This window comes from Sus scrofa, chromosome 1 (genome assembly GCF_000003025.6).
Source record: "Sus scrofa isolate TJ Tabasco breed Duroc chromosome 1, Sscrofa11.1, whole genome shotgun sequence".
In the NCBI taxonomy this organism is placed as follows: Eukaryota; Metazoa; Chordata; class Mammalia; order Artiodactyla; family Suidae; genus Sus; species Sus scrofa.
The window spans coordinates 171,164,848-171,236,936 of record NC_010443.5 but is presented as its reverse complement, the minus strand read 5'-3'; the positions used below and the strand labels follow the sequence as shown (position 1 = coordinate 171,236,936).

Here is a 72,089-nt window from a genome sequence, read left to right as displayed (position 1 = left end):
TTCCACTGTGCAGCATGGTGACCCAGTTACACATACATGTATACATTCTTTTTTCTCCATCATAAGTGACCAGACATAGTTCCCAGGGCTACACAGCAGGATCTCATTGCTAATCCATTCAAAATGCAATACTTTGCATCTATTAACCCCAACCTCCCAATGCATCCCACTCCCTACCCTTCCCCCTTGGCAACCACAAGTCTATTCTCCAAGTCCATGATTTTCTTTTCTGTGGTTCATTTGTGCCATATATTAGATTCCAGATATAGTGATATCATATGGTATTTTGGATGACATATATTTTATAATATTGAGGAGAATCTCAAGCTAATATAAAGGGCAACAACTCCTCTTATGTGTTTTACTGAAATATTTCCATATGTGACCTGCACTAATATTTTCCCTGATAACAAAGACAGAGTAGACCTGTAAAGAAGACCACCAGAAGATTGGAAAATTGACATAAACATCAAATAAGCCTTCTAAAATAGAAGCCCTCTAAAATATGAACCTTAAAGAAACTATTACTTAATTTCAAAAATTTGAAAGAAACCTTCTCAGCAAAGGATATCAAGGAAAACTGGCTAAAAGCTTGCCTCGTTGATCTCAGAAAGCGTAGGGAGCAAAATTTCCCACCCTAAAATGTATCTCTTTGGCCTGTGGGTTATTTCTAGCTGGAAATAATCAAGGGCAAGAACACTCAGAAGAAACTTTGACCTTCTCCCTAACTGCCTAAACATATGTTTTAGATAGAGGACCTGTTACAGGTCCAGTGACCATAGATAACTATATGGTTCCACTCACCGCAGATAACTATAGTATGAACTAGTTTGTAGACAGAGAGAAACCCAGCAAAATCTGTTTGTGAAAATTAATCTCTGTGTCCCATTGTTTCTGCATGGCCCAGCAAATATTTATTTATCAAAAATTTTCTTTTCCATCTCCATGTGAATTGTCTTCCTCTCCTATGAAATCCCAGATCACTACCCTCAAACATTCTCTTTTGTCTTTAGCTGAAGATGATATTTAAGGTGAGGATTTTGACTGAGTTTCTCAGTTTTCCGGAGTCTCTACCATGTATACATATTATTAAACATTTTTTGGATTTTTTTCCTGTTCATCTGTCTCATGTCAATTTAGTTCTTAGGTCAGCCAGATGATCCTAGAAGGGTGGAGGAATATTGCCTCCTTTCTGACATAGGTTTTCATGGGAAAAACCCTTGGGTTGGTGGCAATGATGTCAGGTTTTGAAGGCCCCCAAATTGGGGCTTATAACAACTCTCATACTCCTCAAAAACATTACCTAAACTTCAGCATAAGTATGGCCTTTTATGGTTACAAGCATTGCTTTTGCAGGAATATAGTAATGAACAGTTCATAGCATGCAGAGTCAGTTACCTAGGGGGTGTGTTCAAATACATTATCCCAAGGATCTGGATGGCAGATATCAAGAATTTAAGATAGAGTCCAGCAGTAAAAATATTCAATATGATGTGAGGAGTTTTCAAAAATTCATTAGACAGTTGACGCTTGAACACTACAGTTTGAAATGCACGGGTCCACTTACACGCAGATTTTTTTCACTAAGTACTTACTATGTGATCTGTGGTTGGTTGAATTTTTGGGTGTAGAATGATAGGTATGGAGGGCCTGATGTAAAGTTATATGCAGTTTTGACTGCATAAAGGGTCAGTGCTCCAGACCCTCATACTGTTCAAAGGTCAACTATACTTTTTTGTACCCAGTTAACATTGTAAACTGAAAATACATTTTTCTTCATCAAGGATTTTAGGAGTTGAGTTTCATTATCTAACAAGAGGGGAATGGAAAATATTTGTCTTCTTATTTTACAAAATCTTATGTATGGCTCAGATAATTCAATGCTATTAGGGAATTATTTTACTGCTTTATGATAACAGCTATACCTTTAGAGGTACGTGTAATGTGTAAAACCATTTTTGTCATTTTTAGCTAACATTAACTGAGTTCTTACCACGTATCATTTTCTAGCTAGTTGCACTACATTTATTACTTTACTTTATTGAATACTCATTAGAATATTCTCATTCTCATTTTATAGATTAGACACCTGAAACAGAGAAATGTAAAAAAATTTAAAAATTGTTATTACACTGCTGATGTGTGGCGGATGTGAGCCACTGATTCCAAAACATATGCATACTAATAAGTGTATATACAGTTGTCATGCTAAATGGACTCTGTTGTCTTTATAAGGTAGTTTAAACTATTTTTATAGTATTCTATTTTGTAACCTATTATTCAGCAGATGAATACATATATACACACACATGTGTGTGTATTTATACACACATATCAGCAGTCACAACATATGCATGATAAAAAGGATGTGTGTCTCTTTGGATATATAAATGTTTGTGTGCATGTGTGTATAAGTTTGTGAATATACATATATATATGCATTTTCCCTTGCAGTATAATAGGTTAGAAAAAAAATTTTAATATTAAAATAGATAAGATTGGAGTTCCAGTTGTGACACAGCAGTAACCAACCTGACAGGTATCCATGAGGACATGGTTTTGATCCCTGGCCTCACTCAGTGCATTAAGGATCCGCCATTGCCAGTGAGCTGCAGTGTAGGTTGCAGACGTGACTTGGATCTGATGTTGCTGGGGTTGTGGCATAGGCCAGTAGCTGCAGCTCCAATTCAACCCCTAGCTTGGGAACTTCCATATGCAGTTGCAGCCCTAAAAAGACCAGAAAAAAAAAAAAAAGGATGAAATTACTTTTTAAAGGACAACAAAGTCCACTTACTGTGAGAATTTTATCCATAGTATGTGCTTTTATATATACACTAGTTAGTAGGTTTACTAACACACACACATACATATGCACAGTTATATATAAATCCATTCATTCTCTTTAGTGTTGGAATGCTAAATAACAAAGCTTGTTGATGAGACTCTTGGACTAAGAAGATTTTATTTTTGAGCTCTAAAATATATAATTTGAGTTTCAAGTATGTATTTGAACAAGAAGAACAAAAAGCCATTAACAACTCTTTTCCCTTATACTTTCACAACTGTTCTCCAGAGTGTTTAGGTTTTACAAACATATCCTATGAATAGGTATAATGGTGTTAATGAAATTCATGGATTATCTTCAAAAATATATTTTAGAAACATCCTGTCATAATACAAGGAGAAATTTTTTGGAAAGGATGATCACCCTTAATAGTTCAACCTCAAGATATTATATGCATTAGATCATAGTAGAATGAATGGGATATCAAATATTTTCATATTAATCATTTCTTTTTAAAAAAATTTTTATTGGAGTACAGTTTACTTAATGTTGTATTAGTTTCAAGTGTAGTCATTTCTTAAACATACGTACTAGTCACTTCTTAAGTCTATTATTTTTTTTTACTATGATGAAGTTTTCCTGTGTACACTTTAAAATTTTATATAGATAAGGGAATAAATATGAAAAACATTTTATAGATAGATTGGCATTGCTGAAAGAGCATATCCTACCTTATAAAAATTTCTTTAAAGAGACAATATTTCACTTTCTCACCTAGTTAAAAGGGCATTCATCACTACTTGACACACAGATGCTGTGAAATAAATGTACTGCCAAAGAACTCGATACCTAGTTCAATTTCCTCCTGACAGTAGCTTTCAAATTATTTTCCAGTTAACTTTTGTGGGTCGACAGATAACACTGTCGAAGTGCTAATTGACAGACATATTCCCCAAGTGACAGATGGTAACACAGACCCAATTGTCAGAGTGCAATAATGTTAACTGTCAAAAATGAGAAACAAACACATGAGAGATCCTTGTTTTACAAGCACACCGCACTAAACTATAGATAAGAAGTTCATGTGATAGAAGCAAACATTACCCTCAAGACTTAAAGCTAAAGGACACTGGATCAAAATTCTATCCTAGAGACTTCCCTAAAAAAGATGATAACTTCTCATAATAGTACACAAGGTGACTTTAGGTAGAAGAAATGGTTTTGACAGCAATTTCACAAAACTTAGGAACACTGTTAATATATGTTTAACTTTCCTTAACCATGATTCACTAAAGGTTTCCTAAGATAGAAAACAAAAACTTCTGTGCACCATATCAGAAATAAATACTTTGTGCCTGATTTCCAACTGTATTTGAAGGGGAGAGAATAAGTGAGTATGAAAACCAAAGGATTAAGGTTTTATATATAATCGGGTTATATTTTAAACTTAAATGTATTCTCAGAGGTGGAGCAAGATGGCAGAGGAGTAAGAGGTCGAGCTCACCTTCTTCCACAAACACATCAAAAGAAACACACCTACATGTAAAACAACTCACAGGTAACATCTATTGAATTCTGGCCGAAGAACTCAGACCTCCAAAAAGGGCAAGAAATTCTTGACATAACTGGGTAGAACAAAAGGAAAAAAGAGTGAGGGAGAGAGAAAAGGAATCAGGATGGGAATAGCATTCCTGAGAGAAAGCTGTGAAGGAGAAAAGGAACCCACACCCTGGGAAGCCACCTGACCTACCAGGAAATCAGCCAAGACAAAGGGACCTCAGGGTCACCAAGAAAAGTGCAGCAGCTGGACTGGGGAAGGCAAAGTAGAGTGAGAGCCACACAGATCATCTGCATCACCGGCCAGGACACCACAGTATGAGATGCTTGGGTGGGGGCTGGGCACTGAGACTTAGGCTACTGAGGTCAGTCCTGGGGAGAGGAATAGGGTTGGCTGTGTGGGGACAGCCTAAGCGGCTAAGGAGTGGTATGCCACGGGCAGGGGAGCAGCATGCTACAGGCTAGGGAGTAGAACGCCACAGAATAGGGAAACTGGGAGAAGGTCTGGGCCTACAGAAGCAAGGCACCACTGTCGGGGAGGGGAGGAAGAGGAGGGGTGGACTGCCACAGGAAAATCCCTGAACAAGTGCAGGCAGGTTCTCAGATGGTGGAGAACCTCTGATGCAGGCTACAGATGAGGAGAAGCCACTTGCTCGAGCTACGAGAGACTGGGTGCTTCTTGTGCAGGCTATGGATGGCCGGGCACCTCTTGGGTCTCTGAAGTGAGACAAAGTGTCTCTTGTGTAATCTACAGGTGGCAGGGAGGGACCGCAAAGGTTTCTTGAAGGCCAAAGGGAGGCGTGGCCTGCCACCACTGAGGGTATGTGAGTGGGCTCCACCTTTGGGCCCAGTCACCTTAGGGGTCGAGAAAAAAAAAAAGAGGGCACTGCAACCAAGCCTGACATGTTACTGCTCTCACGCCGCTGGGAACAAACATGTCCTGCAGCTGCCACTGCCAAACGCTCTGGGTAGCGCCCAGACACTTGATCACAGTTTCTTCCCAAGAACCTACAACTAGAAGCAGCTGGTGAAGCACTTCCTGTGTGGGCTAAACAGGACGGTGTGGTTCTTGCGTGGTCTGCAGGTGGCAGGGGCAAACCACTGCAGTTATCACTGACTCCAGAAGTGAGCATGGACTGCTACAACTAGGGGACCCTGAACAGGCACCACTTCTGGCTCCAATCACCTCAGAGGAGGGCACTGCAATTGAACACTAACTGTTGTTGCTCTCACTCCCCTGGGAACTCACACACCATGCTGCTGCCACTGCCAAATGCTCTGGGCACCTTGTCAATCTGCCCAGGCTTATTACCTCTTCCCAGGGACCTGCAACTAGGAGTAGCCTGGCCACCTTTCTGCAGGTCCTTGCTGCTGTTAAGAGCCCAGCAACCAGGCACTGACTATTAGCTCTACCACTGCCTCCATCTCCCAGGAAAAAACACTTGGCACCCTGAGGATAACAGCCTGCTCACACCAAAGAGAAAGACAGCAAATATCCAAACTCCCATGCCAAAAATAAATAGTAACCCCCCACAAAATACAAAGGGGTGCTCTTGCATAAAAGCAGCCCTCCAATACTACAGTTTGGCTTCCCTAAACTCGCAGAAAAACAAAACCGCAGACAATATGAAGAAGCTCAGAAACCATTCCTAGTTAAAGGAACAGAATTCACATGAAGCAGCAAACAATGAAAGAGACCTCTGCAGCCTGACAGACATGGAGTTCAAAGAGGAAACAGTGAAAATACTGAAGGAACTAAGGCTGAATATCAAGGAATTAAGAGTAGATATGAACAGTAATGCAGAAAGGAACTAGAAAATATATGAAGGAACATAAAAAAATTATAAAATTCACTTGCACAAACACAAACTGAACTAAAGGCACTAAAGAGCAGAATGAATAACACAGAGGAGCGAATTAGTGACTTGGAAGATAGAATAATGGAAATCACACAATCAGGACATCAGACAAAAAAACAAAATGAAAAAACATGAAAGCAACATAAGAGATCTATGGAATATTATAAAGTGGGTCAATCTGTGCATAATAGGAATTCCAGAAAGAGAAGAAAAAGAAAAGAGGATTGAAAATATATTTGAAAAATTACGTCTGAAAACTTCCCAAATCTAAAGGAAACTGATATCAAGATACAGGAAGTTGAACCCAAATAGGACCACAACAAGACATTTGTAATAAAAATGGCAAAAGTTAAAGAGAGGATTCTCAAGGCAGCAAGAGAAAAGCAAAGCTTTAATTAAAAGGGGATCCCCATAAGGCAGGCTATCAGCTGATTTCTCTACAGAAGCACTACAGGCCAAAAGAGAGTGGCAAGATACATTTAAAGTTCTAAAAGGAAGAAATTTGTAGCCTAGAATATTATTCTATCCAGCAAATCATAAAGATCAGAGAGGAAATCAGTAAAATAGAGATTCAAAAAACAATAGAAAAAATTAATAAAAACAAGAACTGGTTCTTTGAAAAGGTAAACAAAATTGACAGACCTCTGACTAGACTCACCAAGTAGAGGGGAGAAAAAACTCAAATAAACAAAATAAGAAATGAAAAGGCGAAATCACAATGGATACTGCAGAAATTTTTTTAAAAAATAAGAGAATACAATGAATAATTGTATATCAAAAACTTTGACAATCTAGAAGAAATGGACAACTTTCTAGAGACTTATAGCCTACCAAAACTGAATCAAGAAGAAACAGAGCAACTGAACTGACTGATAACTAGAAATGAAATTGAATATGTCATCAAAACCCTCCCTACAAATAAAAGCCTAGGACCAGATGGCTTCACAGGGAATTCTACCAAACATACAAAGAGGAGTTTATACCCATCCTCTTTAAATTTTGCCAGAATGTTGAAGAAGAAGGAATGCTCTCAAAGACACTCCATGATTCCACCATCATCCTGATATCAATACCATACAAAGATACCACAGAAAAAGAAAACTATAAGCCAATACCTTTGATGAATATAGACACAAAAATTCTCAACAAAATTTTATCCAACCAAATCCAACAACATGTAAAAAAAGATCATACACCATGACCAAGTGGGATTCATCCCAGTTTCACAAGGATGGTTCAGTATATGCAAATCAATCAACCTCATGCACCACACTGACAAAGGAAAAATCAAATTCCACATGATCATCTCAATAGATGCAGAAAAAGCATTTGACAAAGTCCAATGTCCATTCATGATCAAAACTCTTACCAAAGTGGGCATAGAGGGAACATACCTTAACATAATAAAAACCATTTATGACAAACCCACAGCGAGTATGATACTCAATGAGAAAAGCTGAAAGCCTTCCCACCAAAATCTGTACTAAGACAAGGATGCCTACTCTCGCCACTGTTATTCAACATAGCACTGGAAATCCTAGCCTATAGTAATTAGATAACCAAGAGAAATAACAGGTATCCAGGAGTTCCCTAGGTAGTTCAGCGTTAACGAAATTGACTAGGATCCATGAGGTTGAGAGTTTGATCCCTGGCCTCGCTCAATATAAGGATCTGGCATAGCTGTGAGCTGTGGTGTAGGTCACAGACATGGCTCTGATCCTGCGTTGCTGTGGCTGTGGTGTAGGCTGGCAGCTACATCTCTGATTTGACCCCTAGCCTGGACACCATATGTTGCAGGTGTGGTTCTAAAAAACGCCAAGAAAAAAGTATCCAAATTGGAAGAGAAGAGGTAAAATTGTTAACTGTATGCATATGACATGATATTATATATAGAAAACCTTAAGGTCTCAACCCAAAATCTACTAAAAATGATCAACAAATTTAGCAAAGTAGCAGGATATAAGATTAACATTCAGAAATCAGTTGCATTTCTGTATACTAACAATGAAATATTCAAAAAGGAATACAAAAATACAATACCTTTAACAATTGCACCCCATAAAATCAAATACCTGGGAATACACCTGACTAAGAGGTGAAAGACTTATATGCCAAGAAGTATAAAACATTAATCAAGGAAATTAAAGAGGATTCAAAGAAATGGAAAGATACTCCATGCTCCTGGGTCAGAAAACTTAATATTGTAAAAATGGCCATATTACCCAAAGCAATCTACAGATTCAATGCAATCCCTATCAAATTACCCATGACATTTTTCACAGAACTAGAACAAACAAACAATACAAAAATGTGTATGGAACCACAAAAGACCCAGAATTGCCAAAGCAATCCTGAGAAACAAAAACCAAGCAGGAGGCATTACTCTCCTAGACTTCAGGCAATATCACAAGGCCATGGTCATCAAGACAGTGTGGTACTGGTACCAAAACAGACATATAGAGCAATGGAACAGAACAGAGAACCTAGAAATAAACTCAGACACCTATGGTCAATTAATCTTTGACAAAGGAGGCAAGAACACAAAATGGGAAAAGACAGTCCTTTCAGTAAGTGATGCTGGGAAAACTGGACAGCTGCATGTAAATTGATGGAAGTGGAACACACCCTCACAACATGCACAAAAACAAACTCCAGTTGGCTTAAAGACTTAAACATAAGACAAGACACCATCAAACTCCTGGAAGAAAACATAGCAAAAACATTCTCTGACATCAACTTTATAAATGTTTTCTCAGGTCAGTCTCCCAAAGCAACAGAAATAAAAGCAAAAATAAACCAATGGGACCTAATCAAACTGACAGTCCTTTGCATAGCAAAGGAAACCACAAAAAAAAAAAAAAAAAGAAAACTTACAGAATGGGAGAACATAGTTTCAAATGATACAACTGACAAGGGCTTAATCTCTAAAATATACAAGCAACAACTCATACAACTCAACAGCAAAAAAGCCAACAACCCAACTGAAAAATGGGCAAAAGACCTGAAGAGACATTTCTTCAAAGATATACTGATGGCCAATAAGCACATGAAAAAAATCCTTAACATCACTGATTATTAGAGAAATGTAAATCAAAACTAATATTAGGTACCACCTCACACCAGTCAGAAAGGTTATTATTAAAAAGTCCACAAATAACACATGCTGGAGAGAGAGTGGAGAAAAGGGTACCCTCCTGCATGGTTTATGGGAATGTAAATTGGTACAACCGCTATGGAAAACAGTATAGCGATACCTCAGAAAACTATACATAGAAGTATCCTATGACCCAGCAATCCTACTCTTGGGCATATATCCAGACAAAACTTTCCTTGAAAAAGATACATGCACTCATTACGTTCACTGAAGCACTATTCACAGTAGCCAAAACATGGAAACAACCTAAATGTGCATCAGCAGATGACTGGATTAAGAAGTATATATATAATGGAATACTACTCAGCCATAAAAATGAAAAAAATAATGTCATTTGCAGCAATATGGATGGAACTAGAAACTCACATATTAAGTGACGTAAGTCAAGAAGAGAAAGACAAAGACAACATGATATCACTTATATCTGGAATCTAATGTATTGCACAAATGATCCATTCCACAGAAAAGAAATTCATGGACATGGAGAACAGGTTTGTGGTTGCCAAGGGGTAGGGGGAGGGAGTGGCATCAATTGGGAATTTGGGGTTAATAGATGCAAACTATTGCCTTGGGAATGGATAAGCAATGAGATCCTGCTCTACAGCACCAGGAACTATATATAGTCCCTTATGATGGAGCATGATAATGTGAGAAAAAAGAATGTATACATTGTATGTGTGACTGCATCACCTGGCTGTACAGTAGAAAATTGACAGAACACTGTAAACCAGCTATAATGGAAAAAATAGAAATCATTATAAAATAAAAAAATGTATTTTCAGAATTCTGAGAAATCTCAACTGGTATGTTGTACACTGTGCTATTTTTAAGAATTTATTTTAAAATGTAAATGCTTTAATAAGTCAGCAAAAATTTGAGACTTGTGAAGGAGACAAGAGTTATATAAAGAACCATCAAAAGACACAGGAAAAGTAATCTTTATGATCTCTCGCTTTCATATCTTGGTCCCAAAGAAACTTCAGTCTTTCTCCTATATTCCATTTTATGAGTAGGATTATTGATTAAAATTGGAATGAATTTTAGATAATGAACCTGAAGATAATTTCCTTATTAAGACTAAACTCATAGAGCACTCCGTTAAAAATGTTGACCAGAACAATGAATTAACAATACCTACTGAGGAATTTTATATTTCTGTCTTTTCTATTTTAAGAGACTATGGCTTTAAGTACAGTAGTAAATAGGAAAAGTAGGTCTCAGATTCCCTTTCAAAAAATTCACACCCATAGCTCATAAAATGCATATCTGTTTGACTTGGAGGCATTATAATCCCACTGATGATATTGGTTTAAAAGCAATTTTGGGGTAATTAATGTATTGCTAAGCATAGTTAAATCAAGAGGATTCAGTTTCTCTTTTGGTAACTAAGAAAAAATATTGGAATTTGCATTGAAGACACTTGCTTTTGATTAAGATAGTGGACAGAACAAAAGAAGTTCATTTTCTTTAAGCCACAATAAATTGATGGATTATTTTTAAGGCATAAATACATAAGTACAAAAAGAACAGGAAATATAATAAGAGCCACAAATACAGGAAACTGTAAACTAAAAGGTAGGTGACAGCTGCTTGAACAATCCAAGGAGGTTCTATGTTAAACATGATTGCAATATTCAGCAAAGCAAACAGAGGATGCCCAGTGAAATTTGAATCTCAGAAAAACAGCAAACATTTATCATAGAATAAGTATGTTCAAATTTAGCTGAGAGTCCTGCATCTTATCTGGTAACAATAAGTCTTCAGTGGGAGAAGGTGAAAAGCAACAGGACTAAAATGGAAAACATAAAAAAATCTCAGGAATGTTTGGCAACAGGTGCCTCTGGAAAGGAGATTTAAGGAGGGACATAAAAGAGAAACAACATACAGATTTAACACAACCAGCAGAAGACTAGAGGATTACTCTCTGGGAAAAGAATAAAACAAAGAGGATGTGATGTTTAGAAGACTCAGACCCAACTGAGGTTAAATATGATAGCAAAAACTAGGATTACGTTAAACAATCCATATCCATATCCACCAGGCTTCTTCCAAACTTTACCCTCAGAATACTGGCAGCAAGGTTTATTCCACACAAGCTAGGGATTAAAGGAAGCTTCTTTTGAAATTTGAACACTCAAGAGAAACAACCTGTAGATACTGGCAGGGAATTCACAAATGAAATAGCCACCCATCCACATCCTTCCACACTATGGTAAGAGGTGTTGGTCATACACACATGCACAGAGATTCCACTCAGTCTATTATTGCCTTCATTTTTTAGCAACAATCAAGTACAACTAGGTGAAGAAAGTGTCTAAGAAGAAATACTGACATCAGGAGTTTTCGTTGTGGCACACAGGAAACAAATTTGACTAGGAACTGTGAAGATTCAGGTTTAATCCCTGGCCTCGCTCACTGAGTTAAGGATCTGGCGTTGCCGAGAGTTGTGGTGTAGGTCACAGATGCGGCTCGGATCCCACGTTGGTGTAGGCTGGCACCTGTAACTCTGATTTGACCCCTAGCCTGGGAACCTCCATATGCCATGGGTGCAGCCATAAAAAGCAAAAAACAAAAAAAACAAAAAACAAAAAACAACAAAACCATAGATCAAAAAGCAGATAATAGAAACTTGGAGGAATAAGAAGCTGTGCAAGGTGAAAACAATTTCAAAATCTCAGGGAATAACTGAATAAACTGCAGCCATGAACTTAGAATAGTGCTTTGGGAAAAGTACATTAGGGAATATAAAAAATGAAATTATGGAATAATTCAATAAGCATTTCTTAAGTAAATATGAGGAGATATCAAAAGTTAAAGCAAAGATACAATGAAGTGAAAATTAGAAGAAAATGGCTCTTAGAACTAATTCCAAGAGTAGCAGTTTCTAAATAAGAGTTTTAAAAGTGAAGCTGGAGAAAAAATAATAATAATTGACATGTAAAGAAAAATCCATATGTTAAATTGTTTGCATTTCCAATGGAAAGATACTGTCAAATATTCAGTATGATGGATACAAACAGATGAATATCAAGTCTTAAGTCATGACAAAATCTGAGAACTTTTCTAGAAGGCATCATATGTACTATACATTAAAATCAATTTGCTACAAATGATCAACCACAGAATGAGTTGAGACATTTTAAGTGCAACATTAGAAACTAAAGCCAATGAAACAATGACCTAAAATTCTGAGGAAAATAAGGATTTTCTACTTAGAATTCTATACTAAACTTAATGGTTATATGTATAAAACAGCATTAAGGCTTTGCAGACCTGCAAGATTTTAATGCATTTTGTCTTCCACCTTCATCTCCTTTTCAGGAAAACACTAGACTTGATGCTTCCCTAAGATGAGGGAATAAAACAAGAGAGAAGCCTTGAGATCTAAGAAAGAGTTGATCCAACCTGCAAGAGAAGTGATGGAAATCCTCAGGTTTAAGGTTAAGGACAGCCTAAATGACATCTGTGCAGCAGATCTCTGGAGTAACACAGCTATGCTAGGCAAGTTAGACATTCTTCTTTATTTTTGAAGATAAATTTGATAGAATACTCCATATGTTCTAATGTGTTGGCTCTCTCTCTATTTATATATATAAACAATTAGGACATGGTTTAGAGATGAATTAGCTATAAAAATAGATGAAATGAAACTGATGAGAACAATACCAAAGGGTTTACTAATAAAAAGAGAAGGAGTTCCCATTGTAGCTCAGCAGGTTAAGAACCTGACGTGTCTGTGAGGATACAGGTTTCATCTTTGATCTTGCTCAGTGGGTTAAGAATCCAGCATTGCCACAAGCTGTGGCATAGGTTACAAATGTGGCTTGGATCTAGCATTGCTGTGGCTATAGTGCAGGCTGGCAGCTGCATCTCCAATTCAACCCCTAGACCGGTAACTTCCATATGCCATGAGTGTGGCCATAAAAAGGAAAAAAAAAAAAAAAAAAAAAAAAAAGGAAAAAGGAAAAGGGAAAATTAAAATTTCTGAAAGGAACAAAAATAATCATAGTATAATGTATTGATTTTGTGGATTACATTTATATATATATGACCATAAAATTACCTAATGTTGATTCATGTGTATGTGTATACACACACACACATATATATCACATTTATATATAGGGGATATGGGGAACAGGGAACTTATATGGAGGATGGTGAATGGATATGTGAGTAAAGTTCATTAAATACTCATTTCCCTGGTCAAGATAACTGGTCAATAGTTAAAGGCAGAAGCTAAAAATTTAAGAAATGTGGTACGAGAATATTTCGTGGATATATGAACGTAAATACTTAAATAAGCCACTTAATGTAATCTGACTGATTTGGAAATAGGAAAGTGGTATCTGATGTTGAGGAGAGGTAAGCCCCAAAATATAACAGACTATACAAAACAATTAACCTACTACATGCTGAGTAATTTTCCAGCTAACATGCCTCTTCAACCTAGAACAGCCCAAATTAAGTTAACGTAGAGCTTCTAAGAGTGGGCTTCTTAAAAATATATCCACATATAAATGGTCAATTGATCTTTGACAAAGGTGCCAAGAAAACACGATTGGAAAGGATAATTTCTTCAACAAATGGAATTGGGAAAACAATATTCCCATGTCATAGAATGAATCTGAATCCTCATCTTAAACAATACACAAAAAGAAATTCAATATTTACTAAAAACTTCAACATTGAATATGAAACTATAAAACCCCTAGAAAAAAAACAGGGGAAAAACTTTATGGCATGGGTTTAGTGAATGAATTCATGGATATGATATCAAAAGCATAGGTAACAAAAGCAAAAGTAAATGGGACGTCATCAACCTAAAAAGCTTCCTACAGCAAAGGAAACAACAGAGTGAAAAGGTAGCACTGGAATGGAAGAAAATATTTGCAAACCTTATATCTGGTAAATATTTCCAAAATTTATAAGTAACTCCTCCAACCCAGTAGCAAAAAAAAAAAAAAAAAAAAAAAAAAGACCCAATTAAAAAATGGATTAAAGACTTAATAGACATTTCTCCAAAGAAGATATATAAATGGCTCATCATCACTAATCATGAGAAATATGCTCATCAAAACCACAATGTGATATTACCTCATACCTGTTAGGTTGGAACTCTTGTATACCATTGTTGAGAATGCAAAATAGTTCAGCCACTATAGAAAGTAGTATGGAGGCATTTTAAAAAATTAAAAAAAAATAGAACTACCATATGATCCAGCAATCTCACTTCTGGATATCTATCCAAAAAAATTAAAATCATGATCTCAAAAAGATATTAGCACTGTTCATTGCAATGCTGATCACAATAGCCAAGATGTAGAAACAACCTAAAAGTCCTTCAGTGATCAAATGAAGAAAATACAGTTGACCCTATAAAAGGAGGTTAGGGCACCAACCCTCCTAGCAACGTAAAATCACATATAAGTCTACAGTCAGCTGTCCATATCCATGGTTTTGAATCGGATTCAACCAACCCCAGATAGCACAGTAGGTGTTTACTGAAAAAAAAAAAAATCAAACGGACCTGTGCAGTTCAAATCCATGTTGTTCACAGATCAACAGTATATACAATGGAATACTATTCAGCCTTAAAGAATAAAAAAAATGAAAGGAAGGAAATCATGAGATTTGTGACATCATGCATGAACCTGGAAAACATTATATTAATTAGAACAAGCCAATCACAGAAGGTCAAACAATGTATGATTTCACTTACATGAGGTATGTAAAATAGTGGAATTCATAGAAGCAGAGAATAGGATCGTGGTGTAAGGCGATTGGGAGAGGGAGAAATAGAGAATTTCTAATTACCCTGTATAAATAAGGCAAGATGAGTAAGTTTTAGAGATCTGATAATGACATTGTACCTACAGATAGTGGTACGGTTATTGTACATTTAAAAATAAGTTAAGAGTGTCCATCTTCTGTTAAATGTGCTTAGTAAAATATTTTTAAAAGAGTATGATTCTGGAATCATTTTTCAATGCACCTGGCACATAAATTCAAGTGTTAGAGCAATGAGAAATATGAGCTATTACTCTTCTGTGTAGATAATGTTTTCTGAGGAATCCACATAGTTTTGCAAAGCTACACATTCTTGGAAATACTTGGAGAAAGCTGAAGCATGCTCTGGCTGGGGTTAGACAATTGTATCTTTGTTGATAGAGTGAAATTAAAAAAAAAAATTCAGTAGCAGCATAGGATGACAGAATCAAGACCTTTCTATGCTATTGTATGTCAGAGGACCAGGATTTGGGGTTAGGAATAATGTTATCTCAAGACAGCAGAATTGCAGTTATCACAAGGAATTGACTAGAATATTCCATGTATACCTGCCTTCTTGCTGTGACTATAGATCTGAGGGGAGATTTGATTAATAACCAAGTAAAGAAAGATGGGGAATGAGTGTACTGTATGTCTCAGCCTATTACAGAACACTAATTTTAGCTATTTTCTCAACTGAAGGATAGTCTAAGAAGGTAGTTCAAAGTAGCTTAACATATTTAAGGGGAAAAAAAATCAATGAACCAAGAACCTAAATGCAAAATATGATTGTCTTATAAAATTATAATAAACATTTCATACACCAAATTGGGCGAAATTGTTACCTACTATGTAATGAAATCCAGACTTGTCTTTGACTCCTGTTTCCTATTCAGCAATTAATGCCAGAAGTCAGCATGGTGTCAAGTACTGGGGTCAGAAATGATAGCTATTCATTGGGGATTTACTATGTATCTGACAGTTTTTCCACAACAAAAGTCCTATCAGGTAAGAACTAGTATTATTATCTCTCCTTAATAAGTGAGGAAATTGAGGCACAGGTGGATTAAAATTCTTATCTAAAAATAAATCTTATAGTCATTGTCATTGGAATTACAACTGGGACCTCAGGCCTTATAACAGGATTATTGGGCTGTGCTGTCCTCTTCCAAAATATGGAATCAAATAATTTTAATACTTATATAAGAAAAAGTAAATAATGTTTTAAAATATGCATAAATTCAGAAAGTACATCATCTTTCTGATTCAAAAAGGAAATAAGATTAGAACATGGAAATGAGAAAGATGGGATATAAAATAATCGATTGAGATAATTTAAGCCAGTTAGGCATAGAGACATATTATATAAAACATATGAATTGAATAATAATATTATGCATCTAAAACCCCAGCTATTTTAACACTTATCAGAAAATGTGGAAGGTTTTGGTCCATGCTTAATAAAATAGGCTAAAATTCTGGCTTTACAAAGAGAAACTTTTATAAAAATTATATTCATCTTGAAATTTGATAATTATATTCAAGTGAACAGATATACAACTGAAAATTTCAGAACTGTTCAATTAAATATAGTAGATTTCAATATACCAATATATTATACATTGGAGCAATAAATTGATATAGATAATATCAATTTTAGCATATATGGACACTTCAAATAATCTATTACAAAACTGACTCGCTTATCAATGGTCAAAAGATGGAAATGTCAATCTGGTTAGTTGCATTATTATTAGAATGTTTGCACATGTCAGTTTGGAATATATTTATCACGCAGAATGAAATCATAAACATGGCAATGACAAATCACATAACCAAAAAAACAAAAAAAAAAATGAAGATAACATAACAACATGCTCATACTCAGAAATGTGTCACTGGTGGCTAGGGAATATAAATAATTTTCTTTGTAGGTAACTAAGGACATTTTCATTATTATCATGTTGTATGTCATGTGATAGGCATTGTTTGATGTAAAACCTGAACCATTTGGTCAGTTGGACTGAAACTGAAAAACGAATAAACCATTTATTTCTTCACCATAAAATCAGAATGATACAGTATTCATAAGAACTTTCTCAGCATATTTTAGTTGAGAAAGAAAAATGGAAGAAATTTCTTCACATTTCTGTTGTTATGCTTTGGAGTTAACAAAGAAGATTTTACTATTACTATTCCAAGGGTGTTACTTGCTGTCAATTACATACACAATCTAGGAAATAGCATGACATTTACTACTTTTTTCATAAAGGAAATAGAAGATATTCATTAGTTCTGGTTAAACACTCTAATCCTTTCTGTCAGAGTGACAAGACAAGGTCTCTTGGATTCACGGTAACAAATCCTGTAACAAAAGAGCCCTGAAAAGTAATTAAAAAGGGCTAAAGAGCAATTGGATCTTATCTAAGAACCTCAAAAAGGGACATGGCACAATTATGCAGGAAATGGCAGAGCCAGTCAATTTGTCAGTCTTCTGTCTTGAACTACCTTCTGTGTTGTAAGTGGAAGAAGAGCTGTGGAGAGGGCACTGAGCACCTGTCACTATGACACTTCACCCATTATCATTTTCCTGAGATTGACTTACTTCTGCCTGGGACCTTCATTTTTTGTCTCAGGCATCCCTACTTATGTAAGTGGTGAGGTATGTATAGCATCTATTCAAACTTTTAAAATATAAGTATTAAGCTTTGTCTTTTGAAATCTGCCCATTGCAGAACATAATTCCATTCCCACTTTTAAGAAGCTAGAGTTGACATTTCAATTTCATAGCCATTATTAAATGACTCTTTCAATGCATGAATGTTGAATATTTTCAGTTAAATAAAGATAAATGAATAAATGCTTTGCCAAAAACATGTGATTTGTTTTTATTTATTTTGCTAAAGTTTTATTGAAGTATATAGTTTCTTTTTAATAGTGTTTTTGTTTGCATGCTGTTAAATTATTTTCACATTATAAAGCAATGGCTTAAGATACTATAAAATAAAAGGCCTTAAGGAAAAGAATAAAATATTGATCTGTTTATAGTTAATTTCTTGATTTGCCTGCTAAGAGACAGGTGCAAAATGATTCTAGAATAGTAGTATAGAACAATTGATTTTAATGTATGGCAAAAGTATAAGCTTAAATATAATTTCTATTTTGAGTTATATGGTGTTATTATGTACTACGACCTCTATAAAAAGGCAATTTTTCTGGAAAATTATGTATATGCCTATGTGAAAATTTTCCATTACTCTAGTGTTAAGGATTTCTATTCTTCCTTAAGGTTACATTCTTTCAACTAAGGTGACAAAACAAAATTTTATTCAGAGTCTGTCTTATAAATATACATTATACTCAGAAAGAAAGTAGTAGTTGACAACCCTGAGTCGGAGACTCACTTTCTACATTCAAAAATCTCCAAAGTATGATCTGCACTTAGCTTTAGCAGCCAGGTGGCTGCAACCAAAGAATGATATATATTATGTCTCTATGTCGTACATTCTGAAGTTAGCAGTCTAGACCAGATTAAACTATCACACTTTCCATCTTCCTTTTTCCATTATTAGTTCTTCCTGAGTCAGAAGGAAGAACTGCTTTTTCAGACATTCCTTCATGGCCCTTTTCTTAAGCGACGTTTCCAGGATACAGTTAGTTTTTCCAAACAGAAATTAGTGACTTAGAATAAATGATAAAGCCTAACAAGCTCACTCATAAGATCTAATTATTTTCTTCTCTAGTAATTTTACTAAAAGACAATTTTTACCGGATGCTTTCTATGTGTAAGGATTTAGTCTAGGGGCTAGGAGATCAGTGAAAAATAAGACATGATCTCAATGAGTTGATGGCACCTCTGGGTTATCTCAGAGAGAAACTGTTCTTTAAGAAAATTGTCTCTAGAATTCAATACTGCAGTCATGTAATAAATTCAAACGTTGTCTTGATAAAACACATGCACTTCTATACTTCTAGATTTTGGTTTATAAATGTTATACATAATTGAATGTCAAATTTATTTTTCATATTTAATATTCACTTGCTGATTTAGCTAAATTAAAGTACTCTGATGTTTTACATTTTATTCTTTCCTGACAGAATTCACGGGGCCCTTTTTAAAAGTTCACTCTGGGAATGAGTCATATGCAAAATTTGATGAAGCAGATTATTCTTTGCCATATGTATCTTCTTAATTGCAGAGAGAAATGTTCCACATAACAACTCTAAACAGATAGTATTAATATGAGTATGGCTTTCCAAAGCAGTGTTTTCTGACAGGTTATCACTTATGTGTCTTGATTTGCATTATCAACAACTAAGAGGAAATGGAAGGCAAGAAAACCATGGGTAATATATTATAAGCTTGATTTACAAAATTTCCACAGGCAAGGCTGTTTGCTGGACATTAAATTAGCAACATGGGTAAGATGTAATTTATAATTGCTTTCAGGCAATGTAGAGATAAAATGCTTAATTATTTATTAATGAAGGCTTAATTAATCTTCTGAAATGCTTTTGTGTGGATGAGAAACAAGGGCTTTATCTTAAAAGGCAAAATATCAAGTAATTAGCAATATAAAAATTGTACCCTACTGCAAATTCAAATGTGCACCTGATGTCCCCAATCTCTATGTATTAATACTAACACCTACTGCATTGATTATTTAATATCCTTCACTGACAGAATTGATTTAGAATTTACTAATGAGGGCATAGCTTTATGACCTAATTATTTTTAAATAGTTCTTAGGCCTCCATTTACTTCACAGCTTTAAATTAAGACTGGCTACATATTATATTTTAATTAGATGTCAGGACAATGGATGAATTTCTGCTATCATTTCTGTCTCAGATAATGATATTCATTATAGAAAAATGTCAGAATAAACAGACTGATATGAGTCTATGGAGAAAAATTTTTATCATGAGTAAGATATAACATATTTTAACATATATAAAGCATGCATAACTTCCTTGACTTAATAAATATATAGGCTGTTAAATATTAAAGTAATTTAATGTTCCTTTAAAATGTGTCTTTCCAAAACATTCCTTTTAGAAGATCAAGTTCAATTTCATCAAAGAAAATGTTGAGATTTTATAGATGAAGAAATGATTTGAATAAACCTGTCTGAGGTGACAGTCTAAAATAGTGTCAAATTAAGACTTGCAACCAGGGAGTTCCTGTTGTGGCTCAGTGGTTAACAAAGCTGACTAGTATACATGAGGACATGGGTTTGATCCCTAGCCTTGCTCAGTGGGTTAAGGATCCGGCATTGCCATGAGCTGTGGTGTAGGTTGCAGACAGGCTTGGATTCTGTGTTGCTATAGCTGTGGTGTAGGCCAGGGGCTACAGCTCTGATTCAGCCCCTAGCCTGGGAACTCCCATATACCTCGGGTGCAGCCCTAAAAAGACAAAAGCCAAAAATAAAAATAAAAAAGAAATTACAACATAATGTGTCACTGTGTGTGTATATATCTATAATTCCTAGAAGATAGAGGGAAACTTATGGAGCTGATGGAGTTTGCTTATGTCCTTGAAAAAAAGGGGTGGGGGGACAGAAAGAATTTTCCTTGTAGTGCCGATGGTGGGCACAGTGAAAGTTGAGTCAGGGTAGGATAGGCAAACACAGCAGGCCTCCCACTGAAGATAAAGAGTATGTGCAATGAAACTGAAATTGTCTGTTTATATATTATAGAACTTTTTTCCCCATAGCTCCTCTTTGTGCGTGATTAAGGTTAAGAGAAAGAAGAGCTGATCATTACAAATTTGGCATAATTTTGGTTGTTGCACTTAGTAATCATTATTTTATCTCTGTTTACTGTCCCCCTCTTCCTTCTTTCAGTGGCAGTCTCTTCCTAAAGTAAGGAAGTAAAAAATGAATTGTCACTTTTCCTCTTTAGGTCAATGAAGTAGAGGTTTTGATAGAAGAAAAGAGAGACATATTTCAGTGTAGCACCGAATTTGTAAGGACAGAGTATATGTATATATGACTATATAACATAAAAATGTAAGCAACAACAGCAGTATACTAAGTGCTTTAAACATATTGTTGCATTTAATTTCCACAACACTCCATTATTGGTGCTATAAATATTCCTACCTTGTGATACAGGGAAATAAGTTTTAAAGACTAATTTTCACAGTGAAAAGGGTGAAGTCAAGAATTAAACTAAGTAATCTGTCTCCTAAAACTGCATTGCATTAAGGGTATATTGCTTCAAAGAAAGAAAATATACAAAGCCCTGTTCTATCCACAACTGTTATTGTTATTATTAGTATATTTTAAGGAAAAATCACATAGAGTGAGAAGGAGTGGAATTGGTATATCATATGATAGTTCTATTTTTAGTTTTTTGATGAATTTCCACACTGTCTTCCATAGTAGCTGCACCAATTTACATTCCTACCATTCATACTGAATGAAGAAAAGAGTAAATACATATTAATATGGAAGTTTGTATGAAACCCAACTATACATATAACTTTATATTTTTGTAATTGACATATAAGTCATTAAAATTAAAATATTGAAACATAGCTCAGTAATGTCAGATCTCTGAAACATTTTAATGATGTATAATATTTGGAACAGGTGAATGAGTTGCTTTACTATACCCACTGAAGAGGTTTTTTTTTTTCAGTAAAATGCTTATGTATATTTTATCACATTGAAATCTTTTTATTAAGGAAATTCTATAGCTAAAAAATTAATATTATTTGCCTTTGGTAATTAAATCCATTGTCAGTTTTAAAATGGTATGACTTAATGGCTATGATTATTATCACTGGTAATTTATTACTTTTGGGCTTCCTTGAAATGAATCAAATATATAAAACATATCAGGTATTTTTCAAAGTTGTGAGGGCCTAATCACATTTCTTAATCTCATTATATTTCAGATTCCTTGTTTGTAAAATGGGAAGAGTATCACTTTTATGTGTGGAGGTTTTGAGGACAAATGAGACAATAAAACACATAAGAGATTGGAATGGGGCCTGTCATCACATCAGCTGTGCGGACCTTAGCTATGTCAGCTACCGTAGCTCTTGATTCTGAAACTCGACGCATAGCACTATTTTCTTTGATAAATATATGCTTTTTTTTTTTTTTTTTTTTTTTTTTTTTCCTTTTTAGTGCCACACCCCTGGCATATAGAAGTTTTGGCTAGGGGTTGAATCTGAACTGCAGCTGCCGGCCTACGCCATAGCAATGCCAGATCTGAGCCACATTTGCAACCTCTGCCACAGCATTCAGCAAAGCCGGATCCTTAACCTCTTGAGCAAGGCCAGAGATCGAACCCCCATCCTTATGAGTAATTGTTGGGTTCTTAACTTGATGAGCCACAACGGGAACTCATGCATATATGCTTTTACATTCATTGGGATGAATGTGATATTAAATTTCTCTGAAAAAAAATATTGCAACCATGTGTCAGAATTATGTTTGAAACTTGAAGTAAGAGAGAAGGAAAAAGAGCCCTGGCTAGGGGGTGGGGGGAGGGGAAATGGGATGGAGAGAGTATAAATAAGGACTATATGTCTGCCTAAAGACACTAAACTAACCTATTAGTAACTAGGCAATCCTAACTTCCCAGAAGGTGTTTTTAATCTCATTAAAGTCTATCAGAATATCATGCAAGTGTTTAATTCAGAATGCCAATTATGTCCACAAATGGCTGAATTACATGATGCAACATTTTTCTGTGTCCAAGAGGTTTAGGACAATTTTCTTTCTTCAGTTCCAGGGAGGAAATACCTGCTTAATTGTGTTTTTAATAGAAAGTTATTAAGCGGATTTGTTGCTTATTTGGTTGTTTTGAAAATTCCGTATAGATCCTGAAAATCAGCCACAGGCTCATTTATACTATATATATATATATATATATATATACACACACACAATCATAATTACCAGTAATATTGTACGCATATCAATAAGATTCTTTTAAATAAATGTCTTAACCTAAGGGAAAAACTTCCAAACAAAACTTCTTTGTGGTTCTATTTCCATGGTAGATATTTCAGGTAGCCTTTGGATCTGGAATTTTATATTTTTCATGTTTGAATTTATTCACCTGTTCTTTACTCCCCTCTCTCCTCTTCTATCTCTTCTGTAAATGCAATAAGAAGCACCAACACACATAAACTTCCTGGTGTGGTTTGGTTCTAACATAACTGATGTATACAAACTAAGGTAAAAGAATTAACTTCTGTCAGGACAATTCCTAAAAATAAGCATTCAGAGCTATATTTTTGATTACTTCTGTTTTCTCAGAAATTATACCAATATTGATTTACTGCCCTATCACCACCTCCTATGTTTAGAGGATAGAGATTAAGAAGCCAGTGTTTCCTCTCAAGATCTTCCCAGAGTTTATTAATGTGAGGTCACATATCTAGAACCGGGAGTGAACTAAACTATAGAATAAATACTGGATAAATATCCTGGTCCTGATAGGATATTTTAGGCACTTATATTTGAAGGGTTGATCTTGTTCCATAGTAGTAGCTTGTCATACCTAATAAAATGGAATTTATCTGTAATTGTGGCTTTCCTCACAAACTGAAAAAAACAAATCCATGTACAAAGGAAGATTCACTCTTGTTGAAGCTATGAACACAACTATATTTCAATTAAAAATGAAATAAGCCAATAAAGAGACTTCAAATAAAATTGTTTCTATTTATGTATGGGAAAAAACCCATGATTTTCACACAATAATTTTAGACCCTGACAGGGCACTACCTAAAAACGTTTAATGGTTTTCGAATGTGGAGTGGTTAAAAATAGTGAAATTTAATGCAATGTCTTTCATCAAGGTGGTTGTGATTTTTCTAAGCTTGATCAGAGGAATAAAACACTCCTATGAATTCCAATTATTACCAGTATTGTGTTTCAGTTCTCCTGAGAAATATTTGCTTGTGTTAGCAATTTTTCACATTAAAGCTTACTTCAGGATAATTTCCTCTTTTATGATCCTACCCAAGAAAATCTATGTATTTCCTTGATTCTGATGGGCTGAGACCCAGACATTTTTAAGGTGGATTCTGTGAAGTACCTGTTAGGACAACAAAACCATGAAAAAAGTATCTATAAAAAGCCAATAGCTGAAGTATTTTAAGTTATTGAATCCTTGTGGGGTTTTTTTGCGGGTTTTTTTTTGGGGGGGGGCTTTTTAGGGCTGCACCTGCGGCATATAGAAGTTCCCAGGCTAGGAGCCCAATCCGAGCTGTAGCTGCCAGCCTACACCACAATCACACAGCAAGGCCAGATCTGAGCCACATCTGTAACCTATGCCACAGCTCGTAGCAACACTGGATTGTTAACCCACTGTGTAAGGCCAGGGATTGAATCTGTGCCCTCATGGATATCAGTTAGATTTGTTACCATTGAGCCACAAGTGGAAATCCTAAATCATGTTTTTTAAGAAAGAGTGTTCATTTGAGGTTATTTATGTATACCTCAAGAAAAGGAGGGTTAAAGATAAAGAGGGAACAAAATGATAGGGGTTTTATTAAGCGTTAGAAAATACAATGTTGAAAATAGAGACAAATATTTTATCAAAAAAAAGGGTTTTGTTTTGTCTTGTTTTTTTTTCAGGGTTTCACCCAGGCCAATGTAGTTAAGTTTTGCTCTTTTGACCTAGGAAAAGCAGAACAATCTCCTTCTCAAAGTCATATGCTTCTAACTAAACTATTTCAAGACCCTCTGGGTCTTTTAGTTGTTTGTTTCATTATGCTGTTAGCTTATTCTGGAAGCATTTTCCCCCAAATTATCCTCTGCAATATTAACAACTGAATGTACCTCATACAGCGGGTTTCAGAAGGTCTATAGCTCATAGAAGGAGATTTTATGTAGATTAAGAGACTAAATACCTCAGATTTATAATTTATATGAGCATTTAAAAATCCAAATTGAAAACAGGAGAATCCCTTGAGAGTGTATTATGTAATTCCACGTGCTTATGTGTAGGAAGTTTATAAGAGTTAGCTGATGGTTATGGTGAGGAGTAGAATGAATTAAAAACAGTGACAGAGATTTTTCTATAATTTTCAAGCTTCACCAGAGATACCTCAGATATTCTAGGACAATATCTGATATTTTGAGATGCAAAATCAATTTTGACTTTACAAATCAATGTTATTCATAAGACTGCAACACAGTTGTATCCCATAAACATAGGTAATTTAATAAATTCTATTTTTTTGTGATACTCATCAAAACATATATTACATACTACATGAGTGAGGATATTTCTTTCCATAGTCAAAAAAGGCTTAATCCTCAAAATTAATTCACACGAGTGATAATTAAAAAACAATTTTCCATATACTGAATACTGGCTTTGTATGCACTTTTTTTTTTTTTTTTGCCAGTCACAATAAAACACATCATGATACAATCACTGGCCTCGCTATAATTTAATGACCTGGGATCCATTCACCATACATTCTTCTACTCCCCACAAATTAGCTATGGCTATTTAAATTTTTGAAATTACTTACAGAAAATAAATCTGTATCATACATGTAAAAACTGCAGCTGGAAATCATAGTAGCCAAGTCAATGGTTATCTCCTGCCAAATTCCAATAACACCAAATCAGTATTGTCGCAGACATGTTTCTCTGAAAACTCTATCTTGTCCTTCTTTACTTTATCCCATCTTCCTGCTTTACTTTGTCCAATCTTTCTGCTTCAAAAATGGTCACAGTGCTGGTAAATGACTTAAGCTTAAGAACAAAGGCTGTTATGTGCCTAAAGGTCAGAGTAAAAGCTTAACCTTTTACCAGCTAAGTGGCTTTTAAAATAGTAAAAGAACTTATAAAATAGTAAACAAACCCTTATATCCCCCATACACAAAGCCCCTCCTCACTTGATCTCATCTAAAGAGCACAATAAAAGCAGTGTGGTTGAGGCAGTGCTCTTGGTCCCTGAGACCTTGAGTCTCCCGGTTCCCACCTTTACTGTCTCTGTGTCTTGTTTTATGTTAACTTTTTTCCTTAAGTTTCACAGCACCCGTTCTTCAACCCCATCCTGCTGAGCTGGTCTCGGCACAGTATGAAAAAAACAAAAACATATTCCTCCATGAGAATATGCCAAAGCAATCTACTTTCATTCTCCTTCAAGAGTATACAACCAGCAGCAATTTATACTGGCCGCTTTCTGCTTTGGCAAAGATGTTTGTTTTACAAAGACCCTTTTCATTTTTCTCTGTGAGCTCTTCAATTTAGGTCATTCCACAAATTATTACTCAGTGATTTAGGCTTCACTAGTTAGACTTCACTAGTTAGAGACCAAATCTAATAACTGGCTCTCCAACACATATCCAGGGAGTATATTTCAACTATGTAAAAGTTGAAGCATTATATCCTATGGCCCAGAGTGGCTCTGTTCAATATATTTGGAAATGAAAAGTCTCAGAGAAGTAAGTGGGATGACTTTGGCCCTTGACCTGTGTAATATAAGCAGAGAGTTGAGACATCATATCAATTTCGATCACAGTTCTTCTAAAAAATACCTAAAATGCTCACCACCTCTAGGCTTCTTGCAAGGTATATGTTTAATAAATTGTTATTTCACAGTCAGTTACTACTAATATTAATACATGCCATTTATTTAGTATTTACTATGTGCCAGACAGTGTTCAAGCCCTGGAAGCTACACTATTTCTAATTACCTCTTCTGTGATGGTTAATTTTATGTGTCAATTTGACTGGGCCATGAGATATTCAGATATTTGGTCAAACACCATTTTGGATGTTACCGTGAAGCATCAGACTGAGTAAAGCAGATTATGCTCCATAATGTGTAGGCCTTATCCAATCAGTTGAATACCTGAATAGAGCCAAGAGTCTGATACTTAAGGGGGAATTCCTCTTCTCTGACTGCCTTCTAGCTGAGACACCATTTTTTTTCTTGTTTTCTGAATCACACCAAGAAATTGATCCTTTCTGAGTATCAGGCCAATCAGACTTGAGAGTGGAACTACATCATCAACTCTCCATCTCCACTTTGCCAAGTGCATATCTTAGGACTTGTCAGCCTCCATATTGATATAAGCTGATTCCTTATAATAACCTCATTATATATGTTTGTGTGTATACATAGCCTCTTGGAAAACTCTAATACACCTACAAATCTTTAAATACTTTTGTTATTGTTTTTGTTTTTCTGTTTATTCTTTCTTCAAACATTTTTTTGTATTGTTTTCCACAAAGATACTGAGAATGTGAGGTTAAATTACTTGCCCGAGTCCACACAATTAGTGAGTGAAGAAGCACAGCTACACAGCCAACTGTGTTGAACTCCATAAGCACAGCCTATCCATTACGCAATAATCTATATTTTCAAGGAGAATTTTTGTGGAAATTTCATTTGCATAAATCCCTTAGCTACTCATAACTTGAAATAAAAATCTGAAATAACTTTATAGATTTTTAAAAATAATTTGTGCACTTTATCTAAATAAGGCTCAACTGTAGCTAATGTTTTCTCAGAAATACATCACTAAAAACTCAGTTGAATGCTTCCATTTCCTGGTGACTATATAAAATATTTAAGATTGCCTCTATACCATATAAAGCATATTAATGAATAATACAAAACAAAATTAATGCATTTTCATTCAATTATGTATATTATATATATATATACATTAAATGTATATATATTTTTTCATTCAAGTGTAAAAAAAGATAGAAATGAAATTGAAGAACTAGTTTGTATATCTATAGTTTAATTAAACTATGCAAAGTCATGGTAGGAAAATGACTGCCTATTGCGCACAAGATTCATAAGACAAAATAACAGTGCCATAAGGAGTATTAACTTTTTGCCTGAAGGAAAGAAAAATGTTTTACTCATTTACTACTCATATAAATGTAAGTTAAAGTTGTGAATTTATTCATCTATTTTCTATTCACATGCAGTATGAAAACATATAAATGTCATGTTTAAATCTCTCCATGTTTTCAAATACATTGTGAAAGTGACACTGACAGATATCACAAAGTTGTTACTTCATTTGTTCAGGGATCAGTGACTGAAAAGTTGCATATTGAGTTAAACGAAAAATAATAATACAGTAGGGTTCATTTTCTGGATTGAAATATGCATCTTAAAATTATGAGAAGCTCAATAATCTATTGAATATAATTATTTTATAAATACTTTTTTCTCTGTTGTTACAAACGTATCTCTTGATCAATGTTTTCTGCTTTACCAATTCCTATTAATAGTCTTAATTGTATTTTTTAGACATCAGAGTTAATATTTCCTCCCTTTATGAATTTAAAAATAGTCTAAAATGTGATTATTTTTACATTTGCTTTTATTATATAGTAGGTATCAACCATTTTCAGAAAAGTTTTTATGACATTAAATGCTAAATTTAGACATAATTCAATGAGCATTGAAATAAATTTACTTTAATCTTCCATAGTTAATTCTTCACTGAGCAGTCGCAGAAGTCTTTTTAAAAATATGTCAGATCATATGATTCATACATCTTTCAGTAACAATTTGCGCATCTAACTCTTAATCAAAAAGATAATGAAAACTACATATCAACAAAAAATTCCTTCAAACATACTCTGCTTTATCAGCAAATTGCTCAAGTCAGAAAAATATTTTTACTTTAGAGGGTAAAAGGCAATGTATAACATCTTTTTCTGATACTACTTGATACTTAGGGTTTTTAAGACACAAACCAATTTTAGTTTCAGGTTTGTTGGATGACATTCTCCCTACCTGTTGCTGGTTCTCTTTTTGAATTGATGTCTCTGGAAGTTTTCTATGTGTTTCCTGTGTACAGAAAATGTACCCATGCTTTATTAAAAAAAAAAATTACTTTTTTTTTTCTGTTTTCCTTCATTTATATTGGCAGCTAGAATTGTATTTAAAATTCTACAGTAAAATAGATTAAAACTTTTTTTTTTTTTTTGTCTTTTTGCTATTTCTTGGGCCGCTCCCGCAGCACATGGAGGTTCCCAGGCTAGGGGTCGAATCAGAGCCACAGCCACCGGCCTACGTCAGAGCCACAGCAACACGGGATCCGAGCCGCGTCTGCAACCTACACAACAGCTCCCGGCGTTTTCATTAACCCACTGAGCAAGGTCAGGGACCGAACCGGCAACCCCATGGTTCCTAGTCGGATTCGTCAACCACTGTGCCACGACGGGAACTCCCAGATTAAAACTATTTTAATGGATAGTTATTGAGAACATCTAAAAAAAAATTTTTAGCCTTGGGAATGCAGTCTTTTTGCTTTGACCTGATACCAGACCCAGACTATTTTAAAGTTCATATAAACTATTTGTTTTATTTGTTTATTTATTTATTTAATTTTTGTCTTTTGTCTTTTTAGGGCCACACCCTTGGCATATGGAGGTTCCCAGGCTAGGGGTCAAATTATAGCTACAGCTGCCAGCTTACGCCACAGCCACAGCAACACAGGATCCGAGCTGTATCTGCGACCTACACCACAGCTCACAGCAACAGCTGAGCGAGGCCAGGGATGGAACCTGCGTCCTCATGGATACTAGTCAGGTTCTTTAACCACTGAGCCACCATGGGTAAACTCCCTATTTGTTTTATTTATAATACATTATCTTGATGAAATAGATTTCCTACCAACTGGAGTGAAGCCTGAAGATACAGTAAACCATAAAAAATATTCCAGAATAGAAGTGTCAACTGCACTGATCAATAAGATAAATGAGCAAGCCTATGGGGATGATTAAATTAAATTGTATTGAAATCCACTTGGTATAAAGAGACTACACTTGTGTTCTATATCCTCAGTTCTTATCAGCACTGGGGAAGCTAAATCTTGAGACCATTTTCCAGAAACTACATTTTAGAAACAAAAGATGTTTTACTTATTGGATGATAAAACATTCCATAAATCAATGAATCATTGATGGAATATGTAATCAACAGATGTTTCGAAGAGGCAAGGAAAACTGATCTATTTCAAAGGGATTTTCTCCATCTATCCTCTCTGCAAAAGAGAGTAACATTTGGGATTGATAATTCAGCCACACTGCCAAGAAATAGTGGCAAAGTTATAAAGTGAGTATAAGTGCTTGGTTTTTTACTATTTATTTTCCAATCAAATGATTTCTATCAGAAGCAATTTTTTTTATTAGTCTTTTCTTAGAAGTCTAGTTCTTGTGCATATAAAGTCATCATATCAAGACTATGTTTTAACCACCTGTTTTACAATGCATTTTCATTGACTCATTCTGTTCATACTTAGGCAAACACTAGGAATATGAAAGCTACTAAACTGACAAATATCAGTTATCAGAGTGCATAGTAAGAATATCAAAGAAACATATTTTTATTTTCAGTGCCAAACCAATGAAGAGGAAATTTAGAAGAGCTACTCTAAAAAATCCCTTAGAACCTTTAACCTATGGGACACAACTGTCCACAGTGCAGCAGGTTTTCTTTTTGCTTTCACTAGGCAAAACCAGTCTCATTGTATGGCACAAGTTTGGCTTTCCTTTTAGTTCATCTTACCATTAGATAGTTTTCATGACTATTGCACTGAAGAATTATAAGTAAATTGAATAAGAAAGCGTAGGAAATGTCATGTTTCATATCTCCTGAATTATCCCCCTCTTTTACTCAGTTTTAATTGTTCAGTTTTATCCTACATTTCAAGGCAAGACATAGAATGAATTTGTAAGCTGAGCAATAACATTAATAACATTTATTTACCTTATTGCTTATAAGAATTTTTCCTACATTAAAAAATATTCTGCAATACTGTAGCCACCTGATATTTAAAAAACTGTTAAAGTCTATCATGATATTTTAGTAATAATTTTAAATGAATAGTTGAGAATCAAAAAGCAACATCATAATTCAATTTAGTGAATTAAGGATATTCATAAAGAATATCCTGGGGGAATACATGAAATACTTTATCGTCTTGCTCAATTTTTATATTTTGGGGATAACAGGACTATCTGATTAACTGTATAAAATTGCCATTTCTGTAAGTAAAAGCTGGTTTATTATCAGTGTGTTTGTTTTCTTTGGCTACATAACAAATTACCACAAACTAATCAACTTAAAACCACACCCAATTATTATTCCATTATTTGCTCACTATTTATTACTCTATAGATCAGCAGTTTGGGTTGCCTGAGCATAGTTCTGTGCTGAGTGTCTCATGAGATCAAGTTCAAGGTTTCAGCCAAGCTAAGTTCTCATCTGGGGAAGAATCTGATTCCAAACCCTTTCATTTTATTGGGAGAATCCAATTTCTTGTAGCTATAGATCTTGCTGTCAGCAAAGGACTGCTCTCTACTCCTAAAGGCCATTCACATTTCTTCTCCTGTGCCCCCCTTCACCTTTAAATTAGCAATGGCGCATCTAGTTTTCTCCCACTTTAAATTGTTGTTATTTCCTCTTTAGTTACTAGTAGAAGAAAACTGTTTTTAAGCTACTAATATGATTAGACTACATTTGCCCAGATAATGTTCCTACCTTAAAGTCAGCTATGATATATAACATTAACATAATCATGGAAGTGGTATCAGACTCACAAGTTCTGGCAATTATGGTGGGATAATTTGTGGGAGTCCTTATAGGAATTCTGCCTATTACCGTAGGCAATTAACTTAAAGGTATTGTTTAACTCAATCTAACTGGAAAGATGAAATGTGAGATCTTTCCTACTTTAGCAAAATAAAAATCAAGTATGAACAGTGCCATGGGAGAAGAAATCAAGAGCAAACATATAGCCAAAACAAGCTTAGCATTCTGTTGAATATAATGGAATTATATTCTATATTTTAGATGCTATTGTTTCCCTTGATTCTATATGCAGACAGTACTGGTTACATAATTTGTCAGAGCCATTGGAAAATCAAAATCAGTTGCTTCATCTTCAAAAAGTAGGAACATAGTATATAGCTAAATGTACTAAAATATTAAGTTTTTCTCCTGTGTTCTCTTTCTCAGCTTTTAGTGGTGGCTTTGGTTTGGTAGTTTAATGTCCTAAGCAAGGAAAAATTAGAATTTAAATTTTTAATATGAATTTTACTCTTCTATATTGTGCAATGATAATTTTAAATGCAAATATAAGAACATTTATCTTATACATGAAATCACAAAATTACACTGAAATAAATTCTTATTTTATAGCTTATATACACATATGTATATTTTTCTTACCAGGTCAGCAGAAATACTGCACAAAGTAAACTTGACTGTTTTTATTTTATTTCTTGATATGTACATATTCTACCAGTACTCTCCGCCTTTGTCTTACTGATGAGTAAGAAAGGACGGAAGGGAAAAGAAACTATGGGTTCTCTTGTATCTTCCTTTCCATCTATGTCATCATTCTCAGCATAAATAATTGGCTAATAAAGGAAAGGAACATTAGTAAGAGAACATATGATTGGGTTCCCTCATTATTTGTGTTGCTGAGATCCCAATTATCTTCTTTGAGTTTGAAGTAAGCTCTGGTTCAAATACAACATTGCCTGTCAATGGTAAGAGCAGACATCCATGGCTTGTTCCTGGTATTAGGAGGAAAGAACCTGACTTCACCATTTAGCACAGTGTTAGCTATGGATTTTTTGTTCTGGTTTTAACAAGTTAAGGAAATTCCCTTGAAAAACACAACTGTGAAAGCTTACAAAAGGAAAAGCAGATATAAACAGACTAGATCTTTACAAGAAATTGGATCAATAATTAAGGACTTTCCAAAGCAGAAAATGCCAAGATCACTAGAGAATTATACCAAACACTGAAGGAAAAAAATTGTACCAATTCTCAGCAACTTCTTTCAGAAAATAGAAGCAGAGAGAGCACTTCCTAATTCATTCTATAAGGTAAGCATTACTCTATATCAAAAACAGACACACCATTACCAAAAAAGAAAACTACAGACCTATATATCTCATGAACATAAATTTTAAAATCCTCAACAAATTAGTAAACTTAAAAAATTATATACCATGACCAAGTGGGATTTCTCCTAGGTATGCAAGCTGAGTTCATTAATTGATTCAAAAATCAATTACTGTAATCCATCATATCAATAGACTAATACAGAAGAAAATCATGTGATCACATCAGCAGATACAGAAAAAGCATCTGATAAAGCCCAACATCTATTCATCATAAAAACTCTCAGCCAAGTAGAACAAAGGGAGTCCTTCTCATTTGATCAAGACTATCTCTAAAACCCTTACAGCGACATCATATTTAAGGTGAGAAAGTTGAAGCTTTCCCACTAGGACCGGGTATAAGTCAAAGTTATCACATCTCACTACTCCTTGTCAATTATGGAAGTCCTTGCTAATGCAGTAAGGTAAGAAAAGGAGGTAAAAGATATAGAGATTGGGAAGGAGGACGTAAAACTATATTTTTGCAAATAACATTATCATATGTGTAGGAAAAAAGAAAGAAGAGACAAACATATTTCTAGAACCTAATAAATAATAAGAGCAAAGTTGTAGAATAAAAACATTGATATACAAAAGTCAATTGCTTTCTATATACCAATGATGAACAAGGAATTTGAAATCAAAAACATAACACCATTTACATTAGCACCCTAAAAATGAAATACTTATGTATCAATCTAACAAAATATATGCAGGATTTGTATGAGGAATACTACAAAACTCTGATGAATGAAATTAAAGAACTAAATAAGTAAAGAGGTATTCTATGTCTGTGGATAGAAAGACTCAATATTGTCATGATATCAGTTTTGGAGTTCCCTTGTGATATAGCAGGATAGGGATCTGGCATTGTCACAACAGTGGCTCAGGTTGCTGCTGTGGTGAGGGTTCAATCCCTAGTTCACACATGCTGCAGGCATGCCCCCTTACTGCCCCCCTGCCAATTTCACTTCTTCCCAACTCTATAAATTCTATTCAATCCCAGTCAAAATTGCAGCAATTATTTTATGGGTATTAACAAGCTGATTTAAATGTTTATAGGGAGAAACAAAAATCCAGAAGAGACAAAAATAATGTTGAAGAAGAACAAAGTTGGAGGACTGACACTGCCCAATTTCTAGACTTGTTATAAAGCTACAGTAATCAAGTAAGTGTAGCATTAGCAAAAGAATAGATAACTAGATCAGTGGACCAGATTAGAAAGTCTATAAATACATCCCCATAAATACCAGTCAACTAATCCTTGACAAAGGAGTAAACACAATATAGTGCAGAGCAAAAACAGTCCTTTCAACAAATGGCGCTAGAACTAGACATCCACAGCAATAAATAAATAAATAAATCATTTTTTAAAATAATGTAGATGCACATTTCCCCAAAATTAACTCAAAATGGATCAAAGATCTAAATGTAAAATGCAAAACTATGAAAATTCTAGAAAACAACATAGGAGAAAAACTAGATGACCTTGGATATGATGATATCTTTTTAAATACAATACAAAATATATGATCCATGAAAGAAATAATTGATAAGCTAGACTTAATTAAAATTAAAAATCTCTTCTCATGAAAGGCAATGTCAAAAGAATAAGAAAAGCTACAGACTGGAAGAAAATATTTGAAAAAGACACATTTGATAAAGGACTGTTATCCAAAATACACAAAGAATACTTGAAATGTAAGAATAAGAAAAAAAAAATGACCATATTAAAAACTGAGCCAAAGATTTTCACAGACATTCCACCAAAGAAGGTAAACAGGTGGGAAATAAGCATATTCAAAAATGCTCCACATTATATATCATCAGGGAAATAAAAATTAAACCGACTACTACTACACCCTTATTAGATAACACTACACAGCTATTAGAATGGCAAAATCCAAAGCACCAACACCAATTCCTGATGATAATGTGGAGCAAGAGAAACTCTCACTGGTGGTAGGAGTGCAGAACCATACAGTCACTTCAGAAGACCATTTGGCAGTTTCTTACGAAACTAAATACACTTTTACCATACTGTCCAACAATCACCCTTCTTGGTGTTTTACCCAAAGGAGCTGAAACACTGCGTCTGCAAAAAAATCTGCACAGAAATGTTTATAATCCTTTATTCATAATTGCCAAAACTGGAAGCACCAAGATATCCTTCACTACGTAGGTGTATGGAGAAACCATGGTATGTGCAGAAAATGGGACATATTATTTTCAGTGCTAATTTTTTCAGGATAATTTTCAGTGCTAAAAATAAATGAGCTATTAAGCCATGAAAAGACATGGAAGAACTTTAGATGCATATTACTAAGTGATAGACTTCAATGTGGAAAAAACTACATATTGTATGAGTCCAACTGTTTGCCATTATCAAAAGGCAAAACTATTAGAGACAGTAAAAGATCAGTTGTTGCCAGAGTTGTAGGAAGAGAGAGATAAACTGGCAGAACACAAAGGAATTTTAGGGAATTCAAAATACTCTCTGTGATATTCTAATGATGGATATATGTTATTACTCATTTGTCCAAATTTATAGAATGTATAACACCAAGAGTGAATTGTTAGGTAAACTATAGACTTTGAGTGATTATGTCGTATCAATGTAGGTCCATTCTTGTTAAAAAATGTTTTCTGGTGGCTCAGTGGGTTAAGGATTTGGCATTATCACTGCTGAGGCTTGGGTCACCACTGTGTTGATGGTTTGATCCTTGGCGTGGAAACTTCTACATGCCACAGGTGCAGCCCCCCAAAAAAGTGCCACTCTGACAAATGACGATAGTGTGGGAGGCTATGCATGTGTGGGTTGGGCAGAAGGTATATGAGAAATCTTTGTAACTTCCTCTCAGTTTTGTTGTAAACTTAAAAACACTCTACAAAAATAAAGTCTTTTAAAAACCAATTTATTTAAAGGATCTTTTCATATTGGGTGAGTTGTAGCTTTTTCCCATTTATAAGAAAACAGTTAATTTGATCCAAGTTGCCAAATTCGTGTGTATAGAGTTGTAGATAGTATTCCATTACTTCTTCTGTCAGCAAGACTACTTTTAAGAAGGATGTAACTTTTCACATTTCTTCCAGTAAGTAAACATTTCATAATTTAATACAATTATCCTTTTTCTACATTTTTCTCACTTTGACAGATTTACATTTCAATTCCTTTATGTTCTTGTTTGGAGTCATTGATCACCACTTTCTCTTGGAAAATGTGTGGTGTATTCTCTAAATTCTTGCATATTCAGAAATATTTATATTCCAAAATAACAATGAAAACATGTTTTGGCTGGGTGTAGTAGTTATGTTTCACTCATCAAATTTCTCTTAATAGAGTTTAGATTATATTCTAATGTTTTCTGCTTGCGTGTTTCAGAATGTGTGGTGGTGGATACTTTGGTATCTTCTTATTTACCTATTTCAATTTTGCAAATATGATGTTTTCTCTTCACCCTTGGAATTGCTTTTTTTTTCCCTCAGGAACTCCATGAAATTTTCAAACTTAGACATGACTCTTTCAGATAAAAATAATGTTTTTCTAATAACTAACCCCTTTTCTCATATATTACATTTTCATCTTTTAAACTTATTATTTTCATGTTAGTTTTTTTCTGTATTTTTCAAATAAGTTGTTGAGACTTTCTCATATATACTAATTCTCTTTTTGTTTTTGCTCTTATTCCAGCAAAATTCTCCCATTTAATATTCCTAATCTACTACTTCAGATCATTGACTATATGTAGTATATAGTATTTAATGTCAGATCTTTAAAGAGAGCATCAATTTATTCATTAAATTATTTTCCTGAGAAAATCAAATTACCATCTACTTCCCTACAGCGGCTCTACTTTATGAATTTTGTGGGTTGTTTTTCCCATCTGCTATCACTCCATGGTGCTGCAAGTCCCTGACAGAGGGCAGTTATTTATTTGTATGTTTACTTACTCATCTATTCATTTATACACTGGGGCTTAGGTCTTTTTTATAGATCATTCTAGGTATCTTCAGTCCTGAAAGTGGAGGAAGGAAATCTCTCCCCACCATGAGCCAACTGTGTAGAGTAACAATGCCTCCAGCCTCTGGCTAAAATCTCTTGCAGTAAGCTTCATTCTTCTCTAATCACTATGCTCTCCAACACTCAGGGACAAGAGTGACTTAGTACATACATCCAATTTGCAATTCTTGTCATGTGTACTTTCAAGGAGAGCAAAGTCAGTTATTTGTGATGGTCAAAGTGAAAACAGTACCAGACATTGTAAGGAAGACCTTATTCAAGGCTATGAAAACAGGGAACAGAAACAAAAACATAGCCTGAACTCAACTCCATTGAAACAAAATATGGGGGAGATTATAAGAGCTGAGGTGGAAATACTAAGCCATCTACTTTCTCATCGGCGTTACCCAAAAGAAAAGTAAACTTTCTCCTATCTTCATGACAGGATGTAAGTTGGAGCAAGGTGCCTACCTATTAGGCTCCTGTCCTCCCATGAGACCAGGAGATGCAGTATTATCTTCTTTGAAGATTACATTTCAAAGGGATGGCTCCCAGATCCTTGAGAAAGTCCTGAGTCCTGGGTTATAAAACTGATAAGAAGATTTTTAAATGATTTATATATATATATATATATATGTATGTATATACACATACACACATATTATAAATGATTTATATATATATACACATACACACACATATGAAAGAAAGAATTTACAATTATAAGTTTTCTAAGTAAAAGTTTTCTAAGTAAATGCTCTAAGGGCTGGAAGAGACTTCTGTAGTTAGGCCATCTGGATTCTGTGAGAGGAAGATCAGGGATCTAGAGGCACGAAGAAGTCTGTCTAAAGTTCAGCTTAAGGCTGTCTTTATCACCACTAAATTCCCATCTAATAGCAAACAAGCATCTGAGAAGAGGCTAATGTTTGGAGCTAGGAATGGAAGAGAGGAAGATATACTCAGAGTGCCATTTGCTAGAAATTCTGAATATTAATTCAATCACCAGCCTCATTATTTATTTATTTATTTATTTTAAAGAGGAAATCTCGAGGTTTTTATCGGGTGCTAAATGTAAAAGATTCTCAGTGGCAGTGTTGAGTCCTTAAAAGCTAGGCCACCAGGGAACTCCTTCTTAAACTAAGAAACATATATATTTCCAGTGGACATAGATCTAAATTTAATGGCAAAGTAATCTTGCATGGTCAATGACTATTGTAACCTAGAATAATCGCCTAAAAAAATGTCACTACCATCAACAAAGTATATTTTAACAACATATGGTATTTTTTTTCTTTTTTCTTTTTATGACCACACCTGAGTAGGGCCAGGGATTGAACCTGCATCCTCATGTATACTAGTCAGGTTTGTTATCGCTGCGCCACTATGGGTGCTCTCAACATATGGTATTCATCTGTATGTTTAGATGATAGAGTTCTCACTTCCTATGGCTGATTTAACATTTTGATTACAAAACAGTGGCTTAGTTAAGGACATATTTCACTCCTCTTAATTTTCTAATAACTTGATTATATATGCTTGCTAATGTCCTGTTCTTTATTCTCTTATAAATGACTACCCTACTATGCACATAATTTTAATATTTAATTCAAGAAAATGACATTCTTAGATTTATACTATACTGTGCAATGATTAAATTATGCAAATATAACAAGACAGGAATCTTGTTACTTGAAAAATGCTGACTCACTCAAAAATGCTAATGTCCAATTGTTAAAAACTTCCTTTGAGAATAGCTTTCATGTAAAATTAACTGTTCTAACAAGATCTGACGTAAATGAAATCTGCAAGTGAATGAATAATTTATAGGTACTGTATTGAATGCCAGAAGTTTCCTGGTAGATTTGCTCATTCTAAACTGCCAAGATATGATCCTCATGGAAAATTAATCTCCAATCCCCAACAAAGTGCCTGTTACCTCATCTATTTAATGACTGAATTTAACATATATATTTGTTCACCCTCTTATCACCTTATACTCTGAGACAAACAATTTAATGAGAACAAAATTCATTATTTTTTAAATCACCAAATTATTACTCTGCTAGGCTAATTGAAATATTGGATAAAAATAGATGAAAGGTCATGAATGAGCGAGCTTGCTGATTGCAAAATGGCCTCAACAGTGTTTAAAGGAGGTAATTTTTATGATAGAATCTTTAGTGATTTCACTAAAGAAAAAAAAATGCAGCCATCTGTCACTTTGGTCTCTTAAAATCTGCACCAAGAGGACAGTAGACTCAGTAAATAAAACATCCTACCCTAAATTTTTTAAAGGAAAAGCTGATTTGCTCATTAAAGTACTTTTAGGGATTTCCCATTGTGGCACAGTGGAAACAAATCTGACTAGTATCCATGAGGATGTGAGTTCGATCCCTGGCCTTCTCAGTGAGTTGGGGACTGGGTGTTGCCATGAGCTGTATTATAGGTTGTCAGATGTGGCTTGGATCCTGCATTGCTGTGGCTGTGGTGTAGGCCAGCAGGTGTAGCTTTGATTTGACCCCTAGCCTGGGAACTTCCATATGCCTTGGGTGAGGACTTGAAAAGCAATAAAATAAATAAAATAAAATAATAAAATACAATACTAAAATAAAATACTTTTAGAACACGTAGAAATGAAATGGTAAATGATGACAATGTAATATTTTATCAGTAAACTTGATAAAAATCTAGATAAAAATGGAGGGGGCAAATATGAATTACAGGTTTATAGTGAATGTGAAGTCTTATTTTATATAGTCTGCTTCTAAAATAAAAATGTGTATTGTGTTTTTCTAATCAACCCTCTTTGTGAAGAAAAAAATTTTAAATAAAATGGAATTGACAAGGAGTTACAACTTGCCACATTCCATGGGTATTTCTAATGGGGTAGGGTGGTAGCCGCGTTACAGAAGTGGAAATTCTGGCAACACCTCCTCATCAAATACAGTGATAAAAGAGAACAATCCTAATAAGAGTGATTCATCAAAGTCATTGGTAATTTTCATCCACAATATAAAACATAATTTCAGTATTTTCTTATCCTTTACTTTTAAGGAAAGCTATATTCAAATAAACCTTGAATTTCTTTTCAAAATACATCCTTGGGAGATAAAATATTCTATGTATAAGATGGTCATTGGAGACAGCAATACTTATTTCAAAATTACCTGGGACTGCACATTAATTAGTGGCATTACATATTTATGAACCAATTACAATATTTACACAGACCAAGCAGATCCTGGTTCATTTAATTATAATTTGATAACTCTTTTGAATAAACTTAGCAACAGTGGCAAAACCCAATAGATTATATTAGCATTTTACAAATGAATTACACGTTATGAGATAGAAAATTATTTTTTGTGACTTTGGGGTCATAATCAAACTCCCATGTGCCTGAAGACAGGAATAAGTGTGATGTCTTACCAGTTGTCATGTACACGGGTAAAATAAATTATTTTACAAGCCATGCTTCATATTATTATTATGCTATGACCCAATTATGTTCCCATCACATTGTTTACTTGGATGTATTTTAAATATCTGATAAATAGGAAAGGAGTCATTCATTTGAGACTTGGTATATTTCAATATTTATTTATATTATGATCTTTAAAAATTTCTTTTCTGAAAATTTATAGGAATTAATAATCCATTAAAACCTGTATTTGTATGGGATAAGCAATACTGGATATAATCATATAGTGATTTAAATATATCATTTTATAATCTGCATATTTAAATAAAACTATTAAGACCTTATAAGAAAGTTCCCATTGGAGGAAATCTTGGGGTGTATTTATTTTGTCCTTTTTGACTTTTGCCTACTTTATCCCTGAAACAACATTTTGTTTTACTCTTGAGTGCCTTTAAAAAAAAAATGTTAGCATGCTCTATCTGGCTCTATTCCTTTGCTTTTAATCTGTCTTTATATAAAAAAGTGTTCTTATAAACAATAAATCATATCTTGACAATGGTTACTTTTCCCCTCCTCCTGCCAGGAATAAAAGGGTATTTTGGCTCTTCAGTGGGAGAACCCACAAATGTGTTAGGGACTCCTAAGACTGCACCTCCCTGGGAGTGTCCCCTGATTAAAACAGTCCATATTCAGCCTCCAGCAATTTGTCATTATCCCTTAAGTGTTCCACCAGATTATGGGTCTAGCAGCTTCTTTTTCAGGTAAACTAGTCTCGGACAGATATACCTGTCTCCCCAAATTTCAAGGTGACGGTTAGCTCTATGTTTTCAACTTTTTGATGATCCAAGAAAAATAATAACTTTTAAGTTTGTTCAGGTTTTGGTTTTCATTCTCCTTCTGGCACAGAGTTCCTAAAACTTCCTGTGAGGAGAGCAATGAAGGTATCTTTTCCTATGTTGATGAGATTTCCTTAGAAAGCCCTAAGGTCACCTAAGCATGGAGGCTAGCTGCCAGAGGAGCCAAATATGTAATTAGAGCCTTGGAACTTCCATTCCCCAGCTCTCCAAACCACCTACTGAGTGGGGCTAGGATGTGGAAATTGATTTCAGTCACCTAGGGCCTGTGATTTAAACAAGTGTGCCTATGTAATGAAGACTCATAAAAACCCAAAAGGAGAAGGTTCAGAGAACTTCTGAGTTGGTGAACATGTGGCGACATGGGGAGAGCAGAACACTGGAGAGGACATGAAAGCTCTGAGCTCCTGCCCATGTATCTTGCCTATGTGTCCCTTCCATCTGGCTGTTCCTGAGTTATATCCTTTTATAATACACCAGTAGTCTAGTAAGTTAAATGCGTCTCTGAGTTCTGTGAACTGCTCAAGCAAATTAATTTAACCCAAGGAGGGACTCATTGAGACCTCCTATTTATAGTCAGTTAGGGAAAGCACAGGTAACAACCTAGACTTCCAACTGGCTGGCTGAAGTGTGGGGGGGTCAGGGTTGGCAGTGGGAACGTGGCACGTTCCTTTAGGACTGAGATCTTAACCTATGGGATCTGACGCTATCTCCCAATAAAGTGTCAGAATTGCATCGAATAAGACACCCAGCTGTCAAAGAATTACTTGTGGGAATTCCCCTCCTACTGATCCAGACAGAGTAAAAGGACAAAGCAGGTGATTAGATTGTTAATCTCAGTAGGGGATTGTAAATAGAAAAAAAGCATGGAAGAACTCTGTAAACTGAGGATCACTCAGGAAAGCAGACTTGCTTAATTACAAAACAAAGCAGGCTTGCTTAGCAACCAAACCATGAAGCCAAACCGAAGTCCTGCCCCTAAACAATAAAACAATGGTGGAATGAGACCCACATCCTGCCCAGTGAGGTTCATAAATTAATGAATCCTAGGATATGCCTGTCTGCACACATTAAAAACAAAAATATAGGAAAAGGCGACATTATAGTGACCGTGTAGGAACAAGAAAACTCATCTGTCCAACATGGTGAGGAGCTGACGATGGAAGCTTGAAGTTTAATCAAGAATAAGGAAGAAGGTAGTCTTCTCCCCCTCCCCATTCTTCCTTTGATTATAAAACTGTAGCCTGCAAGGTTCTTGTGGTGTGGCACTCCCTTGCCTGCTTGGTTATATTTCTCACAAGCCTTCTACACTAAAAAATTCTTTCCTGACCTGTCATTCTGCCTCTTGCTGAATTCTTTCTGCACCATGACAGAGGAACCTACACTTCACTGTTACCAGAATCCAGGTTCTTGTTCATAAAGCCAAGTATGATATTATACTTACTGCATCCTAAAATGCTTTTTCAAATTAACAGTATTTTTTAAAGCTTTTGTCATATCAGTTCAAAAGAAGCCTTTCCATATGTTTGGCTTCTGATTCTGATAGCATTTTGTACCATGCATCTTTGAAATGGAGCAGGATCCTATGCGGACTTTCTAAGACAGACCACCCCTCCCCCATGTCCTCCACCTGACTCTTGTCTCTAGGAAACCATTAGCCAAAAAATAAATTTAATCAAAGAAATGAGAAAATGCAGAAACAAAGGAAAAGCAGTCATATAGGACAAAATATTAATAGTTTGTCATTAAGCAAAGTCAAGGACCTTTCTAATATTCTGAGCCATACCCTTTTGATAGGGATGGAGTAGGCACAGGTAGCTGGAGAAGTTCCAATAACGGACCATAGATAGAGAGGGAAACCTAGGGGACTTTGGGAGATCACTGTAAGTTAATAACTGCTCAAGAGGGCCATCAGAACAAGGCATGCTGGCTTGACTAGTGGAGGTACGAAATATGCCTCAGGTCATTGGGTGGGGGATGGGGTGATGCCTGCATTCAGGTTCAGACTAAGGGTAGGAGTTTGAGGACCACCCTTCTGCTGATTTGAATAAGCACCATGATGGTCCTAGTCTAACATTATAGGGTCAAATGCTCTCTTACTGTTTACCAAGGAGGAGCTATTACTCAAAGAAAGAGGATGAGGCAGTCTTTTCCCACCCCTACACCCCTTGGATGATAAAACCATGGCCCACCTAATCCTGGGAGCATAGCCTCCTTGCCTGCCTGCTTGCATCTTTAACAAGTGTCCCATCTTAATAAATCTATTTTTTGCCTATTACTTTGTCTCTTGCTAAATTCCTTCTGCATGAAGATATAAAGAACCCAAACTTCAGTAAGTCCAGACACTGGGTGAGTAATTCTAATTTAAAACTGTGGGTTCAAGTCCCAATCTGGGTTTAAGCTGGGTTTAATCCTGGCTTGTGGGTTCATGTCTCAAGATAGGTTCAGGCCATTAGTGCTGTCAGTTTCACTTTGAGCTATTTTGTAGATACCAAAACCCTCAGCATGTGGAAGAAGGTAGTTACATGATGATCCAACTGTAGCCATAACTTAAGCTGCCAAAATTCTGAGAACTGGCATCAAAAAAATGAGAACAAACTGATCCTGGAACTAGAGATTAACTGTACTCAAAACAATCAAGATGACAGTGATTGCATCACACACTACATCGTTACAGCTCTCTACATTATTACTTCTGGTTCTTGCCCACACACAGCAAGGAACTGAAGTGGCTGGAGTTAGGGATGTAAATAAACCCTTTAGGTGTGACAGTTCCAGCTGGGAAGTGCTGCACTGGCCCCAGGATAGAGGCAGTGGTCCGGTCACCAATGGGAACCCTCTTAAGTGACAGCGGCTCAGGTCAAAAGCTACAGCTCTCATTAGGGTACTTTAAGGGGCCTTATGTGGGTCACCCTCTGATGGAACAAAAACACTGCCACCACAGTTTGCCCTGGAGATTGCAATGAGTTGAATCAAATTCGTGGAACAAAGTAGACAGCAAATTTATTTATGCTGTCATAGAAAGGGGGCCATTCTGAGAGTAAGGGCCGGCCCCAATTTACAGTTGGTTTTCTCTTATTCCCCCATGCTATGGACTTGATTGTGGATGTGATTTCTCCTGCCACAGGCCCACTAATTTCTCCTACCCCAGCCTCCTGTGCCCTGTGTAAGGGCTGAGCATTGACTGTTCTCTGTATGGGGGTGTGCTTTGATCCTCTGATTGGTTTTGGGCAGGGTTCCTCATCTACATGGGGAGCAGGTGATAAAGATGTGGGGAGAGGAGTGGGCCACATACATTTCCTAGTAAGGAGTAAGAAGGAGCAGGCCAGGTTGCTCAGGGTAGGTGAAGGGTATTGCAATGAGATAAGTGAGGCAATGATAAGGATCTGGTAATTCTTTTTTTGGCCAGAGGCTTTGGGTTCAATCTTCTTGAAGGGGACTCAAAGCCTATCACAACATGACCAATTTCAAGATGACAGTCAGAGCTGACTGTGCTATTTCTGCATGTAGCTCCTTTCCTCTGCCTGTACACCCCTGGAACTTCCTTTTTAAAGCTCTTGCCCAATGATTATCAGTGGGGGAAGCTGGCCCTTGGACAGAAGTCCACTCCCTACCTCCCCCCACCCACTAGTTGCCAGACACTGAAATAAAGCAAACCTTCCTTTTCAACAATCTTGCTTTTAAGCGATGAAGCAATTTTCTCCGACTTTTGGTAACATCTTCTTTATTCTGTTTAATAGCCCTACTGTTGAACATTAATATTGCTCCTAATATTTTTCTCTCATGGTATAGACAATCAAACAATTTACCCATGCTATAGATACTATTTTTTCTGCTTAATAGTTAACACGCTATTCAATTTCTAAAAGTGCCCTACTTTGTTAGTAACTAGGCTAGTAGCAGACATACCCAGTGTAGGATTTTCAAGTAAATATTGAGATGAAGCAGAGTTAATATTAATAATCTGAAGGGTCTTTATATTACTTACCCCAAATCTAACAAAAAACTTAGCATCAGAACACTCCAGCATTCATGGAAGGAGGGAGAACAAGTTAAGTTTAGCTTTGTGAAGCAGATGCCCACATTGCTTCTTCAAACCGTGGGAGCTGCAGAGGAGTTGGAAAAGAAAGAGGTATTGGTTGAGTGCTGATTTGCTGGCCCCACCCATATTTCAGGCAGACATGCATTTATTTTTTTTCTTGTTTTTCCTGTTTTTCTTGTTCTTATGTATAAGTAAGCAATGCTGATTTTTAAAGCCCAGTAATTTAATCCACTTTTAAAACATACCCGTAGCAGCTTTCCAGCTTTTAAGAATCCTTTCTCCGGAGTTCCCATTGTGGCTCAGGGGTTAAGAATCCAACTAGTATCCATGAGGAGGTGGGTTCAATTCCTGGTCCTGCTCAGTGGGTTAAAGATTCAGAGGTGTTGCCATGAGCTATGGTGTAGGTTGCAGACACGGCTTGGACCTGACATTTCTGTGGCTGTGGCCTAGGCCGGCAGCTGTACCTCTGATTTGAGCCCTAGCCTGGGGATGGCCATATGCCAAAGGTGTGGCCCTAAGCGAAATATGTATATATATCCATTTTCACAAAAGTCATTATTTTTACATTTTCAGAGGATTTAATATACTATATATATATATATCTTACAGGCATATATATTGTATAAACACTACCTATATTTTTCTTGAAATTTCCTTTTTTAATGCTCATAAAGGCAATCAGCTTGACAATAATTCTGTGCAATCACAGGATGATTCCATAAGCCAAGTGAATGACAAATGACCAACATAAATATTTTTAAGTAATTTCAAATAAATTTAATTTTCTTAAATCCTGGGACTCATGTCACATGATTTAATTCAGACATAAACCCACTAAATAAATTCTAGTACATTTCCACATCTGCATAATAAGATTATCTGCTGTTTCTGTCAGGGTTTGGTTAGGAAAATAAAAGCGAGTACATATATTCCAGAAATAAAGAGTTTAATATTGGCATTATGAGTTCACATAACTGGGAATAACTGCAAAGTGATGAACATGGAAGTGATTAATGAATACCTACACCTAAAGTCCTAAAAAGTGTGGTGCTCAAGAGCTCAGAAAAAGTTAGTGCGATTTTTAAGAATCTTTGTTAAGCTCTCACTGTCTGCCTCAGTCTGTGGCAGCTGTCTCTTCTCAAAAGCCTGCTGGGAAGCCACTTCAATTCAACTGTCCCTGGAGAATAGATTTGTCGTTCACCTTGTAAATCACTTGTGAATGTCATGCAATGTCAAACTCTAACCTGAAACTCTACGTGAAAGGGAACTTTGCGAAATTGGGTTCCGCATTATTTTCTGTGAGGCCAAGGAAACCTTGGAAGGGAATAAATTGATCACAGACAACCCAGACCAGTCTTTGCCTTTTCGACTCTGTATTTATATGTGACTTGTTCACACAAAGTTTGCTTCTAAGTGAAGAGAGCCACGGCACCATGTCTGATGTGATGTATTTGTTTTTTGTACAACCACAAATAGGCTTACATTCTCCCTAAAAGGGGTAAATTTTTCTCTCTTTGCCTAGTCACAATCCCCTTTTATATGCTGTAACTTAAATGTTGAATCACAGAGTTAAGCATTATTTACACAACTTGTATCTATTATCAGAGAGTGTGGGATGGAAAAAGAAAATATTTAATGTAACTAAATATCAATGCAAGGAAGGAAAATATCATAGTTACTATAGTGCTCATAAATGCAACTGGTTATATAGAGTTAGGAGTCATAACCTCCTTCAGTTCCAACTTAATACGTGGCTTGACCTCATCCAGCACTTAAGTTTTAGGTGATTATTTATTTGGAGTGGAAGACCTAAACATTCACTTCTAAAGCGGCTATGCCATTAATGGTTATTATCATTTCGTCTTGTTATAGTTTTCTTTTCACTTATAATTCTGGACAGGTGAGTACTAAATCCAGAAAATCCACTAAGTCTAAGACATCCTCCTCCCTGTCTCTTAATAGTGATCTCAGAGAGACAGCAGTGAGCGATGGCTTGAAGAACGATCTGAATTCTCTACTCAGGAATTGAACCTGGGCAGTCTTGTTGAAAACCAGGAGTCCTAACCACTAGACTAACTAGAGGCTAGGAGCAGAATTACCCTGATTCTTGCCCCCTGTTGAAAGCAAGAATGTTTCAAGGAGGCAAAGACTGTACAAACAGGTAGAAAGTTTACTGTTAGAGTCACAGTACACCACGTGGGAGAGCACACAGAGAAGTGGTTTATCTAAGACAGAAGCAAAGCAGTAACACACACTCTAAAAAAGGAGTGCCGGTGCCTGTGTCCCACTGAGTGAGGAGCGCACAAGAGAGGTGATTTAGCACAGTTCTTCCAGGTCTTTGTTTACTTTTAGCGAAATACCTTGTTTTAATTCTCACACCTGACTGGACATAGGACCCTTCCCAATATGCGTGCGCATCCTTTGACAAAAGATGAACTCCAGAGTAAAGGATGCCAGGATGGTATCAGGACTTATTACAGCCTGGCACCCCTACCTTAATGACCCCTATTAGTCTTACTGTAATTAAGGAGCTTTCCCTGACCCCAGGAGTGATTAAAGTGGTCATCTTTCTTAGGTGGAAAATGAAACAAGGCCTAAAAGGATACAGACTCCTTCTTATGGAACAGGCCCAAGTAACAGATGAGTTCCCAAAGACAAAGAGAGCCCCAAGGCCACAGACTACAAGACTCAACAAAACAACCCCTGTCTATTAAAAAACCAAGCACTTCCCTGAGGCAGGGGAGCACAGGTCTCTCCTGCTCAGAGCTCCTGACCACTCTGTTGGTCAACAAACCCCACTTACAATCTCACTGCTCCAACCTCTGCCTCCTTAACTCTCTACTCCAGCTGAGCTCAGCTCTTCCAACTTTTTCCTTGAAGAGTCAAAAAGAAACAAGGCCCAGTTTACTTGGCCTAACAAGTCCCAGCTGTTCTCAGTCCAGGGATCTATCTACCTTCTACCTCCATAATTAGAATCAATTATCTAGTTTTTTTCCTTTGAATGCATGTATGAATATGTTAACTGAAAATATATGAAAACAAGGCCCAAGTGTTTGTTTGTTTTAACTAAATGCCTCTCCATGCCTCTGATGAAGTATCTCTCTCAATGAGTTCACTCTGCTCAGAGTACCTTCTCTGTACCCACTGCTGCCGTGCTTTCCTGATATGGCAGCAGACCTTGATACAATTCAGAGTTGACTATGCAGAAATTGAAAAGGAGGAATAAGGCTACGCTGTGGGTAAATATTCACATATTAAAGGTTGGTTTAATTTACAGTTTCTCAGTTTTTTCTGAGCTCATTTGGTGGACCACAGTACTTCGTTTCCTTTGCAGTTTTTTGAAAAATTCACCATTCTTCAGTACCCTTACTTAAACACTTATTTAAGATCACTTACTAGACATTCATGAAGAACAATGGGCCCCTCTAGTATCAATCACCAGAGATTTTCATTCCTTTACCAAGTATTTCTGCACCCACTCACATCCATACCTTTGTCATGCTTATCCTCAAGGTGTCGAGGATGCAGTGTTGCTCATGTAGACAAATATAAGTCTTATAATTTTTATGCTTACTGCATTCTTTTCACCACCTTGATCTGTTATGTCCTCATTCTTATTAGCTTTCAAAATCCTTTTTACAAAGATAAAAGGAGCGCACACAGTCCACAAGACTGTCCTCATTTCTGATACCAACTGCAAGTTAAGAGGTGGGGATTCCTAAAACTACACTCAGATTTGATAATTCACTAGACAGACTCATAGAACTTACTGAAAATTGTTGTATTCACAGTTATAGTGTATTACTGGGAAAAGATACAATTTAAAGCTGCCAAGAGAAGAAGCACAAATGTCAGAATCCAGGAGAGTGAAATATGGAGCTTCCATCATCCTCCGTCTGGAATAGTATTCCTTTCCTAACAAGAACACGTATGGAATATTGCCAACCAGGGAAGCCTACCTTGATGTCCAGAGATTTTTACTGGGCCTACGTGGTCAACTATGTACATGTCAATCTCAATCTACAGCACCTCTGAAAGTCAAACTGATACTGTGTGACTCAAAGACCCAATCCTAAATCATATTGTTAGACTGTATGGCATTAACCAATGCCCCCAGGAAAACAATTCTATAAGATAGGACAGTTCAGGGGCTTAGAGGCTATCTTTCAGAAGCTTAGGGCAAAGGCCAGCCTGCTCTTTGGATAAGATTAAAATATTTACTAAATGATTGCACTTCTAATTTTTAGTTTTTTCTCAATCAATAAGTATATTCAAATTCATCCATTCCTAAAAATATTTTTTCCAGCATCTCCCTTTAACAAATCTGTCTTTGCATTTTTATTCAAAATTCTTGAAGTCTCCACTTCCCATCTGCCATTCACTTCTCAGAGAACTGTATTTTTGCTTTGTGTATTTCCTGTCATTATCCTATCCCTCATGATACTGTTTGCAGAGCACCTTTAAAATGCCAGATCTCAGGATGTCTCTTCAGATTTAATCTTGTTTATACTCTGCCACTAACAATTACTTGTACATCTTGAAAATGACACTGTTTTACATCTATACATTTCTTCTGTCTCAAAAAATCCTTCAAAACCAAACACTGACATTATATTTATTCTGAATATTTTCAATATTTTCAACCTCTATCAGTTGTACTTGAACCACTAAGGATTTATCATTGTCTCCTTTGACTTACATTGACATATTATAAATACACATTGGTTAGATCATAAATAGGTTTATAATGGGGCTTGTTTACCCGACTATGCTGGAAATTCATTATCATACTTACCAACTTTTTTTTTTTAACCCAGTGTTTAATACACTGCATGATATATATAATGCTCAATAAATATTTGCTGACTCCACTGTTCAAGGAAACTTGAGTCCTGAGCAGTGTCTCTAAGAATGAACTGAGCAGGAACAGATTAGTTCAATACATCTAAGGTAGTGCGATTTTCTGATGGCAAAGTAAAAAGTGACAGATCACAATACAATTACTCATATGAAAAATGAGAATGGCAGGCCTGAAGCTAAATGGGCATATTCTGGCCTGGATATAGGATCCTATTATGCTAAATGTTATATATAAACCACAAATTATATTACATACCAGGTACTATATTATATACCAGGAAATTTGGCTGTCATTCAAAGATAATTGGGAATCAAAGATAATTAAAACTCCATCCTCCAAAAGTATACTGAATAGTAGGAGATACTGAGCTTTGAGGTGTCTAAAATTCACACTCTTTGTTTGCCCTCTAGCCAATTTCAAATTGAAGAGATTAGCTGATATTGCAGTAAGTGACTCAGGTAATACATTAGCAATGCAAATTTTAGGAACTGTTCAAAAATTAGATTCCTAATCTAGTAAATTCTTACTAATTTGTCTAGTCACTAGGCAGTTATGAAAAATCAAGGCTTCCCTTAGAATGGACTTCTCTGAAAAAAATTTATGTAATAGAATAACAGAGTAGGATACCTATTCCTTGAAGGCATCCAGATTTCAGGTGAAAGAAGGAGGAAGGGGCTTTGTTATTCATGGCTAGTACCTCCTTCTCAACTCCTCAATAGGACAATTCACTCCTCTTCTCTGGAGGAATGTGTGAATAAGTTTAGAAAGGTCAAGAGTTTTACTCTTTGACTGTTTCTTCACCTGGTAGGATAATCAGGCATCAGAACTTACCATCTGCATGTAATAGTAGGCATAAGATAGATAGTAATGATAGTTAATGCTTATTGAGAACTACTTTCTAAGTATATTTATTATTATAAGTACTGTCATTATGTTTACCTATAGTGATGAAAAAATAAATATTCTGAGAATTTTAGCAACTAGAATACGGCATAGTTAAGATACCAACTCAGTCACCTCATGTCCTTAAATTTTATACTACACTGTTTCTAATGTTATTGGATTATATGGTTGGTCTTAATACTTTCTGTAATAATTGACAAGAATCCTGTCTACAGTCCTATCTGTAAGGCATCATGCTGGTATCACATGGTTGTGTTGTCATTGTCTTAAGGAGTCATCATCTGACCCAACTGCAGCTAAACTATAAACAAGCCAGCAGTCTCTGAGAGGAAAGCTTTGAACATAGAAAATAAGTCCTTACAATTGAACAAATAAGATAATATGATACTTCAACGTGGAGTGTTTGGATATGATGCAATAGGTTTCTTAATTGTATTGTAGAAACAAGTTGAAAGTCTGCAAGAAAAAGGGGAAGAACAGAGACTTCATAGCATTAGATGGAAATTAAAACATCTTCTGACGCTTTTGAAAAACAAGGGAATCTGATCACCAGAGAACTCTGGTAATTTGAATAAGCTCAATGTTTCTTTCTGTTGTTAGCAGCTGCCCAATAGTCCATTTGTTTCAGAAAACACTGGTATTTGTTTCAGTCCTGCCATGTTGTAGGAGAAAAATCAAATACCGAAAATCTGGTTGCCTTATTTTCATGTGCTTTTCTTTTAATAAATTTCCCAATTGTTTTAGAAAGCACAGAAAGAAGCCTGACACAATATCACAGTAGTTCAGGAAAGGAGCAAGAAAAGAGAATTTCCATCTAAAAATTAACTGCTGTTTATTTTCAATAGGATAATAAATAATCTACCAATAACTGATCAGTTTTGCCAAGGAGGTCTTTTTTATTTCTAAATATGTTTATTGACATTAAAGAAACAGAAGAATCTAAGAGTATTAAATTAATATATCCAGCATTCATTGAGAGCTTTTTCTTTGTCAGGAAATGAACTCTGTCTTTAAATACATTATTTAATCTCAAAGCAACCCTGTGAAGTAGTTACTATAATAATTCCTACTTTATAAATTATGAAAACATTACAGGAAAGAGTAGTAAGGCAGAATTTACACAACTAGCAAATGTTGAAGCTGGAATTCAAGTCCAGGCACTCTAATTCTGGCACAAACTTATAATTTATTTTCTATTTATTTCTCATTTAGAGGAATTGATAATGTTTGTCTCATTAAGATATTTATGGAAAAACATCTTAAGATAAATTACTATGTTACTTTGTTTTGGCTTCTCCAAATAAAAGTTAGAAGGTATAGGAAGAGCAAAAAGAGCAAGAGGAGGAGGAGGAAGGGGGAAGGAGGGAGAGGGAGAGGAGAAAGAAAAAAAGGAGGAAAAAGAGGAGGAGGAGACTAAGACTCAACAATAATAGGATTGAAGTATTTGTACAAGAATAGGGAAATTGATCAATAGAATATAGAAGGAATTATATTTGATTAATTGATTGTCAACCAAGTGGCAATGAAATAAAGTTTCAGTGAAACTTTTAATGATAATTTATGTCAATTAAAAAAAAAATCACTCATATAAAGAAATCTTTAAGGGAGGTTCTCACTGTGGCACAGTGGATTAAGGATGTTAAAAAACATCTTTTAAAAATGTGACTTGCAAAGAGAGAGTTTTATGTATAACTAGCTCTCAAAGCTAGTTTGTTTAGTCCAGAAAATCTAGTCCAGTAACTTCAACTCATCTTACTGTGTTTTTAAAAGGGCATGAGGATATTTCTACCGAAAAAATTAAAACCAGAGAAATTTAATTATATACAGAAAATAAGGAAATATTTTTTTCTAGATGACAATATATTTTCTCTATATTTTCAATATATTTGATGACAATGTATTTTCAATATATTGTCATCAATAGATGACAATATATTTTCTCTATTTTTTTTTCTAGATGACAATCTAAGGCTATTACTACTATTGAATTCATTTTAATAATAAGTAAGTCTTTGAAAAAAAATATAAAATACGTTTTAAAAATGTATATCTTTATCAGTGGAACGGAATGGAATGCCCAGAAATAAACCTATGCACTTATGGTCAATTATTCTAGGACAAAAGTGACAAGAGTACTTAAAATGAGGGAAAGACAGCTTCTTCAGTAAGTAGTGCCGGGAAAATTGGACGGCTACATGTAAGAGTGAAATTAAAACATTTGCTCACACTATATACAAAAATAAATTCAAAATGGATTAAAGACCTAAATGAAGGACCAAAAACTCTAAAAATTCTAGAAGAAAACACAGATAAAACACTCTTTAAAATAAACCATAGCAGTATTTTTGTAGATCTGTCTATTCAGCAAAGGAAAAGGAAGTAAAAGTAAACAAATGGGAGCTTATTAAACTAAAAAGCTTTTCCACAGTGAAGGAAACCATTGTCAAAATGAAAAGATAACTTATGAAATAGAGAAAATTTAAGCAAATTACATGACATAGGGATTAATATCCAAAATACATTTTAATAGTTCACATAACTCAATTCAAAAAGCAAACAACCTGATTAAAAAAATGAACAGAAGACTTGTTCATAGACAGTTTTACAAAGAAGACATACAGATGGCTAAGGGATGTATGAACATAAGCTCAACATCGCTAATCATAAAAAATGCAAATAAAAGCACAATGAGATATCACCTTACACTTGTCAGAATAGCCATCATCGAAAAGATCACAAATAACAAATGCTGGTGAGAAGATGGAAAAAAGGGACCTTGTATACTGTTGATGGGAATGTACATTAGCTCAGGGACTGTGGAAAAGAGATGAAGACTGACCAGACCAGCTCAGCAGGGTGGGGCTGAAGAATGGGTGCTGTAAACCTTAAGGAAAAAAGTTAACATAAAACAAGAAACAGAGACATTTATCTTAACTAAAGGTGGGAACAAGAGCCCTGCCTCAAGAAACCATGCTGCTTTTATTGTGTTCTTCAGGATTAAGTCAAGTGAGAAGGGGGTTGTAGGTGCAGGATATAGGTTTTTTTAAGTTATTTTAAAAGTCACACAGCCAGTTGCTGATTAAGCTTTTATTCTGACCTTTAGGCATTTAACAATCATTAGCATTTGAGGAAACTTGGCGTCAGCTATCTATGCATAGCACCTAGACTGTGTACTTATCTGCAGCAACCCTGTGTGCCTAGGTTTGCACCTCAGTTCTTGCTAATGCATATCCTGCTAATGACTCCTCATAAACCCCTTGGGACCATGAGGCTACTCTTTCTTTTATTCTTAAGAGGACATATCATGCTGTGCAAACAGTGTGCCAGTCTGCACAGGTCCTGCATGCCTAGACCAATGCATTAAGTCCTCATTCAGCTGACCCTTTAGGTCTTTGTTCTTAAGCTTAAGTCATTTACCAGCACTGTGACTGTTTTCCAAGCAGGAAGATGGGGTAAAGTAAAGCAGGACTAGATGGAGTTTTCAGCGAAGAGGCTAAGAAAATATTGTAGAAACATGTCTCACGACAGAAGACACCTCAAAAAACTAAAAATAAAAATAGGAGTTCCCATTGTGGCTCAGCAAGTTATAGAACCCAACTAGTATCCATGATGATGTGGGTTCAATCCTTGGCCTCGCTCAGTGGGTTAAAGATCTGGTGTTGCCATAAGCTGTGGTGTAGGTCACAGATATGGCTTGGATCCCGAATTGCTGTGGCTGTGGTGTAGGCTGGCAGCTGAAGCTCTGATTCAATCCTTATCCAGGGAAGTTCCATATGCCACATGTACAGCCCTACAAAGCAAAATAAAACAAAACAAAAACAAAAACAAACAAATAAAAGGATAAAAAAACTAAAAATAAAACTATCATATGATTCCAGCAATTCCACTCCTTGGTATGCATCTGAAGAAAACCAAAACACTAATTAGAAAAGATACATGCACCCCAATGTTCATAGCAGCATTATTTATATTATTGCATATTTCAAGATATGGAGGCAACCCAAGTGTCCATAAATATATGAATGGATAGATAGATAGATAGAGATATACACACACACAAAGGAACACTATTCAGACATAAAGAAGCATGAAATTTTGCTTTTTGCAAGAACACTGATGGATTTGGAGGGATTATTCTTGGTGAAACTGGTTTGACAGAGAAATACAAATACTCTATGCTATTACATATGTGGAATATAAAAATCAACAGAAATGAATGAATGCATATAACAAAATAGAGACAGATTCACAAAGAACAAACTAGTGATTACCACTGGGGAAAGAGAAGCGGTGGGGCAAGATTGGGGTAGGTGATTAAGTACAAACTGCTATGTAGCAAATAAGCTACAAGGAAATACTGCATGGCACAGGGAATATAGCCAATATTTTATAACTTAAAATGGAGTATAATCTATAAAAACTTTGAATCACTATGTTATATACCCGCAACTAATAAAATATTGTAAATTAACTATACTTTGATTTAAAAAAATTCTGAAAATCAATCTTGAGCTTTTTCTTCCTCTTTCAGTTGGTCATATGGAACTGGAACAAGCAGTAAGGGGAACTGGTCCAACTTTGTTGGGTGAAACAGGGGTCTGGTCTACTCATTTGCTCTTGCATTTTACAAGTGCCTTTTGGTCATGTTCAGACTCAGTCCTGGATCTACCAGTTTCATCTTGTGATGGACTGCTTGGATATGTCTATCTTTATAATTTGTTGAGATCAACAGAACTCAGATCCTAATGAGAAGTTCCAGGTGCATGGCCACTTGGTGTTCCGTGATCAAACGTTCTCTTTTTGCCAAGGCCTTGGCATGCCAAGAGTTTTAAAATGACATATAAGTCTCTGCTGAGAATATGATGACCTAACTGCAGTATCTCAGATCTTAGTACCTACTCCCTCACTGGAGCTTTCCATAAATGGGTTACTATACCTTTCTCTACCACTGAAACCTCCAATAACATAAGGTGTAGCAGATTGTAGGGTGATGTGGAACATCCTATATTATCTTCCTGTTTCCTGGTAGGGGAGATGTATGCATAGCTTAGTTTTATATAGTTTATAAAACTGCAATATTCCAAAAATATTTATCAAAGTAATAAGTGATTAGAAAAATACAAGCTGAATATGAACTGAAGTTTATTTTCTCTCTCTCTGACATTTATAGAAAGAATACTATTGAGATAATGACACTTTCACATAATAATTCTGGTTTTGGAACATGTAGAAATTCTGTTCAAATAATATTATTTAAGTAACTGGTTCACCTTTCACCTTGCATCCAAATGAACATAAAGTCATTTTTAAATCATTAAAGATATTTATGCAAAGATGGAAGATAATACAGGAATAACAGCATAATTACTAGTTTCCAACATCACATATGTCTGGTGAATAACTGGTATACACAATTAAGAAAATGCCTTTAATAAGCTACTGAAAAAAATTATAACTCTGTTAGTCAACTATAATTAATTAAATTTGATATATTTATTAAAATGCATTTCCTTATTTTAAAAGTATAATTTAATGGGTAAAATTTATGACTCATATAAACTAAGAATAAATGAACATCCATGTACCTACCACTCAACTCATCTTTGGAAATAAAATTCTACCACTTCCTTCCTGACAACATCCCTCTGTGTCAAACTAGAGGAAATCACAACATTGCATTTTATAAGTATTCTTGCTTTTCACATCTTTAAACAAATATGTGTGTGTACATAAATAATATTTTATTTTGCTTTTGAACTTCTGGTAAATAGAATTATACTTTGTATATTCTTCTCCAATTTTTTCTTTTGCTTAATATAATTGGTGAGATTCACCCATACTCATGTCTACATCTCTATTATATTTACGTTCTCTGCTGTATAACACATTTTGGGTGAATACATATAATCAAATTAACTCTTTTGTTTTATTGACATTTGTAGTGTTTTCATTTTGCATTATTGTAATAAATGCAACAATGGCATTACCCCCTACTACAGGTTCTTCTAAAGAGTAAAAATGCTGAGTCTTAGTATATACACATCTTTTCCTGTATCATTAGAATTTTTAACTTATTTATTCCTGTAGTTGAATAAAATAGTATCTCTGAACTTTAAATTTGCATTTACCTCTTTAACTTGTTGTCGAGGTTTTATATACACATAACACACACACTACTATGTAAATATAGTATATACAGTGTATGTGAAATACACATATGTTAAAGAATCTATGAGAAAAGTAACTGTCAGTAAATATGTGTATATGGATACACACATATTTATATATTATATTCTATCATTATATTAATAAGTACATTTACAAATTAAGTGGCAATTAATTTCCTCTTAGATGAAATACATGCTCAATGAATTATAATTTTATTTTTGTTGTAGTTGCTTTTGATTACAGGAATTTTTTTCTATATTTTAGCATACTAACATATTTCCATTACAAGTATTGAAAATATACCTCCTGGGAGTTCCTGTGGTAAATAAATAAATAAAAACTAAATAAATATAATAAAAAATAAATTTTTTTTACAATTAAAGTCATGTGTAATTTTGTAGATAGTCCATCTTCTTTCATATAACTGATAATATTAATTTTACATTTTAAGCTTATTCTACATGTCCTAAATTATAACTGTAGCAAATATTTATTTGATATAGCTCACACACTTTGACCTGATATTTCTCTTTCTGTGCCTAGAATAAAGTTTGTCACCTATTCGTATTTATTATTTATGGTTAAGATTAATTCATATTTCCCCTGGTAGGACCACAGTGACAGTCATATGCAGCAATGTTTACTTGCTATGTGAAAGCAATGGTTTGATACAAGGTAACAGAGGGATGTGTGTTGTGTTTTATCTTAGTTAAGTGAGTAGGCAGAAGAGGATGGCAAATAAATGTCTTGAGAAGAGTAGCTGACAGTCAAGGTCCTCCTTCTGACTGGTGGGTGTCTGCACATTCCAGGCCCTTACTAGGGTGGACAGGTGGCTAGATTAGGCTAGAAAGTGAGCTTCTCTGAGAATATATCTATGAAAGTATTTGAGGAAAAAAAATTAGTAAAAGCACAACTATAAATTTTGCACTGGGGATAGACAAGTGTCATAGGCAATTCAGAGGAGATACCACTTTAACTCTAAAAAACCATTTTAAGATTTCAATCAGTGATGAAAGGATGTGGTAGATTATATTACATGATCATTTAGCATATAACAGAAGGCTTCTTTCTGAAGAAAACTATATGTGAGAACATTTTTAATGAACTGACTAGTTGTGAAAGCATGGGTTATAAAGTACCACAGATGAAGAGTTGTGTCTCAGAACAGAGTGAGACTGAAGAAAAGAGCTAAAATCAGAGAGAGTCAAATTCAGCAGCAACAACACTTAATCAAATACAAACATAGAACAAGACAAAATATCCTTCAGCCTTAATGGTCCAATAATGAGCTTCTTTTTTTCTGATATTTAGTTATTTACCAAATGTTTCTATTGATAACTTTTACCCAATAGCTCTAACTCAATTACTCTATAAAATCTTGACATAGAGTGATATCATATTGGGGATGCAGTAAGAAAGAAAGAAAAAAAGTAAGAAAAAAATCTGCATATTTAAAACTGATTTAATACTAATGTATTCTAAAAATGATTTTGTCATTGAATAATTAATAACCGTTGTGGTGTATTGGAGATATAACAGGGTACATAAAAGAATTACATGTTTACTGTACTAGTTACACTATTAAGGTTAAATAATTATTTTATAGCTAAAGTCCCTAGCAAAAAAGAGGTATGTGCAAAATGTTTAATTGCAATTTACTTATTAGAGGTTTATTTTTGAACATAATAATTCCCTTTTATCCTTTTACTATTTTGAGTTTATATGTTGATTAAAGTTAGTAACACCTTAATAACCAAAAGTAAATTTTGAGTTCTTTTACCTAGTAGCTAACATATAATAGGATTCACACACAATCTACACATCATCTTAAAGTTTTAAAAATAGACACGTCATAATCCATGTCATGTCTTTATTTCTTCCTGAGACAAATATATTGTAGTTAAACTTGCAGATGTTTTCTTAGGAGTTTCTACATCATGTAGTATGATATTTCTATTGAGCATAATTAGAAAATGTTAGGCAACTCTCCTCATTATAAATTTAGACTTAAAGCAGAAAAAAAGACTGCAGTTTTAACTTAATTTACCACATACTGTTTAGGAAATATTTCATCTTTTTTTTTCTGTCTTTTCTAGGGCTGTACCCAAGGCATATGGAGGTCCCTGGGCTAGGGGTAGAATTGGAGCTGCGGCTGCTGGCCTACATTACAGCCACAGCAACACAGGATCCGAGCCGCATCTTATAAATTAAATTTATAAGATGCAATTATATACAATTAATCCTTACCTTGTAGTGGTACTCACTGTTAGTATCTGAAAGCATGTAACTTCTTATAGTATCACAGAAAACTCAGGAAATAATCTAGGAGTTGCCATTGTGGCTCAGCAGAGTTAAGAACCTGACATAGTCTCCATGAAGATGTGGGTTTGATCCCTGGCCTTGCACAGTGGGTTAAGAATCCAGCATTGCTACAAGTTGCACCATAGTCACAGATGTAGCTGGCTGGCATTTCTGTGGCTGTGGTGTAGGCCTGCAGCCGAAGCTCTGATTCAACTCTTAGCCTGGAAACTTCCATATGCCACAGGTGCAGCTGTAAAAAGAAGAAAAAATATCTAGTAGTATATGGTGGCTCATCAAAAATGACAAATAGTGAGAAATTTCTTTAGATATGTTTCTCCAAGTGTTTCAATTTAATTTCTGAGCTCTTCTATGTCTTAATGATTATCTTATTTTGCCTTTCTGCATAATTCACTTAACTCATATTTTTTACCATTAACTATATATCTGGAACCATTAAGGTTGTTGAAAATGCAAGGGAAACAAGATAGATAAAATGCATGCTCTAATAAAGACTTCAATTTACTTTAAGAGAAACATATACTAAATATATAATCAAATAAGTAATGAAGATAATTTCACTTAGGAATAGGCTATAAGAAAATAAAAGATGGTAATGAAGTGTCTGGGGAGACAAATTAGTTTGTAGGAAATTCTCTCTGTAGGAGTTCATCTTCAAGGAAATAGCACTTAAACTGAAATGTTTACCATAGAAATATCTGTGGGGCAAAGGCCCCCATCAGAAACACAAAGAGTATGTTGAAGAAGCCTAAAGGCTGGTGTGGTTGGATCACAGGGAACAAGATGGACAGTGACAATACCTGAGGATGGAGAATTAGGCAGGCATTAGCATTTGTAGTGCCTTGGAGCTGGCAGAGTTTGGACTTAATCCAAATTCAACATCAGTCCATGGAAGATCTTAGAACATATATATATATATATATATATATATGGTTATACACACACACACACATACATACATATATGATATGATTGGCATTTTTTTAAAGATCACTCTCGCTTCTCCTTGGAGAACAAACTTAAAAGGACAAGAACGAAAAGAGGGAGACTCGTGTGCAATTTACACAAGAGAGAACAGCTGTCTATAAGATGAATAGAAAAGAGAATTGATTCATGATGTTAGTAGTTATAGACAGACAATGATAGGTTAGGTGTGCATACTGAGGGGAGTGGAGGAATCAAAGATTATTTCATTTTGGAATTGAACCTATAAGAGAATAGTGAGAAGAGAATAATTTGGGGAATAATGTTCTATCTATATTTGATCTCTTACCACTCAAGTCTCCTGGATTCTCACATGTTCCATTGTTTTCCAATTCCATTCTATATAAATAGCTGTAAATTAACTGAGAAATTTATATACACCTGGTACTAGCTTGATGAAAAGTTGTCCTTTCCTGGCGTCCAGAATTGGTTTGGAGGAGACAGACATAAAACTCAGTAATTATTAACAGTTTTACATGTTTATAAATTGCCACAAAAAATGTCACTGCCAACTCTTCTAACACCAGCAATTTCTAACAGTAAAGAAGCCCTAAATGATTTTTCCCCTCACACTTTCTCCCTCAGCCCCATTCATGTATTCTTCCATTCATCTACTACCACTCACGCCTCATGTGTTTTTATGATTTCAGGTATATTTTAATTTAAAACTTTGTAGCAATATAGTGTGAGCCGTAAATAAAAACCACATACATTAAATTTTATAGTGACCATATTAAAAATGTAAAATAGGAGTTCCCGTCGTGGCGCAGTGGTTAACGAATCCGACTAGGAACCATGAGGTTGCGGGTTCAGTCCCTGCCCTTGCTCAGTGGGTTAACGATCCGGCGTTGCCGTGAGCTGTGGTATAGGTTGCAGACTCGGCTCGGATCCTGCGTTGCTGTGGCTCTGGCGTAGGCCGGTGGCTACAGCTCCAATTCAACCCCTAGCCTGGGAATCTCCATATGCCGCGGGAGCGGCCCAAGAAATAGCAACAACAACAACAAGAGACAAAAGACAAAAGACAAAAAAAAAAAAAAAAAAAAAAAAAAAAAAAAGTAAAATAGTTCAAATTAGCTTAATAAGGTATTTCATTTAACATAAAATATTAAAAAAACTATCATTTTAACATGTAATATAAAAATATAAATGAGATATATATTTTCTTTTTTAATCTAAGTCTTCTAACTCCAATGTATATTTTACATTTAAAGCATATCTCAAGTTGATTAACCATAGTTCAACTGCTAAAGAGCCCCATGTGGTTGGTGATTATTACTGTATTGGATAGCATAGCTCTAGAATTTTGGAAGCATGCAAAGTTAGTGAAGATATTCATAGCTCATGTAGAAGATACTTTTAAAACATCTAATGTCATTTGACTATCTCAGGATAACAATTCCCAGGATGGTACAAATCAGATGAAAATCCCAAGGATATAATATGTACAATGTCAATGACTCTGCTGAGATAATGTGAGCTATTGGTTTGAAGGATAAATTATAAGAATAGAACTGTGTGTGACAGAGGAGAGATAGCAGTGAGTTTAAGAGGAAAGTGATTGAAAATAGCCAACAGATAATATTACAAAGTGGTTGAAGTTAAACAATCCAATGTACTTTCAGGACATAGTGATCTCCATGAGAATGAAAAGAGAAAGCTTGGTGTAAGAAATCAAGGCCAGAGCTGCTAAAATGAAGAAAAATAGAATGTAGTATGTTTTATCTAAGCATCAAGGTCATTGTGATCTTTGTGGGATAGCAAGCAGAACAGTGCTGAGGGGCTGAGAAAAGATTTTGCAAAAGGGTAAATAGGCAGTGTGGTACTGGAGATAACACAGATTTTTGAGTTAGATGACCTGTCATCAACAATCATCAGTTTTCATATCTGAAAGAGAATACAGGAATTATTCCTTTCCTGAAAATCTCTTTTTGGAAAAGGAAGATGGTATTAACTGCTTATCATAATCCCTAACATAGCAGATGCTACATAATTACACAATTAATTCTCTCTCCCTCAAGCTCTCTTTCTTACTCTTGCTCTCACTCTATGTGCCAGTAGATGAGCTATGCACAAAAGGTACATATCCAAATATATTGTTACAAATCATTAAATGAGTTAATTTTGTGATTTGATAATTTTGATATAATCACTTTTCCATCTAAAATGCACAACAAATAGGTTGTGTCATTTGAACATATAAGAAAAGAGAACAGGAGTTCGCTCTGTGGCACAGTAAGTTAAGGATCTGGTGCTTTCTCTTTGGTGGTGTAGGTTTGATCTCTGGCCTAAGGATCCATGATTTTTGTTTACTGAATATGGTAAGCCCACTGTTGAGACCTACTGCTCAGAAGAAAAAAAAAAATTTCCTTTCAAAGATTACTGTTCATTGGCAATATACCTAGTCACTTAAGAGCTCCGATGAAAATACACAAGTACATTAATGTTGTTTTCATGTTTGCTGACACAGCATCCATTTTGCAGCCCATAGATCAAGGAGTAATTTCAACTTTAAAGTCTTTTTAAGGTATATATTTTGTGGAGTTTCCGTCATGGCACAGCAGAAACGAATCCAACTAGGAACCATGAGGTTGTGGGTTTGATCCCTGGCCTCACTCAGTGGGTTAAGGATCTGGCATTGCCATGAGCTGTGGTGAAGGTCGCAGATGCGGCTCAGATCTGGCATTGCTGTGGCTCTGGCATAGGTCGGCAGTGATAGCTCCAATTAGACCCTTAGCCTGGGAACCTCCATATGCTGCAGGTGCGGCCCTAAAAAGACAAAAAGACAAAAAAAAAAAAAAAAAAAAGAAAGAAAGAAAAAGAAATATATTTTGTAAGGGTATAGCTGCCAGAGATATCTCTCTTTATTGCAATAATTGCAGTGGTCCGAGATGGGCTGAAATCCATTCCGCTGACAGATGTGGACTGAAAACCTTCTGGAAAAGATCCGTCATTCTAAATGCTATTAAGAACATTCATGATTCATGAGAAGAGATCAAAATCTCAATATTAACAAGAGTTGAGAGGAAGTTGATTCCAGCCCTCATGGATGATTATGAGGGTTCAAGATTTCAATGGAAAAAGTAACTACAGATACGGTAGAAATAGCAAGAGAACTAGATGTAGAAACAGAGCCTGAAGATGTGACTGAATTGCTGCAATCTCATGATAAAACATGAAGTTTACTTCTTATGGATGAACAAAGAAAGTTTCTTGAGATAAAATCTACTCCTGGTGAAGTTGTTGTGAAACACTGTTGAAATAACAACAGAAGGTTTAGAACATTGCATAAGCTTAGTTGATAAACCAGTGGCAGCATTTGAGCAGACTGACACCAATTTTGAAAGAAATTCTACTGAGGGTAAAATACTATCAAACAGCATCAAATGCCACAAAGAAATCATTTGTGAAAGGAAAAATCAACAGATGCAGCAAACATCATGCAGCAAACTTCACTGTTGTCTTATTTTTAAGAAATTGCCGCACCTGCCCCAGCCTTCAGCAATGACATTTGCTAATCAGATAAAGCCCACTAACTTCAAGGCAACGCCTTCTACTGGCAAAAAACTTACAACTCTCTGAAGGTTCAGATGATAGTTTGCATTTTTTAGCAATAAAGTATTTTTTAAATTAAGGTATGCACATTGATTTTTTTTTAGATATAATGCTATAGCACATGTTATAGTGTAAATCTAACTTTTATGGGCATTGGGAACCCCCCAAATTTGTGTGACTCCCTTTATTGCAATAATTGCAGTGGTCTGAAACCAAATCCTCTATATCTCTGAGGTATGGCCCTATACATAAGTGCAATTGGTCCCAGAACTCAAATGAGTTCCCATTTAGATAGTCCCTGGCTCAATAGGAACAAAATTGTTCATTATGGAAAAGGTCTGTTGGTTACTGGAAACGTTGTGCTTGTGGCTCTGACTTTAGAAAAGTGCAGCCATCTGGGAAATAAGCATTTTTTGGCTAATAGGGAAAGTACAGAAGTAAACTATACCCATCAATTACACAGGGTATTCTCTGTGAGATATTCTTGTCCTAGAAGATGAAAGATGTGATTTAGGGGACAGAACACCTCAGATCTTTCCCTTACCCCCAAATGCCCCAGTTTTACCAAGCTTTAAGCCCATTTACAGATAATCAAAAAAAAAAAAATTATCCTCTTAATTTTGTTCTCCTTGCCAATGCCACAGTTCCATAGATCCTGACATCATTTTGTTGCCATTTCCTTGATGACTTTGGAAATTTATTAAACAATTGCCTAGTTTAATGTACCTTGCCAAAGTGAGTTGGCTACTCCCTCTTTGCCAGAATGATCACATTGATTCTTAAAAATTGTACTAAAGTTAACTTTTATTCTTATTCATTTGAGGTGTTTTCTTTATGAAGACTCGGGGTTATGTGTTCAAAATAAAAATCCAATTGTCAGAATATGTTGGGAGCACTGAGTCTGGGGGAAAAATGAAACATGATGTTTTCATCATTTCTCATTGATTTCTTCCCTCTGGTTAGATGATCACTTCAAGGTGAGTTTTCACATTACTTTTTTTAAAAAAGCTTTTTTGGAGATAGCATATTGAGATTCTTTACAAAAATAACAAAAGTCTAAGTTGTGATTATGCTTAATCTTGCTGTTCTATAAGATGCATGATTTAATAACATAAAAATTGCATGTTTAAAAGTAGTATAATTGCAGGAAATAATATACATTCAGGAAGCAAATGTTGAATATCAATCCAAATGCTGTGTAGGAAAACAATATTGTTTTCGCTTTTGGAGAAGGGCCATTTTGTATGAAAAGTGAAAATAAGAAATTGTGAAGTTTACTCATAGAATGACATTCAATAAAATTAGTTCAATAAAATCTGCTCAAATTAGAAATAAAAACCCTGCTTTTGCATGCCAAAACTTTCATAAAAGTCTCATTTTTGTGTTTTATATATATAGGTGATCAATAACTTTTCTGTTCATATTAAGAAACAGTAACTGTTTTTGACCATGATGAAATAAGTTTGTTTTATCTGGGAAACTTAAAACATTTTATAGGTACTAAAATTTTGAGTTTTAATGTCACAAACTAAGTAGAGATCATCCTTCATCCTCAATTATCTAAATTTTTATGGACTATTTTTTAATGCTGTTGTCTTAATGAAGTCTGATTATACTAAACACAAATTTAAAATAATTGGGCATCCCTACTTGTTTTGTCTTTTGTAATGACTTCTGCTCCTTTCTATCTTCCAAAGATTTCAGGATTTAAAAAAAATATATATTAAAACATAGTTGATCTACACTGTTCCACTTTCTACTGTAGGGATTTCTTTTCTTTTTTTCTTTTTAGGGCCACATCCATGGCATATGGAAGCTCCTAGGCTAGGGGTCAAATCAGAGCTACAGCTGCAGGCCTATAGCACAACCACAGCAATGCCAGATCCAAGTCCCATCTGCAACCTACAGCTCACAGCAACACTTGATCCTTAACCAACTGAGCAAGGCCAGGGATTGAACCTATATCCTCATGGAAACTAGTTGGATTCGTAACCTGCTGAACCACTAAGGAACTCCAGTAAGGATATTTTCAACTCAATATTTTTAAACAGAGTTATATACTATAAGCTGATTCATTTAATTCTCTCATTTTTCATTAAAAATATCTTCAGAGCTTATCTTATCAGGAAATACACATCAAATTTAGGCCTCATTCATACATTCACAAAATATGATTCATTTCCTATATTAATCTAATTATAATCAAGCACTGGATCAATTATCTCCTACAAAATAAACTGCTCAAAACTTAGTACCTTAAATCAACCATCGACTACTCATGATTCTGTTTGTCAAGAGCAAAGCAGGCTTCCTCAGAGTTGGCTTTTTTCTCCTTGTGATGTTAGCTAGGCCAGGCATCCCAGATGTCCTTACTCACACGTGTGGTTGTTGATAAGAGGTGACAAAAAGTCTGGAGACTGGTTAGTCCTCTGTCTCTTCTCTTTATAATCTTATATCTTCTAAGAGATATCCATGTGTCTTCTCTATCTAGCAGGTGTGTGGTGGGGAAGGGTGGTGTGAGACTTCTTTACATGGTGACTCAGGGTTCCCAGGGCACAAAGACGTTCTATTACTTAAAGCTTAAAGCATGTTACAAGGCTAGCAAAGCAAGTCAGGGGAGCAAGTAATAGAACCATCTCTTTATGGAAGGAACATGTAGGTATAGAGTAGGAATTATTAGTGGCTATCCTTGTAGACAACCTATCACAACAATTATCTCCTATGCTTTATTACACACAACCTGTTCATTATTCCCTGTCCCTTTGCAAGGCTTCCATAATAACTCTCTCTGCTAAAATCTTACTTATCTCTCAATATTGGGAAACATGTTTCTACAATCTTTCCTTAGCCTGTTTCTATTTTCTATGCTAAAAACTTCACCTTGTCCTGCTTTACCTTTACCCCATATTCCTGCTTGAAAAAGTCATAGTGCTGCTAACCCTAACCTATATACATAACACAAGCCCTAACCCTAACCCTAAGTTCTTTAAGCTTAAGAACAAAGACCTAAAGGCGTAGGTTATTCATATGGTCAGCTGATTGAGGACATAATGCATTGGTCTAGGCATGCCAGACCTGTGCAGACTGGCCATTTGCACTGCATGATATGTCCTCTTAAGAATAAGAGAAAGAGGAACCTCATAGTCCCAAGTGGTATATGAGCGATTCTGAGCAGAATATGCATCAGCAAGGAGAACCAAGGTGCAAACCGAGGCATGCCAGGTTGCCACAGATAGGCATGCCATTTATGGAAGCACAATGATTCTCTAGATGCTATGCACAGATAGTTAACACCAAGCTTTCTCAAATACTAATGATTGTTAAATGCCTAAAGGTCAGAGTAAAAGCTTAAGCATCTACCAGCTATGTGACTTTTAAAATAATAAAATAACTTTTTAAATAATAAAAATAACTATATCCTGTACCTGCAACCCCCTTCTTACTTGATGGAATCCTAAAGAGCACAATAAAAGCAGTGTGGTTTCTTGAGGCGGGGCTCTTGGTCCCTGAGACCTTGAGTCCCCTGGTTCCCACCTTTAATTAAGATAAGTGTCTCTGTGTCTTGTTTTATGTAAACTTTTTTCTTAAGTCCCATAGCACCCCGTTCTTCAGCCCTCACCTGCTGAGCCGGTCTTGGCATCTCAAACACTGTTTTGAGATCAAATTTTATATGATGGCTCCCCTAAGTGTCTTAGAAATGATGGCTCCCACATGTATCTTAAATTTTTTCTCACATTGAAAATAGTAAAATTAAATACCAGTTATTTATTAATTATTTTTCCAGTTTATGTAATCCTCTAGGCAACTTTGAAAACAAACTGAAGTACTAAGTCCAGTGGTCACTAAGTCATCATCTCAGCTGAGTTATTAGTGGCATCATTTGACATAGTGTGGAACCTTGTTTCTTCAAAACTTTCTTCCCTTGGCTTCAGAGTTTTCCTTGCTACCTCAAAGGTCTCCTGCTCCTTTGCTGGATTTATCTCATCTTCTTGATCTCAAATTATTGAAAAGCCCCAGAAGTCAGTGTATGACCTCTTTTCTTCCCTACCTATAATAATTTCCTTGCTTTCATCTATACCCTTTGCCTCACTGCCACCTATAATCAAGAATTCAAATTTATATCCCTCTAACTCTAGAAGCAAATAACCAACAGACTAGTTAATATTTCTATTTGTATGTCAAATGAATATTTCCAAAACTGTATCATCACATTCCCAGTGAGACCACCACAGGAGTCTGCAAACTTTCCTTCCTGTTTCTACTCTTAGTTCCTCTAGAACCTATCTTCATAGTCAGTAAAAATAATCCTCAAAATTCTGTCATTATTTTTCTTCTAAGCTCAAAATCCTAAAAAACATTTCATTACATTGAGAATATTATCCAAATTTTTGCCACAATATTGTTCCCCAAAGCTTTCAATTCTCTTACAAATTATGCCTCATTTGCTGTGTCCAGCCACACTGGCTGCCCTGCTTTTTCTAAATTATGTCCAGCATATTCTTGACCCCAGCCAGGCCTGAGAAAATGTTAATTATTTTTTTCTGGAATGCTATATTATATTTTGGTTAGAGCTTGCTCCATTACCATCTTTAGGTGTTGGCTCCAATCACATCACAGAAAAGTCTTTCCTGAACATCCTTCCTCAAATAGCAAACCACTTTTACTACTCTTTTCTACATTACCTAGTTTTATTTCATATGCAACATTTATAAAAAATCAATAGCACATTTTATATGTGCTAAATTTTCAGGGAGATATAAAATCTCAAAACCCAGAATTCAGAGGCACGTTCTGAGTTGAGACATAAATTTTAATTTAATGATTAGCTATTTTACAATTTTTCATTTTTAAAAATCCATTTTAAAATTCAAACACTTTATTGAAGTATATAACAAAGTCTTATGACCCTATTCCTCCTCTTCATATATATTAATAACTTTATTTTTTATATTTTTATAATTTTAAATTTTAATTTATATATTTATATATAAATATTTTTAATTGAATGATTTTGAGATAAAATCACTGAAATAGTTGACAAGACTAATGCAACATCATTCACTGGAGATGCCATGTAAGGCAAAAATTGTAAACTTCTCTAAATGTCCATTTATTGATGTATATATATGGATATATTAAAATGGGGATTAAAAAACAACGGTTCTGCATGGTTTTGTGTTTTTAAACAGGGTTGCTGTGAAGACTAGTTTAATATTTTGAGCACGATTGCACATATTATTATCACTCATGACTATTTAATCTATTTTATTCACTGCATTTGGATGTTGTATTTGTATTTCTGGGATTCCTTCTTATAAAGATATAATAACAACAGGGTTTGTGAGGATGTTTGGGGTAAAAATGCGAGTCTCTGTTTCCCTCTCAATTTAGTTTACTTTAAGAAATATTCTTCACTTATGTCTTGTTTTGGGCGGATAATAAAACTCAATTTCAAAGAAAGCAAATCAAAACCTCCTGTTTAAAGGAATACAATTGTAATTTCCACACATAAATGCTCATTAAATCAATTGATATCTTAAATGCTACAATTTTACCACATGAAAATGTCATAAACCAGATTAACAGATGTGTGGAATATTAGTAAACAAATCGGTAGAAAAATAAATTTAAACCCCTATTCCTGATTTCCCACATCAGTCTCCTCTAGAGACACTTGTTCTTTTTAGGTTAAAATACAATCACAGCAAGCAGTAATCCTCTCTTAGCATCTGACCCATTCATGCGGCTTGTTATTTAAACTTGAAATACATTTCCATTGACATAGTAACAATAGAACTATAAATGGATGAAAACCATTTTGGGTGTTCAAAATGCTTTTGAGATTTGGGCCTTTCACTTTCCATGGAAAGGAAATAAAAAGGTTGGCATTAAGCATCATTTAAAAAAATAATTATGCATTCCAAAGCCTTCTTTGGAGGCTGAGCAATGAAATGTCATTATTGAAAGTAGTTTTCTGAATTTATGCAAATTTTTATTCTCTTTATAGGAAGATATGAAATACACTGCATGCTGACATCTAATATCTCAGATTGATGGATTCTAGCTACATTATTTCTGTAAAGTTCAATTTAAAATTAACTTTTTCCATTCTTATTTATCAGTTTAAGCAGAGGTGAATTTTCAAACATTAATTCAAATAGTAAGATTTCTTTCATAAAAGTCATAATACACATGCATACACACACAAAAAAAATGGAAGATGACCCAGTATAACTTAGTAAATGTGCCAACTGTATTTTTTCTGATAAACTTCAAACGAACAACTCTATCCACTGAAAACTTTTCAGTGCCATCAGTTTGCTTTTAAAGAAACTCATCTCCAAAGCTTTTCAATTAAATAAGAGTAGGTTCAATTATCTCTTGTGGCAGTTCATCAGTAATAAAAGAACTCAGGTGTTTTCAGCAATTCAGCTTATATTCCACTGAAGTAGCTAAAATTTCACTTTCACCTCCACAGCTTTCATTGCAGTTCAGTTTAATGTATATTTGAGTTTAATGAGTATTTGCCATTTCAAATGTGATAGATTTACCCTAGTTCATTTATTTTTGAGTTTACCAATGACATTATGTAATGGTGGATGATTTGACTGTTCAGAGAAAGGCGAAAATAACATAAGAAAAAAACTGAGAATTGCTATGCAGTTAAATCATTTTGACCATGCTCAGATTTAATCTGGCATCTTTCCATTAGAAAAATTAGGGGGAAAAAATGGATGAAGAGTTTAAATTCTTCAATGCAAATTATTGTATATTTGGCACCTTTTCAATTACCACAGATCTAATTTGACTATGTCCACTATTAAGTTATTAATTTTATAACTCATAAAATTTAGAGAAAAATAAGAGCTGACGGAAGCGTTTTAAACCTAAAGTAAGTTCTATGTGGATTACTATATTATTGAATATATATAGATATATATGTGTACGTGTGTGTATGTGTGAGCACATATGCTTTTGTTTTCAGAGTAAAACTGAATGTTATATTGTTTACATTCTCTTATAATAGTTAATTGCAACCCTGTTCAATTGGTAATGTAGGAGAGAATACTAAGACTTCTTAAAAAGTATAAAGTATATCTGGTGAAATTATAACTTATAAACTAACATACACTTGTACAGCACAGAGCTGATTTACAGCTGAACTGAAAAATCTCTGTCTTCATCACTGGGGAGGCCTGGATGTCTGGTTTTGACTCTTAGCTGTCATAAGAGCAGTAGGATTTATGATGTGCTTTTTGAAATCTGAAATTCTCCTGGCAACCCCCATGGTCACTTTGTTTACTAATGATTTTTATCTAGCCTAACGGTTTAGATAGCCTGACTTGCCTATGTGATTAGAAGGGCATAAAACTCCTGCTGGGAATTTCTGCTTTGAGCTCTCCTGAAGCCAAGATTCCTAGAACAGAACTTGGTGGTTCAGTTCAGACACAAAGTAAGATCTCTATGCAACCATGGGCCCTAGAGAGCTTGCCCACAGATGGAATAAATTTTTCAAATTCAATGACACAATTCATCTGATTTACACAAGTAAAGTCAGTGGAGAAGCTGGATTTATAGAGAAGGTTTATTTAGAAATCTACACAAGCTTCCACAAAGAAGGAAGGTTACATAACACTTGAGACTGTTTAAAATCTGGAGTAAGCAGAATTAAGGGACACCTGGATTTGGATGTCCCTTTTTTTTTGTTTTGTTTTCTACTTTTAGGGCCACACCTGTGGCATATGTAGGTTCCCAGGCTATGAGTCAAATCGGAGCTGTAGCTACTGGCATATGCTAAAGCCACAGAAACATCAGATCTGAGCCATGTCTGCAACCTACACCATAGCTCACAGCAATGCTGGATCCTTAACCCACTGAGCAAGGCCAGGGGTCGAACCTGCATCCTCATGGATGCTAGTCAGATTAATTTCCGCTAAGCCACC

General features: G+C 35.2%; 1 long non-coding RNA gene across 1 annotated transcript; it reads right to left on the bottom strand.

Moving 5' to 3' along the window:
- Positions 26,111–45,428, bottom strand: LOC110262060. The gene is made up of 3 exons (XR_002346577.1): positions 45,306–45,428; positions 37,514–37,632; positions 26,111–28,933 (listed from the first exon to the last, which is right to left on the bottom strand). It is a non-coding gene; the product is annotated as an uncharacterized LOC110262060 (long non-coding RNA).